The 72,089-nt window shown below is 36.7% G+C and overlaps 1 long non-coding RNA gene across 1 annotated transcript; it reads left to right on the top strand.

Moving 5' to 3' along the window:
- The first annotated feature begins 37,583 nt into the window (after positions 1–37,583).
- On the top strand, positions 37,584–67,463 carry LOC105531253. The gene is made up of 4 exons (XR_001004766.1): positions 37,584–38,026; positions 38,436–38,440; positions 60,490–60,559; positions 66,750–67,463. It is a non-coding gene; the product is annotated as an uncharacterized LOC105531253 (long non-coding RNA).
- The last annotated feature ends 4,626 nt before the right edge of the window (positions 67,464–72,089 follow it).

Genomic DNA, 72,089 nt, shown 5'->3' with positions numbered 1-72,089 from the left:
GACATTTTGGGTAATACATTTAAGAAATTTTGGATTATGTTTTTCCCCTTGAGAGTTTTTATTGCTTTTTGTTTCGATTTTCTGAACTGAAAAGGGCTTTTAGCATTTACTGATGGATCTTTGTGTAGGTTGTTGAGTGCTTTCAAAACGTATACATTTTTCCAGTTTATTCTTGCTTTTCTTTTCACTAGGCCTTCCCAAATCTTTCATGCATATATGCATAACCTTTCTTTCAACAAAGGATGTATGAAGAGCTTAAGCTTTCTTAGGTCTTTCCTGTATGTTCACACAGACTCCAAATCAGCAAAGAATGTGTGATGAGATTGGTTTTTTGGGGGGTCTCTTCACATTTATGTGTCACCTTAGCTAGAGTTGTATGTAGAGAATACCTTGTCCATGTATGGTTCTCTTATTTCCAGGATCTGCTTGTTAAATTCCAAGCTACTCTTTGGTTCTGCCGTCTTCCATTAAGAGCAATCACAACTCAGAATAGCAAGACTATGTGCTTTTCTTGTTCATTTTCTACCAATTTTACCATTTTTACTAATAGTCCAGCTAGAAATGAATTTTTTGGCTTCAGTTCAAAAATAACCCAGCCCCATCCAGCAGTGAAGTTGCTGGATTTGATAGCCAACTCTGCCTTGGTAGCACCATCCTACCACATGAGCTGTCAAAAGGGGATCAGACCAACAGATCCACATTCTTCTTAGCTAATGGTCTACAGTTTTCCATAAATAAATACTTCTTAATTTGTTTTTAATCTTGCTTGATGATCAGAGCTTTTAGATGATTGTTCTTAACAATTTTGTTTAGTTTTATAATTGTGTTTTTGACGGGATTTGCTGACTTCTTTACCATTGTTAAAAGATCTGCCCATCTGACTTGTTTTTAAAGAGTAATAAACTGCAAAAGCCCCAGCTTAATTTAACTGGAAATTACTAAACTAAGTGTGATTGATTAGAGATGGCCACAGATTTTTTTGTACTTCACCTATCAAGAGGTGGCATCTGCGTTCCTCTTCCCTTTCCCCTCCTCCTTTGGATTTAGGAGGCTCAGTGAAAACTTTGACTTGCAGAATATAGCAAAATAACTCTTAGCCAATTTCTGGCCCAGGGCTTACAAGATTGATCGCTTTTACTTTCTTTTACTTTTTAAATCGAAACATAGCTTCTGTGCTGTGAGGTGAAAGCGACTGTGGAAAATCCTTGTGGAAAGGCATGAGATACCTTGTGGTATCTAAGGTACCAAGATACCTGGCCAATAGCCTCAGCTGAGCACCACCTTACCAGCCATGTAAGTAAGCCATGTTGGCAGTGCATCTTCCATACCTAGTTGAGCTACCACAATTAATTTACTCTGTAGCAGAGATGAGACTTTCCTGCCCAAATTGTAAATCTGTGAGCAAAATAAATGATGATTGTTGTTTTAAATCACTAAGTGTCTGGGTGGTTTGTTACATAGCCATAAATAACTGGAACATTAATTTTCTGCCTTCTTGAGGAATGGGAGTTTGGGATTAAAGCTGAGAACAGTTATTATAAAATCCATTTATCATGTACCTAGCAAGTAAGATTTTCATAGCCACAAAATTGAATTGCAAAAATATAACTTATAAAAAGAAAGCTGTGTACATAAAACTTGTTATCTTTTGTAGAAGGTGACTATGGTATCGAGAAATGAAGGAGTTCATCCAGGGGATTGTGGAGTAAAAAGGGAGGACATAATGAGAGAGGAAGGAGAGGAATACAATCAAGTATTTGTTCCAATTTCACTTGCCTAGTTTAGCTTAATAACAGGTGTAGTAGCTGTAAGCACAGGGGTGAGGATTCTTGCTCGGCCATTGGTTTGATACCCTATGAGGAGGGCCCTGGATGGAACGTTTCACACTAGCACTGGGGCTTAACTAGCAGAGTTAAGAGGCAAACAATAGTAAAAGGCATAATAAAGGAGAAAAAGAAGCTCTAATTTTCACTTAAATGTCATCTCCTTTTTTTTTTTTTTTTTTTTTTTTTTGAGATGGAGTTTCGCTCTTGTTGCCCAGGCTGGAGTGCAATGGTGTGATCTTGGCTCACTGCAACCTCCACCTCCCGGGTTCAAGTGATTCTCCTGCCTCAGCCTCCTGAGTAGCTGGGATAGCAGGCATGCACCACTATGCCTGGCTAATTTTGTATTTTTAGTAGAGATGGGGTTTCTCCATGTTGGTCTGGCTGGTCTTGAACTCCCGACCTCAGGTGATCTGCCTGCCTCAGCCTCCCAAAGTGCTGGGATTACAGGCGTGAGTCACCAGGTGTGGCTGTCATCTCCTTTTTTTCTGCATGACCTGACCACTAAGTTGAGAATGAGTAGGTCTCCTCTTAGTCCACAGCAAGACAATACCAGAGGAGAAGTATGAGTGGCCCACCTAGGCCAAAGACCTGATGAATAATATGGTAAAGTGTCAGCAGGGCTGAGAGAGCCTTGGAGACCATGGTCTCCAGAAAGTTGCCTCTGGGCTATGATCAAGCTGAGAGAGAGAAAGACATCATGAGCGGTTCTTGCTCAAGAGGTCACAGGAAAATTCACACATGGGGCTAGTAATATTTCAAAGGTCATAGGTGCTAAATGACAAGCACAGGGAAAAGCCAGGGGATTCCAAACCCTCCATAGGTCCTGTAAGCCACTTGCCCATTATAATAATGATTTAAGCCATAATGTAGTTGACAAAATTTAATTTATACCCTCCATTTTAGAAAGGACTCAAAGAGGGAGAGTTCAAAAGTAAGATAATTTAGATAATTAACCCAATAGATTCTGCAAAACTTGAGTGTTTATTAAATCAAATTAAATTGACAACTACTTTGGATTTTGGTAACTTTCCCATCATGTTATCAAGCATGAGGGAGTTTATGTAGAAGACCAGAACACTTAAAGACGAAAATATAGAAAATACATTTTTTTAGCCAGGCACGGTGACTCACACCTGTAATCCCAGCACTTTGAGAGGCCAAGGCGGGCGGATCACAAGGTCAGGAGACTGAGACCATCCTGGCTAACACAGTGAAACCCCATCTCTATTAAAAATACAAAAAAATTAGGCAGGCGAGGTGGCAGGCGCCTGTAGTCCCAGCTACTCAGGAGGCTGAGGCAGGAGAATGACGTGAACCTGGGAGGCGGAGCTTGCAGTGAGCCGAGATCGAACCACTGCAGAGCGAGACTCCATCTCAAAAAAAAAAAAGAAAAAAGAAAATACATCATATCCCAGTTATGATGAGAGCATATTTGAGGCCCTCCAACATGTATATGGAAAAATTATCTAGCTGACAATTAAGCAGTATTTTATATTCTCCTGGAGGAGTTTCATGAAAAATTAAGTATGGGAAATATTTTCCTTCACATATTCTTTCCCCAACCACAGTTACCACTCCATAAAATCAAGCCTCAGTAGATTGAAGACATAGATAACTTATTTTACTTAGGAAAAGATTAATAGGGCTTCGTCATACTAGTAGCTAAGAGTATAAGCTCTGAGGCCAGAATGTATCAATTAGAATTCTGGCTCTGTCACTTATTAACTAAATGACAAGTCACTTAACCTCTCTGTGTCTCAGTATTCCTCATCTGCAAAATGGATACAATAAAAGTAGGTCTTAATGTTGTGATTATTAAGTTAAAACATTTGAAGTGCCACATACAGTAAGCACTAATTAAGCTTTGCTGTTACTATTATTTATTGATTGATTGATTTAAAAACCTGGGCTTATTGAAATTGCAGCCTGACTTTTCCAACTCTGAAAGATGATGGAAAGAGTTGAATAAGGAGAACGTGACCAACTTGTGGGTCCCTGAGACTGAGCAAAGCAGAGGGTAGGGAACATGTAAGTGGTAGCCTGTTCATTTCTCCTTGGTGCTGCCAGTTTGATGGCAGGACGGTGCTGTGGATGCAGCAATGGCCTGAGGTCAAATGCTTTAGGACCTAGGCAAAGGTTCTAGGGTCAAGATGCCTATGGCAAGAGCAGAGAATGTGAGCAGCGAAGCTGTCTGCACAGCCCTTGATTATAATGGCTTAAATTGGTGAGACTGATATAGGAGCCTTCCGAACATGAACTGTTTTCTGTTATCTAGGCTGTAAATCTTAGAGTTAGATATAATTTGATTTTATAAACAAGAATACGTAGTTTTTTAAACCTTAATATCTATGAGAAAATTGATAACCATTACTTATAATAATGACGTAAACCATAATGTAGTTGACAAAATTTAATGACGCTTTTAAGAGACCATTGAACTGTGTTCTATGTACTCCTATTTTTAGGCAGATCTCTTAAATACTGTTAATCAACGTTTTCTTCAAAATAGTTGAGAATACAAGTTAAAACATACTGTGACTTAATGTTCTCTTAAAATCAGTTCAGAAGGAAAAAGAAAGAATAAATATTTCCCTCCTTAAGACTGTACGTGCAGCCCCTGTGCTAAGTCTCTAGAAGATATCTAAGTCTGAAACCAAAATTACATCTGTGAAGTTGAATAAAAAATCTAACTCAAGAGCTACAGGGAAAATATCATGAGGTAGGAAAAAATTCATGTAAATTTGCAAATTCTTAGTACTAATAGTCTATACTATTGGAAAAGTTCAATCACATGCACATTATACTGCCCTATGCTTTCATTTCCTGTCTGGAAGTGGAAATTATTCTCATCAAACTAAGGCATATGGGAAACACAGTTCCAGGGAATACAAATCCCTATCCTTATAGCAGAAATTTCTTCCTAATGCGAGAAAAATCTAAGAGAAACAGATTGAGTAAGACATGCTCCCAGAGGACATTGGGAGCACTATGATAACAAGTTAACACTTGCTCTATGAAACTCTAAGAAAATAGTGTACTTCTCTTGAAAGATAGAAGAAAAGCCACTAGTTTCTGGAATAGAAATGGCCATTTTTAAGGTAATGAAAGTATAAACTCAACTATTACATTAGTGATGTTGACAATATCCATTTGCAATTATATGATAAGTTGGAAATCCCAATTATGCGCTCACACACATACACACACCATACACAAGTGAAAGTTCTCAGGAACTTGGTAATAGTCATGATATCAGCAGTCATTCACCAGGAGCCTAACGCAGGATGCTCCAAGTACCTTTATGAGCCCAGTTTGCACAAAGTAATTGTGATATTTTTAAAAGGAAAAATATAATCCATGTAGGAATGAATGAGGACTATTAGAACATGTCTATCAAAGATTAATATTAACTGCAGATCAACAGGATAAAGTTTAGTGGGGAAACGTAATGTCACAGAACTTCAGACTGGGTTCTACTTTCATGAGCATAAAAAAGTTTTGTTTGCATTGCATAATTGGGCATCTAAGGGGAAACACTCATATAAGTGAAAACTTTGAAAAGAGTGTCTGCATTAAGGAAGACATGTTTCTATCCACTTGGGAGAAATGATCCTCATATAAAGTTATATAAAATTTGGGATGAACTCTCTCATTCTATTTCATCAAAAAACTAGATGACAGATAATTATTAATGAATTAAGTTTGGTGAGAAAGGTAGCAAATGGTTTTATATAAAATGGCAAACAGACAAATTATTGATAACGTCATACTGTATATATCATTCTTTATATGTACACTTATTCTTGTGGGACATGAAATTAATATATAGCATCTACAAATTGATATTCAGTTATGCTAATAAATACTTTTTTTTTGTAGAGATGTGAAAATAAGTAGAATCCTGTCATTGGTACATTTTTATTTGTTTGGTTCAAAAAAGACTTTGGCCTATAATGCAGATGTCTCTAACTACCTGTTGAAAGTTATAGTTAGTGCCTAGAAGAAAACAAATAGCCTAAAATAAACCTAAGTATTGAAAATTTCAGCAAATATCATAGCAATAAACACTACCACAAAGAAACATTCAATACAACAATGCCTGGGTTTTTTTTGTCCTAAAAGTTGATATGAGAACAATGTTTGGTTACCTTGGTTACAGCAAATTCTGCACAATATGCTGTTTGTCTCTGAAGGAAATTTGTGTATGTATGTTGTTGTGGGAGGTAGTAGCAAAGAGAAATTGATACATTTTTACAGATTTTTTTCTTCTATTATTAGGTAATTTTTGTGTAAACCTGCTTTCATTGATTAAATAAAAATATACTTATGCAAACATCACTCTTCCGCATAAAACTATCCTTAGGCATACCTCTACATACTTCTCATTTACCCCCCAGACACAGAGACTTCTGCCGAAGGAAAGGAAATAAGGAGTTTGAGGGTCAGCATAAACTTTAAAAGTGGCAGTATATGATTTTATCCCCAGCTGTGGAATATGAGAATTACAAAAATTGAGCTAGAGAGTTATTTTTTCCTTATATTTCTTCTTGGCCTTGGAAACTTGGAGAAGTGAGTTATTCTTGTAAGACAATAAGGAAAAAATGGAAGTGATGAAATGTAAAAATAAAACAAAACAAAACCAAACCCCCTACAAAACCCTCAGAGTCTAGAATTCTCTTTCTTCCACCACAGCTACTTCTGTTGGAGAAGGAAAACTTTCATTCTGGCTGCATTTGCCAAGAGTGGCTCCATATTGAGGAAGCAGCAAATCAATGCAATGAAAGCATGAGCTGCCAACAGTCTTGTTTCCTTATGCAATTGTTACTCGGGGTTCAATGTCTGGATTCAATTCTCTTCACTATAGAAGGAAGCAGGAAATCTGGTTCCTTTCTTGTCCTGTTTCTCGTATCTCCTCATCTTGAAGGTAGCCTGGTGCAGAAAAATAAAGAGCAGGAATAATTAGCTGTCTTATGTAGTAACAGTTTCCCATTTTTTTCTTTAGTTACAGATTTTTGAATCTTACTGAATTATTATTGCATAATTGGCCACCCCATAAAAGGACTATATTCTCTAGCCTCCCTTTCAGCTAGATGTGGCTACATAACCAAGTTTTGAACTATGGGATTTGAACAGCAGAGATGAGTGTAACCTCTGGGTCACACAGTTAAAGGAAATAATTGTGCCCTCTCTGGCTGTTTTCCCTCTTTATCCTGATGAGAACAAAGGCATGATGGCAAGATCTGAAACAATGAACTTGGACCAACAAATGGAAGCCATGCATTAAAGATGGTAGAGCAACAACTTAGAAGAGTCCTGGTCTCCTAGGGTTTGTCAGATCTCCTTCCTTGTCTCCAACTGTAATGTTCAAACTTTTCATGGGGGAGAAATAAACTTCTAACTTTCCTAATGCACTGTTATATTGGGTGTCTCTGTTACAGCAGTGGAACTTTGATATCACCAAAACTTACAAACATCAGAATCAAAGCTTCTCAAACTTTAATGGACATAAGAATCACCTAGGGATCATGTTAAAATGCTAATTCTGATTAAGTAGACATGATGGATACATTTTATGTTACCAACTTGGATAAGCTATTTTGTCCAGTTTTTTTGTCAAACATTAGTCTGGATGTTGTTATGAAGGATTGTATAAGTGACTAACATAATCAGTTGACTTCAAGTAAGGGAGTTTGCTTTCAGAGATGTGGATGGGTCATTAATGGAACATAATGCACTGCCAATTGAATACCTAGAAAGTAAAAAGCAAAGTTTCCCAGAGAAGACAGAGTCCTTTGTCAATACTGCTACATAGAAATCTTACCTGAGTTTTCAGCCTGCTGGCCTTTTCTGTAAATTTCAGGTTTACCAGCTCCCACAATTGCATGTGCCTGTTCCTTAAAACAAGTCTTTTCTCTCTCTCTCTCTCACACACACACACACACACACACACACACACATAATATATATGTGTCTATATATATATACACACACATGTGTGTGTGTGTGTGTGAGAGAAGAGACTTATTTTTTTACTTATACTTTTTTTAATGATTTTGTTTCTTTGGAGAACCCTATTTAATACAGCAGGTATAAAGCAAATCCTGAGAGTTTGCATTTCTAATTAGTTCCCAATGCTGCTGTTCTGAGCACTATGCTTTGCATAGTAAGATTCTAGAAAACTGGTTTTTAGGAATCGTATGTTTCAGTCTAGACTTTGACAGAAATTTGCTGTGAAACCTCAGGAACGCCATCCAGTATGCAGCTCTCATTTCCTCATCTATGAGATGAGAATGCTGGATTATATGATCCCTGTGACCCTCTCAGGCTCTGACACACGGTAACTCTGTGACCCTGTTGCCAAGAGGCCCAGGTGGGAAGGCAACATGGGGATAGAGGTTGTGGCAAGGCAGACCCCAGAGCTGTACCAAAGTGTGTGGTCATCATGCATGGCTTCTTGGTGCTGTGGCACTGATTTCCTGTGTTGTTACACCCATTGGACATTTGTAAGTTGTATGGGCGGCCATTGAGCTTGTGACATCTTACATCCAACAACTTGACGCCTGAGAAAAGAGACTCAATTCTAGCATGTTAGATCTGAAAGAGAAATCTAAGAGCTTGATTTTCTTTCTTACCCAGGAAACTCATTTCCCAGCACAAAGGACAGAGCAGGTCCAATGACATGAAACAACCTCTTTGTATCATTACCTTACATACTATAAGTATGTGTGTTATAATGACTGTAAAATAATCTTACATATTAGAGAAATATGTCAAGGAACTTACTCATTTAATTCCCAAATTTGGACTGGGATTGGAAAATTTTAGTAATAGCATCACTATTTCATTTATTCTTCAAGAATAATTACAAAGAGTCTTAAAATTACAATCTATCAAAGTTGTGCTTCTATTTGAATGCTTTCATGTGCTGTAAACAAGGCTGTGCTGTAGAATACAGATATTCCTTCCGACAGTAAGATCCGTACGTATTTGTCAGCTTTACTTTCTAAAATCCTAAATTGAAAAAGGACTTTGTTGTTATCCGTTGGCACCACAACCAAATGGAGCTGTAATAATTTTTGAATGGTGAGAATCTGTTTTCATCTATCATACAGAACTTTTAGTCTTAAAACAGATACATTCAAAGGTACAATACGATCCAGTAGCCAACAGACAATCTTTACATAGTGGTTGCAATTCCTTCACTCTACTATTGTCTTAAAGTCCAATCATAATATGGCATGAAAAATGGGTTTACTGCATTGTACAAATGCTAATAGATTGTTTACTGATGGTGCTTTGAGTAGCCTTATATCAACAGAATAGCAAAGACTACTCTAGGAACATATCTGCTCTGGGAACATATATCTATTCATTCAAAGTAAGAGTGTATGTATATCCCACATATCTGAGATAAACAGATTTCTTAACTTTTACCTGAAATGCTGCAGGAGGTTTGTGTTGATTTCAGTGTGACTATATGTATGTAAGTGTGCTTTTGCTATGTCTGCGTACGTGTGCATGTGTGATATGTACACATGGGTTAAGATTGGGAGTTGAAAGAAGAGTCAATTTCTCTTTCTTAGCATGTGAATTTGAATGCAATCAAGAACTTTAATTTATTTTCTTATTTTCTTAACGTCAAGCACTTTTTCTGTCTCCCTCCCTTAAAAAAGTTCCTTGGGGGAGTCTTCTAATATATGCTACTCTTTTTTTATGCCTAAAGGACATGGTTGCTTAAAAAAAAAAAAAAAAAAGCTAGAAAGTGGCAAAGGGATGGAAGACATTTGACCAGAAATAGGAACCTATTGCTGCCTTGGGTGGAAGTATTCTTTCTCAACATTTGGGGTTGAGGACAGAAAAAAAAATGAGGATATGAGAAAAAAATGAAAAAAAACTCTGAGTGGACAAAAACCGACACTTATCTTTATTTAAGCCCATTTATTTCTATTTTAAATTGTCCCTGGAAAGAAAAACAGGATGGAAAGCTTAAAAGAGATAGAACCTTGTATCCGTGTATTCTACCCTTTACCTGCCATATTAATATAGACCCACTTGCTGTAAAGGAGGTTGACATAACCTTTTATGAACTATTAATGCTATATCAAAAATCCTGACATTCTTCATTCTACAGAATACAAACAGCACCTTCCATAGTGTGAATGCAAAGCACCATGGTAGTCTGATTTGTGGTTGTCTGGATGTTTGGTTTTTAAAATTATTTTCATTAACTTTATGAAGTGTCAGGGGTTGAATGACTGTGAAAGAACAAATACATCTAGTTTATCTTTGTTGCATTTCCTCCGGCCTATTTTCATTTGTCGAGGAATGACAATATTCAGGATGTGGCAACTGAAATCAGACTTTGAGAATTTTGGCTCAGCTTGAGATAGCTTATTGTAAAAACACCAGAGTTAGTTGTGTTGTTTTAAACTGGTCAGATCATTGCTAACTGATTTGCACAAGGAATTAACTTCATTTTATGGAAGAATTTGTATTCATCTACTGTTGACTGCCTTATTCCTATCTCAGCATTAGTCTACTCAGAATGTGCGATCAGCTGCATATCTCTGGCCCTCTATCGAACCCTGACAATATAATGGACCTGTTCTGTAGTTAATACATGGTGTCTGGTATGGCTCCAGCAGTTTAACAGATGGATCTCTAGTTAGTCTCTTCGCAAACTCTTCATTAAATATTTATAGAGCCAGATTGAAAATAGGTCCAGCTTTGTGCCTGGAGTATGCACACGGACCTCTGGACCAGGGAAGATCAACCTGGTCGGTTCAGGGAGGAGAGACAAAATCTTTTCTCCAAAAAGTTGCAGAAGCACATTCAGTAATTGCCTTACCCATAGTGAGATCACAAGTACTTCAGCAGCATTCTATATAGTAAACAGAATGTTACCTTGAAAATAGGAAGCTGCTGTTAATGTGGGAAGATAAAATTGCCCACCAGGTTCACTAGTAAATCTGAGTATTTGAAGCCAGGATTTATCCCGCCATGAGAAAATGTGGAAATGAATAATGGCACCTTTTACTTAAGTAGTGTATATATACATATATGAGGAGTTGCCAGGAGAAAGTGTTAACGAGAAGAGTTCATAAAAAATGAGTAGACTTGGGGATTTAGAAACACTTAAAATATCATTCATTGGACATGTAGAAGAAGGTGTTAAAATGAAAATGCCAAAGTTGTTCCAGTCTTTTACTAAATTGTGGGGTGGAGGAGGCATGGAAAGGGGTGCTGAACTGAGGATATTCCCTTAGGCAGAGAAGAGCCCTGATGATCTCAAAGGGGGCAACCTCTCCAGGTCAAATGCTGCCTGAGATAAGAGCAAAGGTGATGGTTGTTGGTTTGTAGATCTATGAAGGACTCTTGCATTCCAAGATGTGCTGTAGTGCTTCTAGAATAAATGCCAAGACCACAACACTCACACTGTCTTTATGTGTTACGTAATCATCAGGTTAGAGAAGGCTGCAGGCTTTTGGTCCATCTCTTTGTCTTTGGACAGTTTCCTTTGAAATTGTCCCAAAGACTTAGAGATTTATGCAGGGAAATGTCATTGTGCCAGATCATAACCACATACTTAATTTTAGTGCCACAAGATAAATTACTAGCTCCAGATTTTAAAGGTATTTATTTCAGTGGTTCCAGGAAAATTTTCAAGACCTTTTTATTTAAAATTTCAAAGGACAGTGCTAATTTGGCAGTATACGAAACCATGAATATCATTTTCGTCTGGCTAACTTCTTGAGTTAATCAAGTTATAACAATAAATGGACTTATGGCAAATACTCTTTACTATTGTAAATACTGAACCTGATGCTTCTCCTTGAGCCAAGAAAGCCAGCAGCTATTCATCCATGCTAAAAGGAATCTTCTTTTGTTTCTAGTTCTGTTGACTTAGCTGTTTGTCATCAAGAATCTGATATGCCCAGGGCACTGTATTAGGAGCCGTAGAAAGATTTTAAAGAAAAATAGATTCTTGAACAGCCGTTGCATTTGGGAGAGTTCATAATCTAGTAGTGCAGGGGGGAGTCGGTAGAGGAGAAGAATCATACATGAAAAGCCTTAAGAACATTTTCATAGAAAACTGAGTTTGGTGTGGCCAAGGGCATATACATAATGAATGAATGATTAGGGGCAGATAGAGTTAATCAAGGTTTTTCTTAGATGTGTTGATTTCCCTAGAGTACTATAAATGTGGGCTGAATTTAGTGTCTGGCATAAGGTAGAAACAAATGAGTATTTACTGTTGATGATGTGTAAGGTAAGATCCCTGAAAATATTCTCCTCTTGGGGTACAATGTCAGCAACCCAGCTCTGGGGCATCGTGGGTCAGAGTAGGTGTTAACTCTGGCTGTTGCTATGGAAATGATTTAAGCAGCTGTGTGTGCAAGGTTAAGAGCCTCATTCAAGCACACCTACAGGAAACGTTATACTTTGGGGGAAGGTCTGGGTCAAACATAAGCAATGTAGCGCTATATCTCAATTGACGGCATAGAGTTCAGAAGGCCCAGGAACAAGCTTGCTCTTGGGACATTTGCAGGTTTTGAGGTTGCCTCACTCTAGGGGTGAGAGTGAGGAGATAGATGCTGCTCTCTCTCTGACTACCAGAGTGGAAATTACAGCAAGACCAGCCATCATGTAGCATCAGGGACATCCTTTCCTTCTATTAAATAGAAGCCACCTCTGAGGATTCCTAGCCATATTTGTTAATCAGAAGAAATGATTGTTTTTGATAACCTAACAATAAGGGTGCTACGAGGGACCTATGCTGAGCCTTGTTTGAAGTCCATTTTTTCAGTCTCTCTAAGGACATCAAATAGCAAGTGAAGCGGTATTATATGGCATTTGTATAATTTCATGTAAATTCTCAGGGGTGGAAGAAATAAAAATAATCACATCTGCCTACACTTGAAATGTGTAAACAGATAATGTAAAGATGCAGAGTATCTCTTAAAGTCTTTAGAAAGAAAAGCAATAGAAACTATGGTCATATTTTGGAATTTGTTCTGGGATTACTTTGGATTTTTATTTGTCTTTTTGTAAACATAGCCTCATTACGGAGGAAGTTTTTGGACCTGGTTTTGAAACAGAGGTAATGTTTGTCTGTTATATAGTAAGAAGACTACTCAACTTTATTGTCCACAAAATCGAAACAAAATAATAAAATTTAAAAGGTGTTTTCTTTTCTTGAGCTGTTAAAACTTATAACTTTTTTTTAGAAAGCACATTTTTTTATTATTTGTGTTTCAGAGTTCGCGAACTAAGACAGACTGAGCTGGGCCATTACGGTTCTCATCAGTTTAGATTTATATGATGCATGCATTGAAATGAACATCTGGACAGTTAGAGAATGCATTTCTATTGAAGGCCCTTGTAGCATATTTTTTCCATATTTAGAGCATTCCTGTGGAAAACAACACAAGTAGGAAAACAACATACAGTAAAAGAGAAATATTTTTAAAAGCAAGAATTATTAGAAATGGGATTATTGAGAATTTTTATTGCACACAATAAGGGTGTAAGTGGGATCATAAAGCACCATGCAGAAATAAAACCATTGACTATTTGGGCTTTATCTTGAATCCAGAGAGCCAATGAACTTGAACTCATATGTGACTTCCAAGGCAACTAGCTGTAACCACAGTTACTACTGTCTCCCAGGCCAAGAGGAGATTTTCAGCCTGGATAAGTATTTCATAGAGACATTTGAGCCAGGTGCTTTATGTAGTAGGACTGGTGATTCAGTGTGTGGCATTTAACAATGTGAGTCAGAATTAAATGAATGTCTTAGTATTATAGTTGGGGAGTTAATGGAAGGGCCATCTCTTGGATGAGTCATTGAGCATAGATCCTGCTCTGAGCCACTTGCTAAAAATTGTGCAATCATTTTCACAACCAGATAAGATGATAACCTTGATGTTCTGCCCTTTCTAAGTTCAGACGATCAAGCTGCTCATCTCTGTTTCCCCAAAATAGATTTGAGCTATAAAGCCACCTTTCATCTTTATTCATTATTTTTTTCCACATGTGTTCTGTGCCTTATTCATTACATGTAAATAATGCAATTATTATATTTTAACTCTTACTGTATTCTATTAGAGGTAAACTGCGTTTGTTATTTATAGTCTTTCTTTTCTCCAAAAATATTTGAGGCAGCTTATAAAAGACAGAGATATGCTAAAGCTATTCAAGCAAGGGCAAATGAATGTGATTATGGGCTGTGCTAGGTCAAGAGAGAATTTATAGGCTAAAGATAGCTTCTGAAACTGAGCATCAAATTTAGCTTTGAGCTTCCTGAAAATTATTTTCAACATGCATCATTTTGCCTTTTTAATAAATGTCAATGTCTGCATTAGTATATTCTATTCTAGAATATAAGCTTACGAGGGAGATGGTACTACTCTTTAGTGTGGTTTGTCAATCAGATGGCAAGTTTATTGAGGATGAGTCAGAACTATAATGTGAGACTGAGTAACTAGGCTTAGAATTCAAAGAAAAGGAGAACAAATCACTTGTTCCTGTCTTCAATGAGGTAACTGGTCAGTTTAATAAAACCAGTCATACATTTGAGACGTCTCTCACCATTGAACATATAAGCTAATGAATCTTCACAGAATCCTAATTGGGGGTACAATTGTGGGAAAATATTACCCGTAATCAACATATAGTCTGATATTTGAGCAATTGTAGATGCGAGGCAGACGGCTAGCTTTCAAGGGGAGACTTTTACTCCTATACCTGGCTGCTGTTTGACTGCCCTAGGGCAGCAATCACAGAGACACCATGGGGCAGCCTCTGTTATGATTAGGATAACTGAGGCATGGTCTAATTGGATGTTAGGACTAGGCTTTATTTAACCTATACAATCCTGTATAATCTCAGAATTAAAGAAAAAAGATAAAAGAAAGAAACAAAGGAAGGAAGGAAGGAAGGAAGGAGGAAGGAAGGAAGGAAGGAAGGAAGGAAGGAAGGAAGGAAAGAAGGAAGGAAGGAAAGAAGGAAGGAAGGAAAGAAGGAAGGAAGGAAAGAAGGAAGGAAGCAGGAAAGAAGGGAGGGGAGGAAAAGGTCTGTTGGTCAATTTCATGGACCTCTTACTATGCCAATGTGAAAATCATTTAGCTAAATCTTTAGTGTCATTTTTTATCTTTTCTTAAAACTTTTTTAAGGAGTGATAATTACATACATCTTTCCTGTGTTTTAGGAAGTCATTTTTGAAAGTAGATTAAAAAGTCAGATTGAGATAAATTATTAGGTTTATTGCTGTCAAAGCTGGATTAAAGAGTGGCATAAATATATAGCCATACTAGGCTTTCTATCATTTCTCCCAAGCCAGATGGATTTGAAAGGCCTAGCTGAAGGCCTATTTGAGTCTGTGGAGTAGACATACTTACCCAGATTTGCTGCCTTATCTACCTGCCATGTTTAGGACAGAGAGAGACACGAGTCTTCAGATCCATCTCTAGAAGACAGTCTTGACCCTGATCCAAATGTTCCTACACTGTAGAAGCAGGAGTTCTAGAAGGTATTGCTTCATAAGAGGACAAATCCAAAAATAGGGAAAGGGAGTGGTTATAACATATGTGTTCTTACAGACCAGTCCCAGATTAGTCATGCTTCCAACTAGGGTGAGGAGTGAATAAGGTGAGCATGGGCCCCAGTGATACACCACAGGCAGTGAGGGGTTCTCATTTTTCGCTGCCAAGCAGGATTACGTGGGGAGCTAAACACACACTACACACACACACACGCACACACTCACACATACACACCAACACACAGAGACACATACGCATATGCATGCACATGCACACCATAGCACACACACACACCACACACACACATGAACAGATGCACACACATACCACATACAAATGCACATACACAACCCACAAGTGCACTCACACAGTAACACACACACAAACACACTCTTGCCTTGGTTTCATATGTGTAGCTAGAGTGACAAACAGAACAGGGAAAGGAAGCTCCTCGCAAACAGATGACTTTATTAAATTTTTAACAATTGGGTTGGTATCGAATAGAGGTTCAGTTAACATTTCTTGAATGAATTACTGCAGAATGTATTGAATATTATCCATAGGTGAGGTTTTCTATATTTAACTCTGCCACACTATAAGAAAAATGGCATTCCCTTCACCTGTGACCTGAGAATTCTTCATTACCAAATCCCATTTTTGAAAGCACGTGCCTTGTTTGATCTCCTCAGGACTTGATGAGGCTGACAAGTGGTCTCCTATGTTTAAAGGGAATTACTCTACTTAAAGACTGGGGATCTATGGGAAAGGGAGAAAGAAAGGCAGAAGGTCCAGCAAGAGAAGAAAATGCTTTGTGTTGTAAGATGTGACTTTCCATCCCGGAATCATCCAGATCTTCACTGAAGTCTACAATGCCCCGGATTACTTCTGTATAAGTAAATTTCTTATGAAAATTAGTAAAAGGGGTAAGTTCTGCATTCTGGGGTCAAGGGACTAAAATAGCCTTACTTCATCTAGGCAACTGTGGCTGAAATTAGGTTGTGTAAGGATCCTGAATGCAACAGTCAGCACCCCATTGATATGTAACCACAGAATCTATCAACTCTTCTAAAAGCAAATTTTTCAACAGAGACTGTTGATAATGTAACTGATAGATAATGTAACTATCTACCCTACTCAAAACTAGGCTAATTCCTCAAGGGCCTGGTTAGTATGGCATTACATCGGCAATGCAGTAATAAGGCAATAAAGTTATCAGAACTTCCCTTCCAAAATATGACATTTTAATCCCTGAAGCATGAATAGAAATTAAATAATAATCAAACATTTTATTAATTTTTACAAGTTATAATGGATATTCCAATTATTTTGTGTAAATTACATTACCAATTCTAAAAGTTGCATAAATTTTTAAATTTCTGGAAGGAAGAGTGTTATGATTTGACTTGCAAATATTTTTAGCAAACAAAATAAGCTTTAGAAGTTGACAAAAATGGGTATAGAAAGTATACAAATATAAAGTGTTAGTTAGCATACCGGGATAGCTAAATCTTTTGTGAAGCTGAGAGATTTGTGCATGCAAGAAAATACCAATTTAGCTGCTATTGTTTACAAACTTTAAACATGTGTCTCTTCCCTTCTATCTGTGCTCCCACCAGTTTAGAATGCCTTCATTTTATCCATCCTTCATTATTAAAAACAAATTCTCTATGGTACTCAAACTCAACTCAATCTCAGCCTTTTAAAATATACTTCTATTTAAAAAATAACAAAGTTTTTGAAGTGGATTCTAATGGCTTATTGTAGCTTTTCCTAAGCATAAATCACTCAGATACTGTGTTCTCTGAGTTCTTACATAATTCTGAATGTCCTTTTTATTACCTTTGTACTTTCAGACTTGGTTGGATAAACAATTCATGTGACACATTTTCTTTCTCCAGAACTTTGTAGGATTTAACTTCAAATATTGCTGCGAAGAAGTTTCAGGGGATCCCGATTTTGTCTTCTGGTATGTGACATGGGTTTTCTGGAGGTAGTTTGAAAAAAGTCTTTATCTTTGAAGTTCAATAGTAGACCAAGAAATGTTTTGGCTTTAAGGGTTTTGTAATAATTTTGCCTGGATTAGAGTGTGTTCTTTTCATTTTTAGTTATTTTTCCCCATTATCTCAGCAAAATGTTCTTGTTTTATATTCTTTAATATGTTTTTGGTTTCAAGGTTGGCTTTGTTTTTACAGGAATTCAGTTATTGTAAGTGGGCTTATCGCTCTTGAAATGGTGACATTGTCTTCCTTCCCTCCTTCCTTCCTTCCTTCCTTCCTTCCTTCCTTCCTTCCGTCCGTCCGTCCGTCCTTCCTTTCTTTCTTTCCTGTATTCTGTTAGAGGTAAACTGCTGCACTTCTTATTTATAATCCATCTTTCCTCCAAAATGTTTGAGGCATCTTATAAAAGACAGATATTCTAAAACTATTTAAGCAAGGGCAAATGATGTGATTATGAACTTTGAGTGTTTTGTATTTATTTATTCCTTTTCTCCTTCTTTTGTATGTTTTTCTTCATTCTCTATATTTATCGTGATTATTAAAAAGCAATTTAGAGCAGCAATTTTAGTTTAGCTTTGTCTATTGTATTCCTTCTTGCTTAAAATTTATTAATACATTTCATAATATTATTGTCTTGGACATTTATTTTACTTAATTCTTGATGTTCTTATTAAAATATATTTACATTTTCTTTTTTAAGTTAAAATGATCTTCTTCATATCTATTTTTATAGCATAATGCAATGCGTTTATGGAGATGTTTTTTCCTTACTGTGTTATGCTTTTTTCATACATGTTTTTTCTTGACTTTTGCATATTTTATGCTATTTTTTAACTTACCAGTTATTTATTATTTCCCGCATAATGTCTTTCAATTGTTGGCACTCAGATTGTTTTAGCGTTGCTTATACTTAATGTGAAGTATTTGGTGCAGATAATCTGATTTGCTAATTTTGCTGATAAAATGAGAAAAAAGTTTTTGATTTCTTTTCCACCATGATTGCTATCTACTTTTGTTGCTTCACTTTTGAGCTACAGGTTGACAGTATGGGAGATGAACAGGAGATAAGCTAAGGTTGTGTTGAACATCTTAAATCATGATTTTCTGTAGACATTAGGGTTTGCATATTGTTCCCATAGTGAATCCCTTCAAATTTAACTATCCCAATTTTTTCTTAAGTTCCTCCTTTGCACCCTCCCTCCCAGGAACTATTTTCACTTTTTTTCAGTTAGAAGAAAAAAAGTACAAGAGTCCAATTTCAGTTTGCTTCTTCAAAGCTTGGCAGTCAGTGAAAATTATTCGCATATTATCAACTCAACATTATTACTTTTAGAATGCTGGTGAAAGTTTAGAAGCCAGTTATGTTGCCCACACTGCACTGCTGTATTCTAGAATCTTCTGTTGCTTCATTTTGGTTTCTTTGCTTTTTAATAATGTTTTATAGTTTCAGTTGTGCAGCACTCCTTTTTCGTTGCTGCTGATCACGATTTATTTTATTCTGAATTTTCTTTGTTCGTTTGTGAAGGCATAATGGAAAATGGAAATGATGTGATGTGATGTGGCTTCATTCTTCCATTCGCCATCTTTACCCAAACTTTCAACAATCAGGTTTTACTTTATTATTTACAAACTTATCTAAGGATGTATTTATTTTTAAAATTTCACTTAAGAGCCCTTAGACAAGTCTTATAATTTATTACCTGCTCAATAAATTAATTTTTCTTTTTTATCTCATATTACAGTGATTAATGTAAGCTACATTTTTATATTCGGGGAGTACTGTGTGTGTGTTTGTTCTGTCTATGTGTTTTTGTTTTGCTGAATTTGATCATGGACCCTCCTATCTCTGTTTTAATAGCTACCCCTTTTCATTTGCTATTTTCATATGCTGATTTCATATCATACTTCATATTCTTATGTTGTGAAGGTTTTTCCATTATCAGGAAGTAATGGAAATTAAAATGTTGTATAGAGACAAGAGATCACGTTTTATTTAATTAAGCAAAAGTAACAATCCAGACTGCACATTGAAAGGCAGAGGGTAGGGGAGAATATTATGGGAAGCCCTAATAGATAAGAGGAATGCTATGGGTTGATTTAAGAAGGAAAAATAAACAAAGTTAAAGTTAGAATGTTTATTTTCAATGGCATTAGTAAATGGAGAAAATTAGTGGAATCAATTCTTTTTTATCATGTGACTCATAAAAAAATATTAGGTTGCCTTGATTTCAGCTTTTTACCTTGTGGCCCTGGTTTGGTTTACACACCTTCATTGTCAGCATTGGCTCTTTATAACAAGCATAAACATTACAGGTGGTCATAGTTGGGATCTGAGCTTTTCTATAGCATCTTTAGTTCTGCACAGCAAAGACCATGCTCACTAGGGGAAGGGCAGAGAAGGGGTGGAGAGGATGTCTATAGGTAGCAAATATACTTTGAGTTTGGAGAATAACAATTATGGAATTGTGGCATATACGTTACTTGTGCTTTTTCCTTTGTTTTTCTGATGCCTAAGATGGTTGAACACAAGTTTTTCCTGTTGCATAGCTGGTTACATTTTCCACTGAGCCTTGTAGCTCTTGTTTTTGAGAGAAAAAAACACTAGGAAATATGCAAAATCTCCTTGAGTGAATAATGTGAATTGTAGAAAGGATCCACTGACTTCTTTCTCAGCAGTGATTTTCCATCTGAGTGGTTCCTGGGTAGTTAGTGCATAAAGCTATGTTGGTGCTGGCTGGGTGCAAATTGCCTTCATCTGAAGATGCCTGCTTTGTACCATTACCTGCCTACAGCAAAACAGAGCCCCTCCGGTAGAGAAGTCTCTTTAACCAAATACCAAACAAATTAACCTTTTAGTGTGCTCCTAGGAGCCTCTCAAGAGAAGGAACACTTCAGTGACATCACTGATGGCAAAGGTTAGCCTAAAAGTAAAATGAAATCATCTGGCCAGGCAGGCCCTGCGGGAGAATCAAGCTTTGTAATTAGATTGAAGGCTCCTAGGAAACGAAGCTCTGTTGCAGGAAGAGCATTTGCAGAAGCTAATTGGGGTAAGCTTTTGCATCAGTGTCGGTGCAACGCATCACTTACAGCCTTGAAAATAGCTGTAATGGTGTATGATGATTGAGTCATTCCCTAATTTTAGCAACCTAGGCTGAACATGAATTACATGACGAATGTACGCTTGAGTTTGTCCTATCTGAGACTTCCGACTCCGGGAAGATTCCCGTACACGTACCGGCTAATGTGACGACTGTTTTCTGGGAGTTGCAGGATTGGGACAGCTCTGTGCAAGCAGAGCCTGAGAGTTTTGCTCTGTTGGCTTTGCCCATTTACCTTCATTCTAACCTCCATTCTTACCTTGTCATCTGGTGGGTATCTCCCTGCCTTTACCCTACTTTTTTTTCCCCAAGAGTGGAATCTGTAACTGAACCCAGTAATTGTTCTAAATTATTTCTCTGGTGAATTAGCAAAAAAACCAAATCTAGTTATTAAGCGGATAAGATGAGGTCACCATCCTCCTTGCTGAAGTGATTCAAACCAGAAACAAACTGAGGTTGGAGGAGTAAAAAGGTGAGCAGATAAGTAATATTATCTTGTCTTACATATGTCTAACCTTATCCCTAGATAATCACCTTAACTTTGATATACATAGTGGAGTTCTCTTCTGGCACTTTCAAGTATACACCAACCTGAACACTTTATCTTTCATGATTTCCTTAGGTTTTATGTAGTTTTCAGTGTTTGAGTGACAACAATGTCAAGGGAAGTCAGCTCCGTGGACCCACTATCTGTGTGACAAAGGCATAGTACTTAAACTCTCTGAGCCTCCCATTCTTCATGCGTAAATGAGAATAGTGGAAGAGCTAGTAAGAGTATGAAGCATGGTATGAAATCATGCATGAAGCTTTATGTTGTAAAGCTGCGTTGTATGTGGCAAAAATTTTTCCATTATCAGTGAAGTAATAGATACTAAAATGTTGTATAGAGACAAGAGATGAGGTTTTATCTAATTAAGCACAAATGATCTAGACTACATGTTAAAAGGCAGAGGGTGGGGGAGAGTATTATGGGAAGCCCTAATAGATAAGAGGAATACTAACGCTTGATTTAAGAAGGAAAAATAAAGTTAAGGTCAGACTGTTGATTTTGAATGATATTAGTAAATGAAGAAATTGATGGAATCAGGTAGAAGCACATAATCAGCTCTCGTAAGTATTAGCTAGGGTTTTTGGCCAAAGCACAAGGGTGAAGGTATGTGAGAGTTGTTCTTTATTTTGATAGTCATAATTAATGAAAACAGCTAAGATTTTCGAACACTTACTGTATGTCAAGTACTACACGGAGCACATGATGTGGTGATGACATTAAAAACTCACCCCAACCCACTCACGCTCATTTCACAGATTAGGAAATGGAAGCATCTGAGTAACATAGTGAAGATACTAACACAATAAACAATTGTTCATCAAAGAATCACGGAAAGAAGCACTCAGAGCTGGCTCATCTCAGGGAAATGCGTGTAGCGATAATGAGTCATCCATTTTCAACATATCACTATAACTCTCCCAAACCAAAACCCTCCTCTGGAGCTCACATTAAATCTGTTTATTTCTCATATCTGGATTGCTTTTACATTCTGCACCAGCTAATCTCTGGTCCTATTTCAAATCAGAATCTGGATATTATTTACCATCTGCCTCTAAGGGATGCACGTGCCAAGTCCCTTAATTTGCTATAATTGGCAGGTTTTCAGTGTACATAATTTATATCAAAAAAAGCTACCCTGAAAAAGAAGATTAATTAAACCGTTTCTTCTGGGTTCCTAAAAGTGCAGTGGTTTCCAGGAGGATGACTTTAAGGCCTTAAGGTCTTCTGTGTGTATATGCTGTCACAGCTGAGCACATTAAAAATGTATGTTGGGTTGCTCCCTGGTGCCTCTGAGCTGGTCAGAAAGATGTCATTGGCACCTGCGTAACATCACAAATACTCACTGAATTAAGCAGCTCACATTTGCATTGGAGTCTTTTGTTCCAAGCTTTGCAGACACTGGAAACTACTAGACTGCAGTATAATTTATGGATACCTCTGTGTTGGCAATTCTGTCACTGATATGATAGGAAACACTAGAAAAAAATACACCCAGATGTACAGAATTCTAAATAGTGTAAGTGAGAGACCGCAACCTGATTCAGACAAGCAGCACATGTGGCTAGGAAATAGACCATTTACAGTTTTTTCCCCCCTTTTTGCCCTTTTTCAGTCATTTGCTAGGCTCATGGTCCAATATGGAACATCCCCTAGACTTTGTGGAGGCATTCTGGTCCTTGACAGCTTCTGGAAAATGCTTCCTTGTGAGTTTATTTCTTAATCCATGCCTATCTAAACTTGGCAGATTGATTCTCCATTCTAAAAATGGGAACTTCTGTGTTTTCTATCTTTTTCTAGAACTTTTTTTTTTTATTTTGAATTACCAGTTTTCAGGGGAATTACACAGCGTAGCACAGGAATGAATGTGAAGTTGCCACATATTCTCTTTATTTTCCAGGAATGCCCATCTTCACATCCTTGGCCAGTTTTTCCCACTTACCTTGCAAATCTTAGCTCAAATGCTGCCATGCTTGCCTTGCCCCATCTTGACCTCCAGGTGGCCTCCTCTGTGCTTCAGAAACTATATCTGAAGCTTAAGAAATTAGTTAAAAAAATGTAGACAGTCTCCTTTCATTGTCTTTTTGAAAGAAGGCCACCTACAGGTTAGCTAATATACTTAGGTTACCTCACTGTTTACTGTTAACTACAAATTCCAGACTTTGTAGCATTTGCTCTTGACTTGTAGCTTTTTGCATGGTAGAGCTGCAGATAATTTCTGCCAGGTGGAGCAGAATACTCCAAAGGTTTATGGTCCTGTTGGACATGAGCCACTTTTTTTATCCACCCATCAATCTCATTCTAAGACGGTCTATGTCCAGCTTATAAAACAACTTTTGATCTGGTCATAACATCTTATTAATTAATGAGTTAAATAAAACATGTTCATATTATGTGAGGGTGGGAGTCACAGGTCTGAACTCCAGTAGGGTATAGCACTCTCCACATTCTCCCGGATTGAGTTGTCTCCCTTTGCCACCAAATAAAAGCCCCATGAAGACAGGGACCTTCCCTTGCATGACTTTGGACACTCAGTACTTAGTACCATGTCTGATGCCTCAGTCACTCAATAAGAATGTGTACTATGACTAAATAATTATGTAATTTAATTCTAACTCAATTGGTTTCTGCATCATTGTTCCAGGTCAGTGCAAGACTCTCTATTGCTCAAAGAACGGCTTCTATTTTAGGAGAACTTAGATGTGGAGTCAGAAATGTTCTGAAAGTCTTTCTGCGACTTGATGATTCTATGTAGTGGCCTTAGTCTTAATCCTTCTTTATTAGTCTTTTGCTTTGCACTGTCTTTGGATTAAGAATAGACAAAGTTATTCAATATTCAATATCCACCTAAGCCAGGACACTTTGCAAGGGCAAATAGAAGTTTGAAAGACAGTTTTACTTGTCGTTTTGTTTTGTTTTGTTTTGTTTTTTCAATGTTGTGCCTAGTTGCTGTGGCTAGCTGAAAACACGAGAGAAATCTTTCTCTTTTATTAAGGATAATTTGACCCTTTCAGAGAAAAACAAATTCTAAGTAAAGCAGTTCCATGTCTAAACTGATCTTATCGGCTGCTACTGTATGACATTAGGCTGTAAAAATATTTGCCTAAAAACATCAATAAACATGCAATTCACTATTATTTGTGTTGAATTATAGATCTGGAGGATCAAACCAGAATCAAAAGGAGTATACAACTTATCTGTAAGATTATATGTATGTATGTATATGCATATATATCTTTATACATATAACCTCAAATATCTAAAGGCAATTTCTGTGCATCGCCTTCTTGTCCTTTTCTTTTTCTTATGTACAATACTACAATAATACATTTCCCATTAGAGTACTATTTTAGAAGCCTGATTTTCATTTTGTCTGTATTTGAAAATGTACTCAAAGAGTTCTGAAGAAGAATAATGTGTAGGATGGTAGTTTTCAGAAACTTATTTGGAAATCATATCATCTAATAGAGAATTAAATATAGTTCTAGTAGATATTCAACAAAAATGAAGATAACTTCTCATATTTAAGAATATAAAAATAACCAGATTGTTTAAGCTTAAATCCCATCTGCTGTCCAGGGATTGTCAACAAGTTACAATTTATGGAAGGTCACAGACATTGGTCTTCAAATGGTTAGGTCTGTGCTCCTGACCAGGATTTGGCAAACGTTTTTTGTAAAGGGCCATAGTAAGTATTGATGATTTTGTGGATAATAAGTGTCTGTATATTTAAAACTTTGCCAACTTAGTGTGAAAGCAACCTTAGACAATACATAAACAAATGAACATGACTATGTTTCAATCAATAATACGTTATATAAAATATATACATTATATAATATATACGTATAAAAACAGGCCATATTTACTGTATTTTGCAGAGTTGTGAGAAAAAAAATCTATATAAGTTGCTTTGGCCAGTGGAAGATAAGACACAAATTGTATGTCTAGGTTCATTTACTGAAGAATCTAAGTGCTCTTTTGAGAAAAGTAGGCATCAAAATGCTTTGAAAATATGTATTTCAATTATAAGTATTGCATGCATGGAAGTGTCACAATATTGAGGACCAACTGTGATGCTAAGAAAGAGGGAATAAAATGTTTAATGCTCCAAAGGTCTCATTAACTCACAAAACCTTATGGTAGTTTTGCATAGCATTTTAGGCTGTAAACCTGTTCTACGGCTATGTAATTTTATCCTTTACTTCATGGTAGTTATATCTAAGACATAGAAACTGCTCACCTGTTCATTCCAGGCTAGGAGATAACTTGACTGATACATTCTTCATATTACAAGGAGGGTAAAAACCTTCGATCATTTGCTGTAGGACATACCAAAACTTGCCACTCCTCTCTTACGATTGAAACTCAGTACTAAGCTCATGATGGAGTATATTGGGGATGTCCTTTATTTAATGCATGTCCTTTATGCCAGGGATATTTAATGCAGGAATTTGGTTGCACGTTTCATGTCCAATTCATAATGGAAAATTAAACAAACAAATGAAAAGAATAAAACACAAACAAACTGGCTGTCCAAAGCCTCTGTCCCTTTGTCCCTAAAACTGAAATGATGGAAAACTGCCAATGAGTATGCTCTGAAATATGGTAGTTTGGACAGGAGAAATACGTAATTTTTTTCTTATGTTGATCCTTTGTGTTTGGTATTAACCAAAAAGCACTTTCTTGCCAATTTAAAGACGATTTTAATGGGGAGATTCTTTTCTTCCGCCTCCTTAAGCTGTTCCCCAAAGTGAAAAAACTCAGGACCTTCAATTAATTTAAATGGTCTTGCCTTTTTCCTTATCTCAGCCTTTACCTTTAACAATGGGGTTGCAGCTAAGAATCTGGAACAAACCCCACAATTATGGCCTTTGTTAGTAGTGCAAGGATTGCATGGGTTCTTGGCACCACTAAGGATCTCAGACCAGTCTTTTCATAGAAATGATAAGCTTTTGGCATATGTTTTTACTGCCATTTATTAAATACCATGTACTCATGTTATGGGCACATTTCATACATACTATTAATCCAGATAATTCTGGAAAGTATAAATTATATCTCTTTTTGATAAATGCAAGGCTCAGAGAGGTCACATTTCTTGACCTAGATCACATAGGTAGCATATAGTAGACTGGGAATTCAAGCTAAGATCTATCCAATAGGAAGTCCCCTCCACAGATATTCACTGTTGTCCTGTATCACTGTGCAAATGGAAGATGTCCACAACATATTATTTAAGGAACACAGTGAAATCCTAATTATCACCTGAATGGTATTCCCAGGTCCAGGTTACGACCTCTTCCAAGAGGGCTGGCCACAGCCATCAGACTTTTATGGAGATGCATTCATGTGAACTGGCAAAATCCTCCCAGCACTCTCTCAGTAACCCAAGATAGTCCAGCAGATTACATGATATTTAAGAGGAGAAAAGAACAACGGAGGGTATGTGCAGACACAATATCTGTAAACTAGGAAGGAGGAGGATCCAGTGGTTGCAAGTGGAGTGTGCTGGGAAGGCATCACTGAGCTGAAAATTCCAGGACAGTATTTCTCCCTCTGAGGTTTTAGATCTTCTGCAGTAAAGTCATCTGGAGTGTTTTTCAAAAATGCAAATTTTTTGGCCTTATCCCTCAAGAATCTGATTTCAGTAATGTTTGATGGAGGTCCAGGAATCTTTGTAGCTGCCATTAAAATTTAAAAACCACTGATTGGGGATCGTTGGACAAATCTGGGAGTTTCTAATGAAGAAGAAGATTTGCAGAAAGGGGAACTAAAGGACAATTTCTAAAGATGAATACTCCTAAGAATAAAAGTGTCAATGGGTGTCCTGTGTCACAGGAGTGGGAGTCTGGGGGGCATGTGAAAGGCCTTGAGAATTGCTTGTACTAGGATTATTGTAAGGTCGGCATAGCATCTTTAAACATGTCCAGTTTTCTCTTTTATCTGGTTTCTGCTTTCTTCTTCCTTGAAAATTTGATTAACATTCATGGGCAACAATATTAATTTGATCAAACTAAGGTCCTTTTTAAATTATTTAATGATCACAACATGAAATTGCACAAATTAAGAGGATAGAAGATATAAATCAATCTGAATTAGGATAAATTTTGTGATTTAACCAGGTAACATTTTCATGGATGTAAACAAATATATTATAGATAATGAGATGAAGGAATTGGTATGAAATTGAATTTAAAACCTTAATTTAAACAAAGTATGTTCTCTAGTTTATACCCAATCAATACATATGGCATATGAAATTTCATAAAATATGATGCAGTACATTGCTTCTTCTATATACCATTCACTATTTTTATAAGCACAGAATATTATTGGATGATAAATATAATTAAACAGAGCAAAATCATATGAATTAAAGCCATGAAGATTTTTTTTTATGGAATTACAGGCTTGCTAACAGAACTTGTGGACATTACTACTAAGCTGTCAGAGAAATGTATTAGCCCCTGAGGGATAGATTCTTATTATCAGCTATGGATTTTGTGGTCTTTAAATTAGAAAGCGAAATGCTATAATATTTGTCTTTGAAAGCAAAAGAAGGAAAGTACTGAAAATTTTAAGCAAACAATTAATGTTAACTTCAAATATAAGGGTGCTTGAGTTTGTACACAGCTTGCTCCCTTGTTAAAGCCAAGATGTACATTGCATGCACAACTACATGCAAATTGGACCTAATTTACTGCATGCACTGCCTCTTCAATTAAATAAAATGAGAAGATGATTTTTACTTTAGAAGAGTAAAATTTCAATGTGTTAAAATGTTTTACCTCCAAATTTTTCATAAATAGCTTACACACCGAAGTGTTTATTTGAAAGATCTCATTTAGCCAGTATATTTTGAGTTTGGCTTGACATGGAAGGTGTGGATTCTGCCCTCAAGGAGCATATGGATCTACTGGGAACAGGAAATATATTAACATGGCTAAATTTCTAACTTTATCTTCCTAAGACACCTTTTTATATATGTCTTCTTGTTCAACTTCTACCTTCCAACTCATCAGTCTTCAAAGTCTGTATTATTGCATGCAATAGTCACTCCAAATCCTTTTTTTTTTTGTTTTTTTTCTGAGACAAAATCTCACTTTGTCACCCAGGTTGGAGTTCAATGGCGTGGTTCTGGCTTACTGCAAACTCCCCCTCCCGGGTTCAAGCGATTCTCCTGCCTCAGCCTCCCAAGTAGCCCAAGTGTAGGCTTGTGCTACTAAACCCAGCTAATTTTTGTATTTTTGGTAGAGAAGGGGTTTCACCATGTTGGCCAGGCTGGTCTCGAGCTTCTGACCTCATGATCCACCCACCTCGACCTCCCAAAGTGCTGGGATTACAGGTGTGAGCCACCGTGCCCAGCCTCCAAATCCTTCTATGAGATGTATTTGCTTCCTAGGTCTGCTATAAAAAGTGTTACAGAGTGACTTAAGACAAGAGAAATTTATTGTCTCACAGTACTTGAGGCTAGTAGTCCAAAATCAAGGTATGGACGGAGGCATACTCCCTCTGAAACCCATAGGGGAGAATCCTTCTTTACCTCTTCATAGCTTCTTGTGACTTGTCAACAATCTTTGGCATTCCTTGGCTTGCAGCTGCAGCACTCCAATTGCTGTCTCCATCGCAACATAATGTTCTTCCTTCCTGTGTCTGTGTTCAAATCTACCTGTTCTCAACAGGACATCAGTCATATTGAATGAAATGCCCATTCTATTCCAATATGATCTTGTCTTAACATAGCTGATTACATTTGCAATAGCCCTATTTCCAAATAAGATCACATTCTGATGTAGTACGGGTTAGGATTTCAACATACATGTTTTGGGAATATAATTCATCACATGACAGGAAGCATTCAGGTTCATCCACTATTTTGCTTGCTTAGGCTGCCTTCATTCCTCATTTATTATGGGAGAAAAAAACCTGAGAGTTCTTGAATTCCTTCGTAGCAGGTACTTTACATATGCTAACTAGTTAATTCTTGGGAGAACTCTAAAGAGAAGGCAGTATTGTCCCATTTTATTGGTGAGGGATCTGAGGCTTAGCGAGTTAAAGTGCATTTCTCAAGATTTACTCATCCTTTAGGTCTTAGTTCCAATCTCGTTCCATCAAGGAAGGCTTCCTGAACACCTAGGCAAAATTTGGTTTCTGTAATATGTATTCTCATGGCACCTTCTATTTTTCCTTCATAAAATTCATATCATTTAATAATTATTTTTCATTCAATCATTTGTTTAGTGTTTGCCTCTTCGTCTAGATCATAAGCTTCATGAGGTGGGGCCCATGTATATTTCCATCACTTAGGCACAGAGGCACTGGGTAATATTTGTGGAACAAACTTTTGAATGAGTAACTCCCATGATTAGTACAATAAAGATTTGAACATTTTACCCCAAAGCTCAGAGTTGCTCCACCCATAACGATTAACCAGTTTCTACTAGACATCTGTAATGTAGACATTTCACTTTGCAAGATGAATAAGGCCTAGTCCCTGTCCTCAGGGACTTGCTTCTTAGTAGAGAAGACACAGAAGAGGAGGGAATGACTAGCTTCCTGTAGATGGTGATGGGATCAAAGAAGCTTATCACAGATACCAAAACCATCTTATAGGGAGAAAGACTGGTTGGAATGAATGGAAAATGGAGTTAAGGGAGGCCTAGGCAGAGAAGCAGGTGTAAAGGGGACAAGTCCTTGGCAGAGGATAATATTTTTCCCCAAAGGCAGACAATTTGGTAGATGGAGGAGGGGTTTTTTTGAGTTAGATGAGCCTCATCTAAAAGAACTTTTGCTGAGCCAAACGGATCTACTCATGAGCTCATCAATATATCCCACACATTTGTGACTTGGCTCAATGAAAACCAGGTGTTTCCAAATCTGGAAAAGGCTCTCTTTGGAGGTAATGAGTTCCCAGTCTTTTGGAGTTGTTGAAACATCACGTGGGCAACTATTTTAATCCCGTATTTTAGGAGTGCTTCTCTTCCTATCCTTCTTCCTGCCATGGCACACATGGAAAATATTTCAATGGCACATTGAAATACAACCAGAAGCAAACTCTTCCAAGGGCTGAAGAGGTCAATACACCATCTCCCCTCTAACTCCTTTGTGATACATGCACAGTGTTCTAGAATAGGGAATTTAATTCTTCCGGAGTTTTCATTATAAAAAAAATTTAAGATGTCCTCTAATTTTGAGGTTCTTTAAACTGAAACACTCCTTTTCCATATTCTTCATACAGAGTCCCAGAGTAATGTATTAATAGTGTAAATCAGATGATGTCACTTCACTGCATAAAACCCTTCACTTCTTAAAACATTTCAAAGAAAATCCAAAATCCTTACCTTGAACTAACAGGTTCTGCACAGTTTGGTTTCTACTTGCCTCTCTCAATTAATTTTCTATAACCTTCTCCTTTGCTCACTGTAAGCCAGCCCTAGGCATTTTTCTCAAGTTTTCAAATAAGCCAAACTTACTTCTGCCTCAGGGCCTTTGTACAGGCTGGTATCTCTAAAAGCAAAAATATGAGGATAACTTTCTTATACATCAATCCATATTTTAAATATCATACCTCAGTAAGGCTTTTTCCTGACTGATGTATCTAAAAAGTTTCTACTTATAGTTTATTGCACCATCTGTTTGTTTCCTCAAATGGTGTATTTCTTAAAAAAAAAAAAAAGAAACTACTCATTTATTATTGTCCCCCTATACACACACACTCTTTCTACCATCCACCTCTTCCCTGACCTGTGAGTTTGACAGAAGGAAAGTGCTTGCTCTGCTCGGAACTCTAGTAGTTCTCAATGAATACAACAATGCCAGGCACATTGTAGGGGCTCAACACTTATACGTTGAATGAATTAATTTGAACATTTCAAGGACAATTTGACAAATAGATCAATGTAAATACTTTAAGCCCAGAAAGGAGGGATGTTTAATGAATGAGATGGAGACAGAGGATGTGTTTAAAGGAGTGACCACATTGGTATGCAGAAATTGAGAAAGGTTTCATTGAAGCTCTAGATGTCCCCTGAAATATTAACATGTAAAACTAAGGGGTGTGTGGGGGAGGGGGAATTATGGTAATATTTTAGAAGAAATTATTATCTATAAAAATATATTGTTAAGTAGAAGAACTACATGGTTTAGGAACAATAAATAATGCAATTTGATTTTGATTGTATTATAGCAGTGTTTCTCAACCAGGTATGATTTTGCCACCTAGGGGACATTGCAAAATGTCCAAAGACAATTTTGGATACTGCAACTTAGAAATGCTACTAACTTTTATTGGGCAAAGGCCAGGAATGATGCTAAACATTCTTCAAAGCCCAGGACAGTACATCTCAACAAATAATTATGTGCTTCAAATGCCAATAGTGACAAGATTGAGAAATACTGGATTCTGGAAATATGTAGGAACATTGTAGAAAATAAAGCTAAAATAACAAGGCAAAACAAAACTTTAGAAATACTTAAATATCAAGGTCAGGCATTTACTTAGTAGGGAGAGGGGAACTAATGTTGGTTTTATGTAGAGTTGTGTTAGGAATAGGAACTCTTGGAGGCTTAACCCGGTACTCATATAAAGGCACCCTGGAGCAAAGTGGGAAAAGGACTGTGTAGAAGCTACTTTAGACGTCTAGACACCAATAGGAGGCCTTGCACTAGAAGAATGCTGAGGGAGATGGAATGGAATAGATAGATTTATGTTATTTCAGAGTTACAATATTAATGGATTGTCAATGACAGAATGCATCCATTTTGTTTCAGAAGGTTTTAAGTATACATTCTTATGTCTCTTTGATTCAGCTCACATGGATTTTGAAGGAAAATACCACAAGTCATGACTTTTTGTCCATAAATGCTTGGAATGCCCCTGAGGTTTCTTCAGTATTTCATATCACATGTTTTCATCAGTGAGGGGAGAATTTAAAAACATGTATGGTAATAACTAAAAATTCTGCTGCTTTAGTGAAGGAATTTGTTATTGCACCATATTTGGATGTGGGATGAGTAGAAAAGAAAAAAGAAAGGGGGAGGGGAGAGAGAGAGAGAGGCAAACACAACAAACCACACAGTTTTAGTATTTCTCCTGTAGAATACTTGGAAAATGAGGATATTTGAAAAATAGAGTCATGGAATCTTCGAGTTAGAAGGTTATCTGGTCCAGTCTTTTTTTAATTCAAGCACAAAATCAAAACATTAAGTGGGAGGGCTGACTACTCTTGTCTTAAAGATCTTCAGTGCTTGGCCAGCTGCCAGGTTATTCGAAGTCTGTGCTCACATTTGCAGTGAGTTTTTAAGATTTCAAGATATTGGCAATCTGACAAAAGCCTATTTCAAAAGTAACTGGGTATCTTTATTAAGGTATAGCAAATGAGAGATGGATAAAAACTGTGTGAAAGAGCCAAGGCAGAAATACAAGGTAATTATTTTCTGGACTTCACCATTTATTGGGTGTTTCAGAGACCTTAGCAAAAAAAAGAAGCCTCTCTGGCTGTATTTTAATCCTGGCTTCGTCTAGCCTAGGAACAGCCAGTTACTGTGGTAAACAGAAATCGTCTGAACATCAGCAGTATCCCTATCATCATCCTGACGCCAGCCTTGGGAATTTTGACCTCTATGTTTCATGGCATGTTCTACCCCTCCGTGATCAATAAGCCAAGCCAGATGCTGTTCTTCCAACTCATTGACATGGGGGAAGGAACTGAGCTCTACAGCCTCCTGGCTTGGTTCAGGGCTTCAAGGCACATTTGGCTCACTTATGCTATCACACATTCTTGATAATGTGTATTTTAAATTACCCATGCACTTTCATCATGGAAGTCAAGAGCATGTAAGATCCTTGCCTTTTCTGGAAGGAACATTAGACATGGAAGCTTTAACACTCATAAGAGAACAGATGTCTGGTCAAACTGATGCGATTTATGATAAATGAAGCCCAGGAGAAGGAATTGCTAATGAGGGCTGGGAATGAGTGAGGAGGGGAAAATATTCTGTTAGTTATTAGGGTAGGGAGTTGATTTAGAAGAAGCATGATTAGTAATATAGGTTGAACTCTGGATTTCTAGATATGACCACATATGACTAAGGATCATAGATAGGGTAGAAAGTGAAAAATATCTTGGTATACAATGATTCTAATAGAGGTAAAAATGCTAAGTTAAGTCATTCTCCTTATGTTCTCATCCTTGGGCCTGCCTTCTCTGACATTTATCCCAGTATTTCCATAATACTTTTGGAATAGGCAATAACGACACCATAATTTACTCTCATTTTGCATATTTGTTCTATGTCTTTAAAAGAAACATTCTGGCCGGGCGCAGTGGCTCAAGTCTGTAATCCCAGCACTTTGGGAGGCCGAGACGGGCGGATCACGAGGTCAGGAGATCGAGACCATCCTGGCTAACACGCTGAAACCCCGTCTCTACTAAAAAAAATACAAAACAGTAGCTGGGCATGGTGGCGGGCTCCTGTAGTCCCAGCTACTTGGGAGGCTGAGGCAAGAGAATGGTGTAAACCCGGGAGGCGGAGCTTGCAGTGAGCTGAGATCCGGCCACTGCACTCCAGCCTGGAGGACAGAGCGAGACATCGTCTCAAAAAAAAAAAAAAAAAAAAAAAAAAAAAAGCATTCCATGGGATATTCTAGTAGGTAAACATAGAAAATTTTTTCCCATCTGATAAAATCAATAAAATGTAAAACAAAGAAAGTAACAAAAGATAATTTATTGAAAAAAACTATCTCACAAATTAAAGATTTTCTGATCTGCTGAAATTCTCTGAGAGGGACAAATAGATTTGCTGGAGTCTGTAGTTTTTTTGTTTTTGTTTTTAAATATTCACTGATGACATCACAGTCTCTTGTCAAAAGTTCACTGATAATAATATCAAAAACAGACTACCAGACAGAGCAAAACAGATGAGACGCTTATAAACTTTTTAAGTGCTCTATTTTCTCCCTTTAAACTCTAAATATGTGCTGCTAAATATATGCACAGAAAGAATTTCTTATTGAATGATTTTCCAATATGCAATGCTCACTACTTTCATCATTTTCATGTTGTATATGTACCTCTAAACTATTATTTATCTAAGTGGTTTTAGACATTTTGCCTAATCAAAGTTATCCGATCAGGGAAGCAACACTACATCAAGAATCATGGAATATATATATATATTTCCATATCTATTATATATGTGTATATATACACCCCATATACATGGAATATATGGTAATTATATATGCACACACATTATATATATGTGTGTGTGTATATATATTCCATAGCTGAAATACTGAGGAAAGCATTTAGCTTTTCTCAGTAAAAGAGGATGTGTTGATAACTCTTTATTGTGTGTGTGTGTGTGTGTGTGTGTGTATGTGTGTGTGTATGTAAAGTTCAGTGCTTAACATCATTGTGAAATGGAGACTTCTAGTTGTTAGTACATGTAACAACAGCAGAAATGGTAAAATCATTACAATACAGCTGTGAAGGATGTTTTCTTGCAGCAAAGCACACGGGGGATCTTGGTTCCTAGCAGAAAAACACCACTGCTGCTATTTACTTCATCAGTGAGTGACTCTGTGAGAGCAAAGGCCACAAGCACTGAAAAGAGAACAGGCAGTGGCCCTGCCTGCCCGCTGATCAGATTGTGCTTGTCTTTTCAAAAAGGAAGAAATACATCCATTTAATAATTCCCGCCGCGTGCATTGGCTCATGCCTGTAATCCCAGCCCTTTGGGGGGGCTAAGGCAGGTGGATCACGAGGTCAGGAGATCAAGACCATCCTGACCAACGTGGTGAAACCCCGTCTCTACTAAAAATACAAAAATTAGCCGGGCGTGGTGGCAGGTGCCTGTAATCCCAGCTACTCGGGAAGCTGAAGCAGAAGAATCGCTTGAATCTGGGAGACAGAGGTTGCAGTGAGCTGAGATAGCGCCAGGGCACTCCAGCCTGGATGACAGAGCAAGACTCTGTCTCTAATAATAATAATAATAATAATAATAATAATAATAATTATTATTATTATTATTCCCTCAGATAGGACAGCTAAGCCAAGTTAGCTCTCCAGCCAGCTCTTGTTTGTGAAGTGTAATTCTGTGGTAATGAGCTGGTGACAATGTGAGGAAACAGTCTAAACATTCTGAAAATCAATCCAAACATGACTAAAGACAGGAATAAAGGGAAGGGAAGGGAAGGGAAAAGAGAGAGAGGAACCAGAGGGAAAAAGAAACTTTTAATGACCATTTCAAGGGCATCAAGTGCACCATGGACATGAACTATTATTTACCAATACAGTGGGGTTAAGGAATAAACTCTATTGGGATTCCCATTCATTTATATTTCGCACTCAGAAAGGTGCAGTTTTGCATTCTATTGCCTCTACCTTACCCCAGAGATGTTCCATTCTGTTGTAAATGAATGAGCTTCAATTGTTCTCAAAAGACTTCAATGTATTCACATCTTTCACTAAATTTAGTATCTTCTGAATAGTTTGCAGATCTCTTCCTACATATAAGACAAAACTATGACCAAGAATATGCAACTTTCATTTTTAAGGTACACAAAACTCAGTAACTGGGAGAAACAAGGCCTACTAAGTGAAGTCTCTCTTGCTCCTTTCCAATTGTCAACAGATGAACCTCTAACTGCTGGGGAGTAGCCGTGACACAGTGTTGGCTTCTGAATGTGCTTGCCACAAGGAAAGAAGTGATTTTTTTTTTTTTTTTTTTTTTTGGTTGTAGAAGACACGAATGGGATATTGAGTTTTCTAGGAGAAAAAAAAAATATGTGATCAAGATATGTAATCAGGCTGGGGGTAGTGGCTCACACTTGTAATCACAGAAATTTGGGGAGTTGAGGTAGGAGGATTACTTGAGCCAAGGAGTTTGAGACCAGTCTGGACAGGCTATCTCAGCTCAGCCTAGTGAGACCCCATCTCTACAAAAAGAAAAAAAAAAGGTGGGGGTATGTAATCATAGGAGGACAAAGGCAAAATGTGCTGGTCAGGTAACTCAGAAAAAAGAAGGCAAGACTTTGTGTTGTTGGTGCTTAAAAATAGAATAGGAGTAAAAAGTTGATCTTTCATTTTTTGGTATATTTTATCTTGCACCAAATGACATGCTCTATTTTGGGATACTTGTCATTCTTATTCATTTTCATGTAAGCTGTGTGAATTCCTTTTTTCTATTCTTTCTGAAGTAAAGCAGGCAAAATACTTCCAAAACATGCCAAGTTGAAAAGATATTTCAAAATCAATGCCCACAAGAAAAATGTCACCAGTAATATGCACCAGAGAGCCGGTAGTTTACAGCTTCCAAACAGCAGAAGATACTAAAGAACTAGGTGCACTTTGTAAACAAAAAGGTATTTCAGGATATTTGATCTTTGCATTAAGAAAAATAAACTACTTGCTGCCGCTGGCTTTTTCTATGAGTTCCAATTGGAACCCTTTAATTTGTTAGTGAAACTGTCAAAATTTAAACATGGATATTTGTAATTCTATCAGGAAATAGTTGATTAATAGGTAGGTTCAGGAAAAAGGATTAAGTTTTTCCCGGCTTATCCTTCTCCCTATCAATCATTTTCAATTTCCTTGGTCTTCTCTACTTTACTGTATTGGTTAAATGAAGAACCAAGATCTTAGTTTGTGATCTTTATTGGCGATCTCGGAAACGATGGTTTTTTTTTGTTAAGACTTTTAAGAGAGAAGTGACATTTTCCTTTTATTGGTTGGACTACAAAACTGAGATGTGTGTTCACACTCAATGCCAAACTTTTGTTTACAAAGTGCACCTAGTTCTTTAGTATCTTTTGCTGTTTGGAAGCTCTAAACTACCAGCTCTCTGGTGGATATTACTGCTGACATTTTTTCTTGTGGAAATTGATTTAAATCCTGTATTTCAGAAAGAATCCAACTGATCCATATTTTAAATGCTTCCTTTTGACTAAAGGTTGATCTGCAACTCTTGGGGACTGCTCCTGAGGTCACAGTCAACCACTGTTTGTATTCAATCATCTCTTTCCTCAGAGCAGGCTCAGAAGACTAGGAGCTTGTTTTGCAAATCCATGGCACCAGCCATTTACTATCTATGTCACATTTCTGGGAAACTTTCAAAGTCTTTCACTGTAAGTTCAAGATTTAAATTGTATCTATTAGAGTATTCATTTTTTTCATATGACCTTTTAATTGTTTTCTGTTGTTGTGAGTTGTGAGCAAACCACACGATTAAAAGATAACTCCAGAAACAGCAGAAACTCTCAATTCTTAGTATGTAAGCTTTTTCCTACAGCAAAGTTAGTTTAAATGTTTTAAACATAAAGCTGATTCTGTGTCTTCATTTATAGACTTTTATTTTAGCTTGTACACCACAGTTGGGTTTTCTACATAGGATAAATTGGGAACTAAAGATCAGGCTACTTAGAAACTATAGAATTACATAATGATATCCAACAATCCTGAGAAAGTCTTTTATGTTTCAAAATTCATTCTTGGGAATTGTTTTTTAAACTATAATTGAGGATGCTTTGGAAGTGAAAATACCAATATATCTGTTTTTGCTCTAGCGGCCTTTTAGAAAATCTCACGTCACTTCCTAGTTGGAGCAATTAAGCAATAGAGAAGATGGGTGTTCTGGAACAGAATTTAATGAAACAGAACTCCACCATCTATGGCAAGTTTGACTGCTTGAGTCTCCAGAGGATAAGAGTTGGAGGCCACTGAAGCCCAAATTCATTACTCCGGCCATTGAAGGTCACAAGTGAACAAAGGAGGACGGCAAAGACAGAACTGTGATACTCAAACACTCAATAGCTCACAGCGTGGGGGTTCATTATGACACTTACTAAGCACATGCCATATTTCTGACACTGTGCTAAGAGTTTCATGAATATTAACTAAATTAACCTCATAAAAATGCCATTAGAAAGATGCAATTTTGTAACCCCTTACACAGATGAAGAAAATAAAATATGGAGACTTTAAGAAATTTTCCAGAAGTCTTATAACTGGTGAGTAAATTTTAGCTACTTGATCAGACCTCAACCAGGTGATCAAAACCCAGAATTAATACGGCTCAACCAATACTACAATCTACTTCTCAAAGTAAGTACACGGGACCAAGTCAGAAAGCCAGGATTTGAGGGAGAGGGCTACAAGACCAGGTTTTCCTAAAGCATCAGAGTTTTGTTGTTGTTTGTTTGTTTGTTTAAAGACAGAGACTTGCTATGTTGCCCAGGCTGAACTTGAACTCCTGGGCTCAAGTGACCCTCCTGCCTCAGGCATGCCAAATAGCTGGGACTATAGGCACATGTCACTGTGCCTGTCTTTTTTTTATTATTATTATCTTCTTTAATTTTAAGAATAGTTACTATGATAATGCCTGAGACTTTCTGCTCATTTTTTAGACTGAAGTAGTAGATTTGGTTTCCCCCTACCTATTTGGAGATCCTGGTTATATATGAACCACCTGATGTAGGGAGAGTACACACAAATCATTAGTGTAAGGGGGCACAACTGTGTCTTTGAAGAAGTTTGCACTGTCTGGAGCCTCAGCAGTTTTGATTTAAAAGGCCCAGACATAGAGCAAATAGCTCAGTCCTTATTCTTTCTTCCTCTTAGGGTTGGCTGGAGAGGGATCTTGCCAAGGCAACTCCAATGATAATATGTCAATTGTCTAACTTCTCCTTAACCCCAGATTCTGGAATATTTAAGTGGTCTATGGTACAAAGTAAGTTAGCAGCACCATGGTAGTGTGATTCCCGGAAAATTCAAAACCTTGGGAATACTTTTGCACCACATCTCACTCAGGAATCAAGCAATCCATCCAATATCTTTAGTAGAGTGTTACTACAGTGTGAATCTCAAGACACCTATCTTATTTTTGTATTTTTTGCATTATAAAATGGAACCAGTGTTCTCATGGAGACAAAGTGCAAGAAACATAGCAATCAGCTATGTTTTGGCGGAAAGAGGCTGAATCGGTGCTGTAATGGCATGCAGTACATTAGTGTTCGCAACTATGCTTGCTAGACATTATAGTCTCCCATAGAGGTTTAATTTACTTTTGAAGATATTTCAGCAGTATTTTTCTTACTTCCCAAACCTGATGTCATTCCTTGGAAATTTTCTGTATTTAAATATTCTTTATTGCTACATATAGCTCATGGAATGTTTTTTTTTTCTTTTCTCTTACTTCTTTACTGACATATTCCAAAGAGTTCAGTTTTTTTCAATATAGAATTTGATTCTATTGCGTTTATAAAGTGCAAATACAGCTGGATTGAAACAGTGACCCACTCTAGCAGATACTACATTGAATAGCAGTGAATATTGAGAAATTTTGTACATGCAGGACAATAAATATGAGCAATTTCCATTCCAGGTTTCTAATATAAGGGTAGTATGAATTGACAATAAAATACATTCAGGAATAAGTATAAATCCAGAGTCTGAGTCTCAAAATAAATTATAAACCAATTTTTTTTTGAATATTTCTTTCCATGGATACAAACTTGTATCTCCATGAAGCTGGACATTTGAACATAGAATTTGGCAACTTCAGGACAGCTAGAAAGAGTAAAATATGACATATCGAGGAACCATCAGCAATGTTTTTACCCATCTTTTTTAATCTGAATGTTTTGTTGTTACTTAGAGCAATACTAATATTCTCACTTTTATCTTCAAATATGTTTTCTGTCTTCTATTTTGCTTTTTTTAATCCACATGGCTTAAAACTAAAAATATTACAAGAAAATGTCACCAAAGCATTAAAATAATGTGAAGACTCATAAAAAGGAAACTTTACAGTTTTTAAAATCCAAAATAATTTTCCTTAATTTGCTTCTTTCCTTGGCAGGAATTATTGCACACAGAATAACAATCTGGTTCTCATTTTTTTGCCTTATCACCACATAAACCTCCACTTAATAGACTAAATTTATAAATAAATCTTTTAAAAGAGTTCTTTATTGTGTAATTTTGCATAGGGAAAAAGCAGAGTCATGTGTAAATGACAGAATACAGTATCCCCCCTTTCCTCAGTTTCATTTACTTGTGGTCAACTGGGATTCAAAATTAGGTGAGTACAGTAATATCAGATGTTTTGAGAGTGAGCAAGAGAGAGAGAGAGATCGCACTCACATAATTTTTATTACAGTGTATTTGTTATAATCATCCTATTTTGTTATTAGTTACTGTTGACAATCTTTTACTTTTCCTAATTTATAAATTAAACTTTATCATAGGTATGTATGTATAGAAAACAGCATAGTGTATATAGGGTTCAATACTATCTGCAGGTTCAGGTATCCCCCTGGGGTCTTGGAATATATCCTCTGAGGATAAGAGGTGACTACTGTAGTGTAAGTTTAATAGATGTCAGAAGATAATGGCAGCTTGGCACAAACTCTCAATTCTCCATATACTTCATATTTGGGTGATCACCTGTGAAACCCATGTAATTGGTCAGTGATAGAGGTCCTGAAGCCAGCCCCCCCTTGCCTTCTAATCCCTTCTCCAGCCTTTACTCTCTCTCTGTTGCCTTACTCTTTTCTATGCATAAGGCAGTCAGTTTTAAGATATAGGTATTATCTAGCAAGGTAATAAATCCTGAAAATCAGTTATTTATGTCTTGCTTAACTTAGCTGAAAGCCATTTCTTACCTCTCAAGGAACAACAAAGTCACATCAACTCATAAATGGATTCTAAAAATACTACACACTTGCAGTCAAATTTTGTGTGTGTGTCTGAGTGTGTGTGTGTGTGTGTGTGTGTAAACCTGGTACTTACCCACATCTATTCAGGAACACTTATAGAACCTTCCTTATTTGTGTCAACACTCTTCTTTCCTAAGAAGTTATTCTATAGAACCCCCTTTCCTGTGAAATGACTACTTCAATTCCAGTGGTTCCACTATATATCTCTATCTTGTTCAAAACATTGCTTCACCTTCTTGATCTTCACTGGTCTATTCTAGCTTAGCCCACCTGGCTTGTCCACTGCAAGCCCTCCAAAGACCCATCACAATGCACCAATGTACATTTCTTCTGTTTTTCCTTTTTTTTTTTTTTTTTTGACATTGATGTCTTTTTAGTTATTTTAAGTTTATATTACTGAAGGACAAGCAGTATGTTTTCTGTGTGCTACGTGATAACCAGATGTCCTTGACCAAACAAAAATTCTTGCCAGGAGAAAGGAGAAGAAAATGTGTAGGAATCTTTTCCCAAAACAGACAGTGTGATTTTCCATACTGGCCACAGTAGTACATGGAAATTCTTTCTGATGATCTTGGAGTTCCTGACTGAATATCCTGGTAAAGTCCCTGGCAGTTGTCTTTTCAGTTAAAGTGGCTTTTGAGATAGGACCAAATTTGGCATTAGAATTGCAGATACACATGAGAACTTGTATGTGTAGCACAAACAATTTCTTGCTGCCTATTGCTTGTGGGATGCTTGCCAAGAAAAAACAATTTGCTTTGCTGCAAGAACCCAGTTAGCCATTACTGGAGAATGTTTTTCTAAGATTGCTTATCGGTAATTTTAATAGGGCTCAGAAGTTTGTGTGGTTTGCACAAAATGTTAGTTACTTTTTAAAGGCCCAAATTTCTCCCTATTTTCTTCAACGAATCTGAACTCTGTTCTAATTGTAAAATCATCAATAAGAACAGCATCTCCCTAAGTGAGTAGATAAGAATGGATAATTAAATGCTTATGGTGGGCTGGGCGCGGTGACTCACTCCTATAATCCCAGAACTTTGGGAGGCCGAGGCGGGCAGATCACTAGGTCAGGAGATCGAGACCATCCTGGCGAACACTGTGAAACTCCGTCTCTACTAAAAATACAAAAAAAATTAGCCGGGCGTGGTGGCGGGTGCCTGTAGTCCAGCTACTCGGGAGGCTGAGGCAGGAGAATGGCGTGAACTCCAGAGGCCGAGTTTGCAGTGAGCCGAGATGGCGCCACTGCACTTCAGCCTGGGCGACAGAGCGAAACATCGTCTCACAAAAAAAAAAAAAAAAAATGCTTATGGTGAAATGGGTTTAACTATTATATTGCTATTTCAGATAGAAGGCCATTCCCAAAGAGGCTCCTTTGGTTTTATACAGGAGTTCAAGTTGGTAGCTACTATTTTGGTTTTGTAATTGTGCACTCTGGTCATGAGAGGCTTTTTGTGGGGAAGATATGTCATCAGTGCCTCTTCATTGATTGATTCATTCATTGAACAAGCATTTGTTGGCAGCGGTTATTCATTTAACAAGCATTATTGGGCCACACTGAGCCGCAGAGAGAGAAATGAGGAAGGCGCTCTTCTTGTCCTCAGTGAAGTCAAGTCCAGGTGTAGGTGACTAACATGCAGAGAAAGAGCTACTATGTGGCTTAATAAATAATATCATAGTAATAATATCATCGCAACGATACATCACGTTCAGTGTTTCTACTTGAATCAAAACCTCGTGTAGACACTTTGATGTGAACCCTAAATTTGGCCTATGTAAATGTTTATACATTTAAAGCTTGATAAAAGAGAACAGAAATCTGGGAAGCTTAGCTTAGTTGTTTAATCATGTTATGAGGCCAAAAATCATGATTTGATTTCTAAAACTAGAACACCTGCTTTGACTAGTAAAAAATTCTATTGGAATTTTAGGATGATCCTATAATTCTACTCAGTGGTCAAGAGTGACATACCTTGAAATTGTGTGAGTATTTATCAGAATAAATATTAATCCAATGACTCAAAATAATTTTTTTACCAATGGAATTTGGATAATACTTTCTTCCTCTCATCCTAAAGATACATGATATATAGAATTTTGCTTAAATAAAAATGAAAATTTATAAGTTATATGTATGTCATTAAAATATCAGTTACTTACTATTAGTTAGGTATTCCTTAAGGAACCCATTACTAATCCAGGACTCATCCCATATCAAAGAATTTTGAAGTGATAATATAGATGAAGCAGTCAGAAAAGATTTAAATCCTCAGTTCTAAGAAGCTTTTGAGGGAGTGTTCAATTTAAAGGCAACTGGCCTTACTGGCATTTTAAAACCACCTCTATTTCTTGTTGTAAATTATATTCGGAAGATCTCCCTCTTTGGGTTGCAGGCTACCCAAACCAATTTCAGGATGGCTGTAGCTGACTCGGAGTGTTGGAGCTGCATAATGACTCTGCCCAAATTCACCTCTCAGACTGGGAGTGGTAGGCAGTGTAATACTTGCCTTTTCTTTATTAATCTGTGTTTCCTAAGTAAAGATGCCCTAGGTTAGTGGAAAATACTTTGCCCTTATTTTCACCTTCAGATGTCAGAAGTTAGACATTAATTAGACTAAAACGCAGGCATTGCTAGTAAGTTTATCTGTGTTTTCTGGTCTCGTTAGTGCTATTCTGGACTACATGATAATATGCATAACATAATGAAAAAGTAAACACTAGGCAACTACAACCAGAGTCGGTGCTTTAGAATATTGGATGGTAACAATCAGAGAATGAGTAATTTCTGCTCGGTGAGGGTGGTCTTCCTTCAATTTGAACTCAACTTATTCTCTTTTTGCCCACAGCCAGAGATGTATGTAAGAATCCCCTTACAAATAGTTTGAGTATAGTAGAGAAATCATAGTACTGAGAAAAGTGGTACAGATATGTGGTGAGTGAATATTAGTACCCTAAGGAGAAAACTGAAATACTAGGCAGATAGAAAAGATTATGCCAGGGAAGAACTAGCAGCTGCCATTTTCAGTGAAGGAAAAACTGACTCAGAAAGGCAAAAAGTGATGACTCTGTATTTAAAACATCAGACTAATTATTTGGAGACTGAGAGAATAAGGAACTAAAAATTGTCCTCAGTGAAGATTTGACACTATGGCAAAAGCAATATCTAATTCATAGAATACTCTGGTTGGTAAAGGTTGCACAGTATACTGTTATAAATGAAGACCCAAATGAGATGCCTCCATCAGCTGCCAGTTTCCCCAATTCTCCAGTGAGCGTAGAGACAAGAAGTTTAAAAAAAGCAAGTTTACACATAGTGTTTAATAATCTGTATAAAGTAGACTGTTGACTGGGATTTACAAGTTCAACATGTATTTACTTCTTCCTAAGAAATAAGACATCCATAGTTGACAGTACTTGAGATGATTTGCATTTTGCTAAGGCACGAATATGCTCTCATTGGTGATGTAATCAGAATATACTTCACAAAGCCTCTCCAACCAAACAACGTTGGCTCTCAGCAGGCATCCTCTCTTCTTCCATATTTTTGGGTGCATTGTAGTAACTGGTCTGAAGTGTTGAGTACTAGGATTCTTTGTTGAAATTTACCCAGATGGGAGATGGGAGATAGGAGTGGGAATAGAAGGACAGTGTCAGAAATTAAAGAGAGTGGAAAGTGGGGGGAAAAAAACCTTTATGATTGTTTTCAGTTAGAAAAAACTTTATGTATTTTATTAGCCCTATATTCTTAGACTTATTAAGAACTTTGAAGAGCTTGCTTAAATTTTTCAATTGTACTTTATTGCATTTTTGGAGAAGATTAGTTATAAAAGTAGTACTTGCAAATTTGGGAAATCAAGGATGCTTCACAATATATCCATCATAAATGGCAAGGGGCTACCATGCATCTCTTTTTCTATAATTGAGGTTCCCTGATTGGAAAGACAAGCTGAACAATCCTCCCCTTATCATCAAATGGCACATTATGGGGATGGTTCTACGAAAAATTATCGAGTGAATAAGGGATGTTCCCTGTCCCTAACCCCCACACTCATGTCCTGTTCCATTCACAGGTGTCCCCAACTACACCTGACATCCCCACCCTTGCCTCTGGCTCTGCCAGGGTAATTGTCATTGCCCACCTATGCCCTCATTACTTCTGTCTCCAATCAACATGTCCTTGCTTTGTAATTTTTGTTCTCGGGGCCAGTATTGATTGAACTAAAGTGAAAATTAGTAAATTTCTCACACTAGTCTACATTTGTAAGCTAATGGGATAAAGCTAGAAGAGTCTTCTAGAGATTTTATTCTACTCCAGGTAGTGAGAGACACTTTTATATGGCCATAATAGACTCCCTAACAATTCTATTTAACCCAAAGGAGTGCTTGTGCCCGTTATGGTTATGATAAACTGGAAAGATATTTTTGACAAGGTGGACAGAGATCACAATTCTTTCTTATCAAAGTACCATGTAAATGAATAGCCAATTTTATTGTCTGAAGGACTTGCTCTTTTCATTAGTTGCAAATCCTACTGTGCTAGAAAGCACAGGAAGATCATGCCAATTTGTTTTCCTTGGCCCCACTGTGTCTAGATATCAATGCAATGCAATGGAAGGTAATAAGCAACTACTGACTCTTTTGCCTTTCCATCTTCAAGGTGACTGATGGCAAAAGGAAGAAATCTAGAATTCATTATTTTCAGCCATTTGTTATTTAAGTGGATTTTAAGACCATGTTGTGAAACTATTATGATTCACCATCAGAGGACAAGGGCAATTTATTTTGACCTGGGAAGATGCGGTAAATATGATCTATGTTGAAATGATTTTTTTTTAAAAGATATTATTTCTAGATTAAATTTCCTTGAGTCACAGCCTAACCTTTTAAGAAATATTTTCCAATTATGCCCTGCTGACCATATATTGAATTGTCACAATTTGCACTTCTGTCATTTTAACTAATATTTAATGTTACTCCCTGCCATCATATTTCTACTAATTATTCTCTAGCTGCTGCCTGTATCTGCCCCCTGACAGGCAAAGAAGCAAATGTTTGTAATTCCAAGTTTCTAGAATACTTGAATCTGATCAGTATCAAAAATATGTTTCTCATTCATAAACGTTATGCCTCTCAAACTAATCATAGTATAGGAATATGTACGACTTTGATTGCCACCTGTCTTTTTCAGAGCTGTTTGTTCTGTTTTTTATTCTTCAGATATTGTTTGTTTGCTTATTTTGAGACTCTTTTACAGAAGAGGAAATGAAACACTTACTTGTCAGCAGTATTTAAAAAAAATATATAGCAGAACAGTATTAATTTAATCAAAACTTAAAGATTAAGCATAGCAACCTTTTAAAAAGCATTCACATGTCCTCATTTGGGTTTGTACAGTAGCAGACAGAAACCCTGATGGACATGAGAGGGTTTTTGCCAAAACCCTGATAGACATTAGAACTTGTCCTGGTTTCCTGTTTGGCATATTTGTAGATGTGCTAAAGCCAAAGTTTATTTTAGAAGAAAAATTGGACAAATATAATCAAAGTATGCAAAGCAATGAGAAAAATCAGTATAAATTTGAAATTTTGTATGAATAACTAGAGTTAACTTTTATTTTAAAAAAATAGATATTTAAAAATATTTTCTTCAAGTTTAGTTTTTCTTGCTAACGCTAAAAAAGGGGGAAATGACCCAAACTTGCTACTTGGCATGTTGAAGAATTTCCCAACTCAAGAGCGGGAAATAATCGTGCAAAATTTCTATGATCTATAAAACAAGAAGCATCCCAGTTTTTGATGGGTGTGATGGCAATTCCCTTCTCTTTATAAGAATGAGATGTAAAGAAACCACTTGTAAAGGGTTTTTCTTAATAGGATGCATGTGACTTAGTTGAGAGAGATGATCTTCTCATAAGTATGTGTTTGGAAACTGTCTATATGGTAGGGCTTTGCATATTTTATTACCTCCCTTTACTGCTTTGAAGCTATTATAGCATCTCTAAAATGTATAAAGAACTCATTTGAAGCTCATATACTTAAAAATCTACATATCTAATCTGAGCATGTAGTTATGAAGTCTTTATTATAGGAAAAGATATATTAGCTTTGTTATCATTGATTTTTCCTCTGCTTTTAAAAAATTTATGCTAAGTTCACAAAGCTGCTAAATGGTAAAAAAAAATATTTGCAGAACTTATTTGCAAGGAATTACACATAAATGAGAAGTTAATCTTTTGGAAAATTTTCTCGGGATTTCAATGTAAAGAGCCAGTTTATGAGAATAATATAATACATTTCTGTTTACAAAGCACTGTTAAATGCATGCTCTTATTGACTCACAAAAATCCTGTTATGCTACTACTATCATCATCTTTGTTTAAAAATGAGGCAACAGAGACTCAGATACACAGTACTTAGGCTTCTGTTCTTTATCCTGTGTTGCATAATCTCCACACTATACCATACTTTTTCCCTTTGCCTTGTTGGCCATTTCCAAGACAGCCATGGATCTGCACATTTTCAAGGTAGAATGCCAGTATCAGTTTCTTGATTTTACATAGTGTAATTTATTCTATTCAGACTTTTATTTTAAAGAAGTTGATTGGGATAAGTTATATCCACTTTAGACACTGTTTATAACAATGTCTGGTACATAGTAGGGACTCAGATATTTGTTGAATGAATAAGTAAACTATAAGATATATGAATATCCTTTCAAAGGGAGGATTCCATTTTTGACTGCACAAGGAGGGAAAAGTCATTTAGAGGGCGGAGGAAACAATAATGGAAGTTTGAGTCATATGGCGCCTTGTTACCTGAAGTGTGATCTGTGGATCAGCAGTATCAGCATCACCTGGGGAATTGTTAGTTACGTGAATGATGGGCCCCATCCCAGACCTACTGTATTAGTCTGCCTTTTACAAGATGGTGTGGTATGATGTTTACCATTTTACCAGGTCACGTAGTATCAGGATCACTCTACAGGGCAATGGTTCTTAAACCTGATCACACATTAGAATTACTTGGGGCCATAAAAATAAAATAAAATGACCAGTCCTCATTCTGCATCAATTAAATATAGTCTCTGGATAAAGGCACTCAGTATAATATTTTCTCTAAAACTCCACTAATGATTTTAGCATGCAGCCAAAATTGGGAATTACTGCTCTAATGTAAAGTCCTCAGTGGGTATCAGAACACCTCAGGCTGTTGCTGATAAGACACTGGATTTAGTATAAGATGTTTCATCACAGTGGAACCCAGTTATCTGGTTTAGAATAAGGTGAGGAGTCATTTGAAGTTCTCTGATGCCTATTACATTCCTGACATTGAGCACTTCAAAGAACGTGACCCTCTACCTACAGTCTTTCTAACTATGTTTATGGCTCTTCATCTATGTGGCTTCATAGTTGGTGCTTGTACCAAATGATTGTCAACCATTCAAAAAACTCCCTCCATACTGTGAAAAACTGTCTGGGTCCATGTTTTTCACACTATACATCCATGCCACTTTATTCTGTCAGTGAGTCAAACCCAATTTTTTTTTTTTTTTTTTGAGATGGGGATCTCGCTTGTTGCCCAGGCTAGAGTGCAGTGGCGCAATCTCAGCTCACTGCAACCTCCGCCTCCAGGATTCAAGCAATTCTTGTGCCTTAGCCTCCTGAGTAGCTGGGATTACTGGCGTGTGCCACCATGCTCGGCTAATTTTTGTATTTTTAGTAGAGATGAGGTTTCACCATGTTGGCCAGGCCGGTCACAAACTCCTGAACTCAGGTGATCCACCCACCTCAGCCTCCCAAATTGCCGGGATTACAGGCATGAGCCACCACCCCCAGCCACCCAATCATTTTTTTAAGATAAATTTTGGCTCCAGGAGGAAGAGCCTGAGTGTCTGCCCTGCAAAGACTTTGACTCAACACCAGCTCAGATCCTGCTGCTGGAGACAGAATCTCACCTAGAGGTATGTCCTTGTTTTAGTGGATTGTCTTGGGTTTTTCCTCCTGACCTTTGATCTGGCATATAGCCTCATACAGAACAATAGCGGGAGATAAGAAAAATGGGAGTTTGGGATTCCCATTAAGGGCAATGGAAAGGTTCCTTAAGAGCAATGTGAAGAGAATTGCCTTGTTTCGGAGGCAGTGGGAGCCACTGAAATTTTTGCAATGAACCTATTGTCTGAGACACTGAAATGTTTTTTGAATTAATGAATGCATAAGAGGCTATTTAGAGAGAGAGATACCTGGATTGGTTGGTTAAAGAAGGCAGCTATTGGCTTATTTCCTAAATGGGAATCATTAATTAGATATGGAAGGTGGAAAAGGACATAGAAAAGAAGGAATGATGGGAGACAAAGTGGCACCTAATTGAACTCGGTAGATACATATTACATTAGAATAATGCTTCCCAAGTTTTAACATATGTAAGAATTACCAACAGAACTTGCAAACACACTGATTCCTTGGCCCATACCCCCAGAGACTCTGATTTAGAGGTCCGAGGCAAGCCCCAAGCATTGGTATTTTACTAAGCCAGCTCCCAAGGTGATGCTGATGCTGCTGTTCTGAGGAGCACACTTGTAATAACATTGTATTTGGGCTTGTAAACTTGGAGCTAGAATATTTTGTTTTCGATTTTAGTTCTTCCACTTACTGCCTGTGATATCTTAAGCAAAACTATTACCTTTTCCAGGTAATAGATTAATACTTAAAATACAATAATGTATCATTTACTCAGGGATCTTGTTAAATTGCAGATTCTGATTCAGTTGGTCTGGGATGGAGGCTGAGCTTTTGTATTTCTGAAAGTCTCCCAGGTGACAGCCATGCTACTGGTTCATGAACTGGAGTACTGTTAGCAAGTACCTAGGCATTATTTCCCCATACTTCACATATTTATTGCAATTAAATAAGAACATACAGATAGAAACAGTTTGAAAATTGTGGAGCAAAATGTAAATGTAAGATGATAGTAGTGAATTAATGTAGACAGGAATTGGAAAAAGATGACTGAATTTTAAGCTGACTAGGAGAATTTTGGCACATACATAGAAATAAAGAAGTCAGCAAGGACATCAGGTTTAACAGAAATGTGGATTTTGGGGGGAAAGTAGCCGGTGGTTGAAAATGTAAGACATGAATAAGCTTGAGAAATATTTTAATCTTGAAATAAGAATTTTGGAGTTGTACACATATGATTGAAAGATATTTCTGTATATATGGGTATATAGAAAAAAAAAGAATAAGTAGAGAATCTGGGAAGAGATACCAGTTGGAAGATGTGAGAAGGAAGAGGTACTATTGGAAGATGGATTCTAGTTTAGCACCTTGTCATAGAGACATTACTTGTCTAACCCTGGGCTGTATTAGCAGATTGTATATCCTCATGATTGAGGATAACAGTCTATTGAGTTTCCTAGGCATTCCCCCACTTGGAAATTATTGAAGTTTCCCATTTGCATATGATTTTTGTGGGCAACTATTCCAGGAATGGTAGAAGATACATATCTAAGACTTATGAGTTCCTTGGACCAAGTCATAAGCATTTAGAAAATAGAGTAATTGAGGGAGATCATGAATTGTATAGAAGTGAGGGATTCTGCAATTGAATATCCTTGCCTTATCAATCAGTTCAGACACTTGGACATCTCTGAAGCTCAAGAGAAAATGCCATTCAATACCTTACTAAAAGGAGCATTTTCACAGAGATTATTTAAACACTAGGGAGAATAATAAGTAGATTTACACGCCTATTAGTAGTTGCATAATTTTAAAATAAAAGAGCATGATTTGTTTAAGACGCTAGTGTGTTTGACTGTGTCATGGTGATGTTTTGGTCATTTTCTTAAGGATGCTTCCAAATAATGGCCTCAGATACTAAAAAAAGTTAATAAGAATTCTGACTGAATGTGGTGGCTCACACCTGTAAACCCAAAACTTTGGGAGGCTGAGGTAAGAGGATCTCTTGAGGCCTGAAATTCAAGACAAACCAGGGCAACATAGTGAGACCCCATCTCTATGAAACAAAAACAAAACAAAAACAAAACAATAACAACAACAAAAGCAATAAAACCAATTGGGTGTGGTCCTGCATGCCTGTAAAAAAAAAAATTCTTTTTTTCTTTCCCATAATTCACTGGCTCGTTTGCTTTTTGGGTACTTTTAATTTTCCCTCTAAATTTCAAAGTACTAGGTGTTAAAATCTGGACATTTGTAAGTTTGATTTGCAATCATCTAAACTCTAAATCAACAGAGGTCTCTTTCTAACATTGATTTACTCTCAGAGGGTCATTCATAAACATATTCATTACAGGCACACTCCACGAATATTCAATAATACATCAATCACTGAGCTGTTTATGTTAAAAGACACAATTGAAATTGAACAATATAACTCAATAAAATTACTGGTCTTTTTATTTATTCATCCAAATCCTAGTTGCTCAGTCACTGTAAACAGATCCATTGGAAACAATTCACTTTTCTATTGTTTCAGGATTGATCTTCTCAAACACATGATTATTCTTAATTCAGACAAAATATTTCATTTCTTTAAGTACACGAGAAGGAATTAGAGCCAGCTGAATGCAATAAGAGATGAGGAAGGAAGACGCTCAATAAAAGGAAATCAAACCTGTTTACAAGTCTGGATCTAAACACTTGTGAGGTTTGTGGTTTTGGAAACTATGTTCATATGTTAGAGGAGAGAATGATGAATAGTGGATAAACATGAGTTTAAATGGCCTAGGCCGGATTCTTACTCCTCTTTTCACCCTAAGTATCTCTTTTAAACGAAGAGTTTCACTTACTTTCAAAAAGACCACATGCGGACAAAAGATCAATGAACAGTAAAGTGAGAGAGAAATTCAATTTTTCTGAGAATATTAAGATACATCTACCATCCAGAAGACAATTTAAACTATGGAAGCATTCATAAAAACAATTAATGTATGTAGTCATCATGAGATACACCAAATTATCATCTTATACCAGTGGTAAATCTTGGTTTCCTAAATCTGTTTTTTGTTTCCAGTTCTTCCACTTTGAATATGATACTGAAAATATGCTAAACATATAAATATGCTAAAATCTAACTGGCCCTTGGGCAAATTAGAAACAGAAGTTGGTAAAAATATTAGGACTTTTTTTATTTCAATTTAAAATGCGTTTTTTTAAAACATAAAAACCTTAATATAAGTGTATTCTGGAATCATAGGGATGACCATCAACTAAACAAAGCCTGTCTTGGAGCTCTAGTGCCCTTTGGCATGTGTATTTATTTATCTACATTTTAAACTTAATAATTTTTAAAAAGTATGAGAACAGCTAGGTTGAAGCTACTCAATATGCAGTCATTTTGGATCAATGTGACTTCAGGTGATGGGCTACCAGAAAAGATGCTGGACTGTAAGAGCTTTTTAATTTGTGGGCTTTGGAATTTTGATGACTGAAAAAAAAAAAAAAAAAGGCTAAAGGGAATTGGCGTTTTAATTCCATGTGGCTGAGCTTTTTAGTTGCATTCAGACACTTCTATTTTTACTTCTTCAAGCTGGGCCTGTTTCCAAGAAGGAAGCTGTGGAATTATTGCTCTTACTCCCACACTTAGTGCAATCCCTTACAATACTAAGGAGCGGTCAGATTTTTGCCTGTCCCCTGCATTAAACCTACAAGTAGATCAGATTTCAGGATAAGCAACAAGCAAAAAAGGCCAAAAAATTTCAAGTGAAGCATTGAATCAGCTTGATTTGAATTAGGGTCGAATCAACTGTATAATCTCATGTTCACAGAGTGCTTTGGCCTTAGAACCTGGCTGGTTTTACCCTATAACATGTAAGTTATTCTTTCTTTTTCTTCTTTTTCTTCTTCTCTTCTTCCTTTTATGTTTATTGCCCTGCTGTGTTCCTAAACATTTAAAAGGTTAGCTGTTTGTGTTTTATACAATGGAAAAACTGTTGTTGAAATTTTAGCCTTGAAAAGCACTGACTGTACCTAAAACCAGAAAGAAAGCACTCCTTTGCCTTGCCTCCCATTGGTTGTTCGGAAACAGCTGTTTGACGCCAAGTTTGTACTTTACTCTTATCAGCTCATTTGGTGAGATCAGAATGTGCCTGAATAACTCTGAAGGTTAAAATATGTTGACTGAATTTTCTGCTGCTACCATTCAGCAGCAGCTAGGCTGTGCCTCTCACGATCGTGACACGTAGTGGAAATTTTCCTGGCTTCTATACATCATCATCTCTGCCTGGTGAGTGTCACACTGAGGCAGAGCCACACACTGCCACACTGAGGATGAGCACAGCAGGATGGCCCGCCAATGGGCCTGACAGGGCTGGCCTATGAACATATGGAATTATGCTTGCAATAGAAAGCACACTATTTGCATTGACTTGTCATCATTCAGGGACCACATTTTTTATTTTAGTCTTTTTATCAACCATTGGTGTCTTGTTTAGGGCATCTATAACTTTTTTTTCCAGAGAAAATTGGGCATTATGATTTTCTTACTCAATCTCATAATCATTTTGAGCATTCCAAAAATTATGCTCCACTGGTCCTGACTGCTACTTAAATTGTATATGTTTTATCCAGTCCTTATTGACAATGTAACTCCAAATCCTTCATAATACAAACAGAAGAGTCTTTGATTTTGATAATTTTTTAATCATTCAGTCTTCTTACATAATTGAATCATGCCATATTGTTATTTTTACTCAGCAATTAGAAAATACTCACTGTCTAAGAGTCCAAGAATTTTTAAATATTACAAAATCTTTTTCCATAATCTCATGTTAGTAATACAGTCTTAGTTTAGAAGCATTTTCTAAAAGATGTTAAGCATTAACCTTGCAATTTGTGGTATGCTTATATTTATCGCCAAATAATTTGCAGTGTTTTGTCAGTTATTTATCTAGTTATTTATATGTTTATCTGATACCTATGCTGAAATATTCAAGGACTTTCGACAAGTGTGCTGTGTTAGCAAAAAATACTGTTCAAGGGAGAAAAAAAATACTCTTTTTCACTTGACTACTTCAATACAGCAACTACAGTAGTTACTATATGACTTATTGAACAACCATTAGAAGGAAAGAGATGAAATAGATCAGCTAATTCCCTAAGTCATAGATACTTAATATCTACTTTGTGTGGGTTTATGTCTAAGATATCATGGGAGCTCCACAAAATATATAACCGTTATCCAAATGGCAAAATAATGAACTTATGATAAACATAAATTTTAAAAGGCTTGTGCCTAATTTTTATTCTTTTTTGCTCCTCAATTTCTTTTAAACTTAGAGCTTTCCTGGGCCTCAACCAGTGCCATCTGGGCAAAAATTCAATAAGCTACATGAAGAGCCATTATTGACCAAACATGTGTTATCAGATTTAGATGATTTGATACGCAATTATTCTGAAAAGCAATTAAATATCACACACAATGGTCATGAATAGACAAAATTGTATTTTTATATGAATGATACATCTTAATTTCCCATATCTGTTTTCTCTTTCCAGTACATGTTTTTGCATAAATATTAAAAACCTGCCACATGGGCAAACCATGCCAGTGTTTCCTTTTCATCATATACAGTTATTTGAAGAGGCTGGCATTAATCTGTGAATTTTCCATCTAGCTCATCAGGAAATAGCCAGAAAGAAGAAGTGGTCAAGTAGTTACCTGTGTCCCTATGGGAAGAATGTGGCTCCTTATGGGGAAGATGGGAGAGATAAATTTAGGAAGAAGAACTGAGAATTGTCTTTTCTTCCTAATTCTTGCCTAAATTGAGATAACTTATTATGGATGCTATTTTCATCTTCTGAAATATCTAACCACTTTTTCAAAGACTAGGTTTAATTGGGGAGGATTTTTCCTTCTTCAAGTCTTGCTTCAATTCTAGACTGATTAAGATGTTGAAATATCTATTCTGGTGGTTCTTTCCTTAATGGTATCAGGTTGAATTCTGTCTAAAGTTATACAGGTTTAGATATTGAGTCTCATTAAGATGCGGATGTGTTCCAGGATCTCCACCTAGAACAGCCATTCGAAAATCCCAGAGTAGAGCTAAACTTTGTGTGCATGTGAAGTATGATGCACACACAAAACTACAGTATAGTTGAGAAATGATTGTGAAGATAAAACCATGCCTTATGTACAAAACTCCACACATATAAAAATAATCATGTTCAACTTTACATAATTGTTCATAAAAATAGATTATTTAATATTAGTTTTTTCTGAACACAATATGAAAGTAAAATTCTAAAAGTGAAATTATTTGTAATGCACAAGAGTGCTTTACATTAAAAAATTGTAGCTATATCCCCCTAAGCAAATCAATTAACTTCTCTGGTTGTGGTTTCCTCTTCTGCAAAACTAGAGGATTGGATCAGCTATTTCTCAGGTTTCTCTCAGGTTCAGTACTTAATAATCCTGTGACTCATTTTATGTAATTCATCACACCTTAATTTATGAACTTCTAATTACATATTTGTGTGTAGGCTTTTCTTAAAATGGTTTCATACCATTTGTTATATTAATACTTGCTTAACATTTAAAGACAAATTAAAGATAGAGGAGAATGAACAAGAGACGGGAATAAGAAATAGTTCCTAAAGCCCAAGGTACTAAAAGATATAACAGGCAATACAATTTTGTGGGTATTTTTGAAGACAAGGAAAGTCACTGTAAACTTTAGTTTCTATTTTGTGCCATATATGTTATGGCTGCTAGTTACTTAATCTCACAATAACTCTAAAATAGATATTAATGTCCAGTGTATACTGCTAAGTAAACTATGGCTCAGAAAAATCCAAATCCATTGAATTAGGAAGTAACACAGGTGAGGTCTTTGGGTTTGAGTGGTTCTTTACATGCTCTTACCAGATAATGATGCAGTCTTTGTTTATCAGGATGAAACAGCAAAAGAGAACTGCGCATAGAAGGGTAAAGTAGCACATGAAATATCTAGGCTCCTAAAGAGTTCCAAAATAATATCTTTTATCAGCATTTGAATTTTTATTAAAAAATTCTTACCCAGAATAAATTGAAATAAAGTATGAAAGACCACATGCGGTGCTAACAAAGACTTATGTCTGCTGATGCTGTACAGTGATATGATAATGCCCATCAGAGCAATAAAATATTTACTAAATAAATATGGATTGAAGCTTTGAGCAAAGGTCATCATTGTTTTTCTCGTAACACAGAACTACTTCCACGAGAATGATATGTGCATAAAATTTGCCCTCTACAAGAGATTACCTAAATAATTATTGTTATTTTGTAGAAGGTTTGTATTGCCCTTCAAGTCCGATAATGAATATTGAGGGCTTCCTGTTCAAATCTATGAAATAAAGGATAATTTATGCTTATTCATATAATAACTAAGAAGGTATCAAATTTTTTTTTTACTGGATTGAAGTAATGGAAATGGCGAGAAGAAGGGAGAATGAATCTATTTTTAAAAGAAGAAAAATGTAATTAAATCATTTTGGGGTATAAGAATTTGCAGAACTATTATAAATAGAAGGGCCCATCTCAGCTTGATTACTTCAAAACAGCTTCCTGCAACCTCCCACCAAGTAGATGAGCAATTAGTATAATCACAGCAATAAGTCAAAGACACTTGCTGTTCAAACTTGTGTTGCAACTTTTCCTTTTGGCATTGCTCCTAGCCTCTTCCAGTTCCACACACAGACACAAATGCACATATTTAATAAAATTTTAGTTGGTAAAAGGCAAATGCCTAGGTTTGACTTCTGTTTTTGTATCAAGGTTAAGTAAAGGACACTGAACAAGTGAAACTGTGCTGAAAACAACAGTGGCCAAGGCAGAGATATTCTTATACCCCAACCCGTTGTGCAGATGGAAGTCTGGCCAAAAAACCAGAAAGCATCAAGTCTGACTGTGAGTCAATCTGTCAGCACAAGTACAAGGTGACTCAGGGAAAGACTGCATTTTTGGGTTTTCTGGGAAATACTCAAGGGTTCTAGTACATTTATGTGTGTTGGATATTGTTGTCAGGAAAGTATAAAAATGACTTCATAAATAGAAAGAATGAACTTTTAATAAGTGATTCTCTGCTAAAAAACAAAGAGTAAGAGTAACCTAAGTGAATTCATTTTTTAAAGAGATTTTCAATGGGCAGATATTAGAATTAACTACCTGTATCTACACTTCAGTCTGAGATACTTCCATATTTGTAAATCTTATACTACTAAGTTGACTCGGTACACAATAAATTGTTTCTAAGAAGCAGCAGCACAGCAAAACAGGCTTTGCAACACCAGTCATGTGATCTTTTAAACTATGTTTTTAGAGTGTCTAATTTTAAGGTTTGCTTTAGGTTTTATCTACAAATTTAATTCATTGTTACAAGTTGCCAAATTATTGGTTTGTCTGGATCTTCCATGTTAATAAGAATTTAAAGAAATGTTTAATGTTGTTGAATAATAGGAAGAAGAGAGAGCTTTATATCTTTGATTTTTCAGTCTCCCCGGTATTGCTAGGTATTTTAAATACCCAGCATATGTCTATTCCATTGCGTCAATTATGACAGCTTTGATTTTTCACTAGTTTGGGAGTTCTTCTATGGGTGTTTCCAAATGCATTCTTTCTTTTTTCTCTAATTAAAGAAATTCATCAACTTAGGGGGGAAAACGTCAAATTCAACTTTTTATGAAATTCTGCTGAAAGGCTACAGAAGGTATGCAGCAAAATACATTTAACACATTTCAACTATTAAACGGCAACTAGTTTTTTTTTATTGCAGATAAGCATTTTTTGAGGTCAGAAGGAATCTGATTTTTCTATTGAAATGTTATGTAGGAAGACCTGAACACACATAGATACTGAGACTGAGTTCTCGGGGAATAGTATTCCATGTGCCCAAAAAATTTTGCTTACTGAACACATGATTTTAAGAGAGATTATTAGTAACAGTGATAAGTATCAAGGCATAAGATCAAAATGGAAAAAGAGAAAGGACAGAAGATTGATTTCTAAGAATGTAAATTATCCTGAAACTGGATACATGGAAAGTTTAGAACAACAGGAAGAAAGGAGAAACTTTAGAGGCAGAAATTCAAGGTCAGAGGTCATCATCATATAGGAATTTGAATCAGCTAGGAAAGACAATTGCAAACCTTAACTTTGTCTTTAAATATCACACAAGGAAAAGAACAGTACAAGTACTTAAATACACAATTTACCATAGATGCCATACCATGATGATACAGATGACTGAAAAATTGCAGTTGAAATATATCAATGTAAATATATTATTATTTGAAATATAAAGGCAAATGCCTCATAATGTTGTGGAATTTGGCTTATTTTTAAAGAATAACTCAGTTTTAAGTAATGTGCATATTATGGGCTGAGTTTTGTTCCCCCAAATTCATGTGTTGAAGTCCTAACCTTCAGTACCTCAGAATGTGACTGTATTTGAAGATAAGGTCTTTGATAAGATAAGGGGTAATTAAGTTAAAATAAGGTCTTTAGGGTGGAGATTAATCCAGTATGGCTGGTGTTCATATAAGAAACAGAAAATTGAACACAGACATGGACAAAGAGCATGTGAAGACACCGGAAGAAGATGGCTAAGTACAAGCCCAGAAGAGAGCCCCCTGAAGACACCAATCCTGCCAACATCTTAATCTTGGACTTCCATCCTCCAGAACTTCAAGGAAATATGTTTTGGTTGGTTAAGGCATCCACTCTATCCTGCTTTGTTATGGCAACCTCTAGATAACTAATGCAGTTGGACAGCATTTTATTCAAAGGAAATTAGAAGAGAGAAATTTCTACAGAACAGGAAACACTGATGATTCTTTTGAAAGATGTAAAGAACCTCTTAGATTTCATCTGGCCCAAGTGCCCTTGAGATCAAGAAGCTTCGTGAGGGTCCACATTTGTTTTTCCTCATTTTGGAAATGGTTAGTAATTACCCAGAGTGACATGCTGAGAAAAAAACTGAAAAACCACAAGGCCTTTAGGTGAGGGTGAGTGTGGAGGGAAGGGGAGAGCTCTAAATGAAGCATATTCTATACTGATCAGTGATGCCTTCCTGGGTGAGGGGTAGTGATAGTGAGTGACCACACACATGCATGTGTTGACCCAGAATTATATGGTGAATTTTTAATTCAAAAGTTTCTGTGTATGAATCCGTTTGTTCATGGGTCACTACTCTGGTCACCTTGGAATTAGGGTTATTTCATGTACTCCCTCATTCTTTATTTGACCAAATAGAAAAGTTTAGATATAAATAAAAACTATGGGCCGGGCGCGGTGGCTCAAGCCTGTAATCCCAGCACTTTGGGAGGCCGAGACGGGCGGATCACGAGGTCAGGAGATCGAGAGCATCCTGGCTAACACGGTGAAACCCTGTCTCTACTAAAAAATACAAAAAAAAAAAAAAAAAAAAAAAAAAAAACTAGCCGGGCGAGGTGGCGGGCGACTGTATTCCCAGCTACTTGGGAAGCTGAGGCAGGAGAATGGTGTAAACCCGGGAGACGGAGCTTGCAGTGAGCTGAGATCCGGCCACTGCACTCCAGCCTGGGCGACAGAGCGAGACTCCGTCTCAAAACAAACAAACAAACAAACAGACAAAAAACGATGAGACAAATTAAAAATATATAATGTGTTGAATAGTACTTTTTTTGAGTGAGGCAGGGAAAGGCATCCCTATAGTTACTGTGTTCTAGCAGGTAAACTCTTTCACAAGATGAGAAACTAGAGAAGGTTAGTTACTGTGACACTTAGATAGCACAGCTACTTAAGGAGTTGATATCCACATTTTCCAGATCTTACAGAGTTTTACAATGTTTAATGAATAGCAAAATATGATGGTTATTACAGTAATCATCTTTTCTGGATGCTGAGGGAAGGAAGATAGTAGTATTTTTGCCTTACTTGCCTATTACCTCGTATTACCCGCATTCTCAGAGGTTACAGGGCTCTTCCCCCTTGCTTTTGAAAATGTGATGCAAAGACATGGCATTCCTGCCATTTTTTTTTTTTTTTCCGTTTTGATGTACTTTAGTGGCTGGAGTTAACGCTGCAATATTGAGCCCCAAATGGCTTCAACTGTCATTGAGGAAGGAGTGTAAATCTGAAAAGATCTTTCCCATTCCAGTCTGCCTGAGAGCTGCTCCTCCCCCCCTTGGGCAGGGAACCCAGAGAATCGGAAGCAGATCTTCTTGCTCTGGGGTCACTCTGTCAGCTTTGATGCTGACCAGCAAGGGATAACTCAGCTACTGTTTTGTTTTGTTTTGTTTTTTGAGGGGAGGAAGGAAGCTGCATAACTTGATTAAGTATCAGTACATCATTTTTAAAGGGATGCTCTGTTCGATTCAGAACCACGCTCCTTTCTAGGAACATGCTAATTATTGGCTAATCAATATTCTCAATACCACCCTCCAAATCTCTACAATGTTAATGCTATTTTTAACATTGAATCTACAACAGGAGACCTATTATTCTGCTGAATATTCTGAAATTAGAGGCATAAAGATGACACAAAAAGCAATTCAGAGATGGATCAAGAAATATTATAAAATATCAGGGAGACTATTTCCATATATTCTCTATTGCATGTTATTTTTAATTTTTCAAATTTAGTTCCTTTGTTTTTGAAAACTAAGCTACCTATGTTTCGTCCTTTTTAAGCATGTATTCTTTTCTATCTGAGGTTATTAGTCACAAACTAATCTTTTACATTAATTTATCAATATGACTTTTCTTCTGTGAATTTCACATCAGTTTGCTATGGCTCTTTGAAATAGTTACTCTTGTCCTCATTTTAGAGATGGTGATACTAAGACAGAAAATGGTAAGGTAATTTATTCATCGTTTCCGAGAACTCTATACCCTGTCAACTTCAAATTACAAATCATAGTGCACGCTGGAGCATATGTTGGGCTTCCCCTTGATTAATAGGGAGGAGGGTGGGCTTGATGACCTCTGCAGGAGGCTTCCAACTCTGTAATACTAGGATCTTAATTCTGAAGAATGGTCCTGATGGTAACTAGAATCAAGCTATTCCCCCACCCTTTCGTTCAAAACTTAAGACAAAGCACACGCTCATGCAAAATATTTTTTCTCCCTGCTAATTATAGGGGAAAATATCCATTTCTGCTAAGCATTGTTATATTCTAATTTAGTTATGAGTGTGGGTTGGTGAAAGGACCTATCTTATTAACACTGTTTTTTGGAAACTCTAGGGGGATTTTGAACTGGGGGAAGGACACAGCGGGAAGTTTGGGTCCAGCTCAGTGAATGACATGTTTGTACTGGACAATGTAGCAGTTTCTCCTAAGCTTCCAATCTGAGTATCAGCTGACTACATTCACAAAATAAGCTGATGATATTTAGATTTTACCAAGACTAATTAAGCGAGATGCACATTTCCCAGTAGATCTCTGTGACTGAGGTGTGAATTTAATTTTTTTTAAATTAACAAAGTGATTTTGTGTAGTCTCTTTTGTCAAATTAGTTTTTATTTTCATTCCAATATCTTGATTCTTGGTTCATAGGAAAAGCAATAACTTCATTTGATTGTAATTAAATAAGGGGGAAAACATTTTACTTTTTCTTTATTATTGCTTCTAAACTCCGAAAGAAGGAAATAGCATGCTTTAAATAAAGACAGAAGATTCTCTGAGTGGAACTATGATAGCAGTTATTGTGTATCAGCTTTTCTTGAGCATTAAGATTTTTTTTAGAAGTATGTTTATCACCCTACACACCTTTCTGGAGGTTTAATGTAAACTTGGAGGAGCTGGTAGAGGTGTTGGGATTTGAACGAGGTTTCTGTTCCTTTACTTTCGCCTTAGTTTCTCTTGCTTATCTGACCAAAGTTTGGAATCTAGTCTCATCTTCATGTGTTTTGAAAATCTAACAAATCTAGAAGATGGTGTGAATGTGCATATATTTAAACACTGAAATTTCGTCAAGGACATGAAAGAAAGACATGTTTTCTAACAAAACAGAAAAAAACAAAAATAAGAACAGAATGCTTTTAACATTGCTTAAAGAACTACAGAACTGTGGTGATAAAGTGAGTATGTCATAAAAGGTAGGCTATGTAGATCTACGTGTGATAATTGTGTACAATTCATTGATAGGGGTGTACTTTCTACTTGATCACATGTCCTCCTCCTAGATATCTTGCCTATAGGTACAGAAGTATCTATTATATGGGTTTAGGCTTATTCTGAGACATATTTCTCTTAATGTAAGCTGAAGCAGAGATGAACTATATTGGCAGATTCAAGTGACCTTTTCATCACAATGAGTAACTGAAGGATGGACTGTTAAGCTATGGAATATTGCTGAAACCAAGGCTGCTGTAATGCAGTTATACTTTCATAAGTCTGAATAGAAAAAAAAAGTCACATCATGGAAAAGAGAACTCAATAAAATATTGGACTTCCACACTATTTCTGTGTACTATATGTTCTTGAATAAATATTCTCATAAATGCCTGCAAAATTCATGGTTTTTTACTTTTTCATTTTTTATTTTTTTGCTTCCATTGTTCGGCAGTCTTGGAGATATGTGATACCTTGCTTTAGGAGCTGTAGAGCTCTGACAGAAGACCCATATTATAATTCCTGCATAACTAAGAAAAAGAAACTGGACTATACCAATGAAAAAAAAAGACTTAGAACCAGAAAGCTGACCTGAAAAGTCATAATTAATGTGTTGATATTTTCAGAAATTGAAATTTATTTGAAAGTTTCAAGTTTCTGGTACTTTATAGCAAAATATGGAAACTGACAAAAATATAAAGTGAAAGTCTTCCTAATGATAGCTCATTCTCCAAAAGTTTATTCTACAAAGATAAATGAAGACAAAATTGTAACTATCACAACCACCCTCTTATTTGATGTTCACTGAGAAAGGAGATATTGTTTTTTTTCTCTTAAATTATCACCAGATTGTAATAAATAATGTGTATTAGCATGATTAATATTATGATTTATTGATAATTTTAATAACTTAAAATCCATCTTGTAGGTTTCAGTATTTTAAAATCTTTGTTTTAAAATTAAAAACCCAAGCTCATAGGAAAAGATACAAATTTTAACAGATTTTATCTGGCATATAAAAGGCATTGCCACAGTTTGGCTAACTTAGACAAATATGTCCATCTGGACATTGTAAGTGATTTGGTAGAAATATAGGCATTACACATGTGGATGCAAACCCACTTATATAGTATCACTGGTCAAACCTTTAAAGATTAGTTTGAGCAGGAAAACCTTATGAGAATATGAAGCTGCCACCTTAATAGCATTCATTATGTTTAGTTTTAATAAAGAAATAGCTTTATTTTGGCATAAGAAGTATAGGAAATCAAGTTGAATTTGTGTCACATTGTACTGAGTAGGTTAGGCATAGGACATATAGGACCTAAGGTTTTTAGTGTAAGTCAGTGTTTCAGTTGAATATAAGTAATTAATCAGTATCTAATGTGGTTTTGGGGCCACAGGGTAACTTAGTTTTCATATCCTAAACAAACCTACATTTTTAGTTGCTTTCAGACAATAGGTAAATGCTTCAAAGAAATGACCAACTACATAGTTCAGATGGGCAAGATCTTACCAGTTTTATAAAAAGAAGCCTCAAATGCTGTCAACTTACATATGGATATCCAGATTTATACCATAAAGTAGGAAACACTTCTAATACTGTGTATAAAACTTAAGAAATGGTTTAATTTTAAACACATAAATCATACTTAATCTAACAATATACACATTATGTGAAAATGTCATCTAACTCTTTGCCTTTCAAGTTCATATAATAGTACAGAAAACTCAGATATTTTCTTTATCTTTCTTTTTTTAAAAACAGATTCATTACCCTGTAGGTTTCAGTTAGTTAATATTGAACAGGGATTCAGGGAAGTATTCTTTTTTAAATTATTGAAGAGATCTGAATATGTTTATAAACCGAGACAGATATCCCAGTGGAGGAATACTGAAACCAAAAACTGAGGAAATCTGTTCACAGTCCTGGAGGAGCTGAACAACGGAGACAGGGGAATTGGATGTTAAAATTATATCATCTGCAAGTGGGTGAAGAATTTGATCTTTCAAAGCTGGGAGCACATTGCTTCTCTAATATGATCCTGGACATGCCCAATTATCCTATTATTTGTGATGTTTATAGATATATATAATTGGTGAGATGCATTTCTGACTCTGAAATAGCTTTGAATACTGATTATTTTATTTTATTGATACCTAACATTTTATATATTTGTGGGGTACATGTGAGTATTTGTTGATATGTTATTATTTGTGCTTACTTTTATACATGACTTTTCTCTTTTCACATTGGCTCCAGGAGAATTATAAATTAGCAAGAAAACAAAGAGCAAGTTTTTGTCATTGGTTGGCTGGTGGTTGGTTTTTTTTTTTTTTCTTTTGTTTTCAAGCTTCCAAAGAGGATCTTGAAGCATTCATCAGAAATAATTGGAGGTGGCTGGGCGTGGTGGCTCACGCCTGTAATCCCAGCACTTTGGGAGGCTGAGGTGGATGGATCACTTGAGGCCAGGAATTCAAGACAAGCCTGGCCAACATGGCAAAACCCCGTCTCCACTAAAAATACGAAAATTAGCTGGCGTGGTAGTGAGCTCCTGTAGTCACAGCTACTAGGAGGCTGAGGCAGGAGAATCACTTGAACCCGGGAGACGGAGGCTGCAGTGAGCTGAGATCCCACCACTGCACTCCACCCTGAGTGACAGAACCAGATTTTGTCTCAAAAAAAAAAAAAAGAAAAGAAAAGAAAAAAGAAAAAGAAATAATAATTAGAGGTGTAGGGGAGCAATGTCTTAATTGACAGGCTGTATAGCAACTATTACTGCTAGAAGCAAAAAACAATGAGGGAATGGAGCCAATGCCTCAGACCACCTACTGACCACCAGGTGAGCACCATGTCACAGCAGGGCTGGGGATATGCGCTGGCTCTTCTCTTCAGAGCTGAGAAGGTTGCCCAGTGGGAGCTCCTTGACTATTGCTTGTCGGTCATCCTAAAATGTTGATGGCTGCTGTGTCCCAAGATATCCTCAGCCCTGTTTGTATATTTCCCTTTCTATTGTGTAGCCTAGAACACTTACCGGTTCCCCTGGGTTCTAAAGTGGGGTCCAAGATGGGCCGAGATGAGCACTTGTCCTTGAAGAGATTGGAAAGCAGTGACGTCTCAGCTGTTTTACACAATTAGACACTGGGGATGCATTCAGTGCTTTTTGGAAAGGAAACATAAAGATGGCAAGACTTCATGCTTAGGTAGCAAATTACAATTTCCAAAGCCTTTTTATACCTTCAATATTAAATTCAGTGTTCTAATTATGGTAAATGGCACCACCAAGGTTATAGCCTGACTTTTTGAGGCTTGAAATTTATACTATTTAGACAGCTTTTGTTAGGAAAAATTAGGAAAAAATAAATTCAAAATTAGGTTGCCACATAACTATTTCTTTTTTCTTTTTTCCTTTTTTTTTGAGACAGTCTCTCTTTGTCACCCAGGCTGGAGTGCAGTGGGGAGACCTCAGCTCACTGCAACCTCCACCTCCCGGTTCAAGCAATTCTCCTGCCTCAGCCTCCCAAGTAGCTGGGATTCAAGGTGCCCACCACCATGCCTGTCTAACTTTTTTGTGTGTGTTTTTAGTAGAGATGGGGTTTTGTCATGTTGGCCAGCCTGGTCTCGAACTCTCGACCTCAGGTGATCCACCTGCCTCGGCCTCCCAAAGTACTGGGATTACAGGTGTGAGCCACCATGCCTGGCCTAACTATTTCTTTAAAATGAGACATCACAATAATAAATTACAAAATTTTAAAAGGTGAAGAACTGCAAAATCAGAAAATCCAGAAAATAACATAATATTTGAAAGAATCAAGTGCTTCAACCATGTCTGTACAATTTTTTTTCCTACTTTTGGCCACACATTTATGGTCATTTCTCCATATTACACAATTTATAATATTTTCTATAGAAACAATAAAATGATATTCTTTCTTGTCTCTAGCATAATCCTTTCTTTAAAAAATTAACCATAAAAATAAACTAAAATAAAATTCAAATACCTGACAGTTTAGAAAGTTTACTTTAGCTTCAGAGTAGTCGTTGATGATGTCATAAAAATTTTCAAAATTGTTGTCATATTTAGAAGCTGTGGGTCTCATAGAAAAAATATCTGCGAAGTGTTTGTTGAGCATGATCCTTCTCAAATATACTTACTTTATGTTCTTTTGATATAGGTTTGTGCCCAAGAAGCACACATTTCTGGTAAATTTCATTGTGTGTAAGTCTCATACAAATTAAATGGCAAATGGATAATTTGTATTTTTTAATAACTTCCATTTTGATCAATTATTGATAAGAACCTATCCTTCACTTAGAATTTTACACAGCTAATTCTGGGAAGAATTTTCCTCATAGTTTTTCTGGCCCTGTACATTTCTGTATTGTTTTTCATCCAATGCTCACATACTTTGGGTGCCAGACATCATAGGACAGATTCATTTTGTTGTAGCATCTCTGGCCCTGTACGTTGGTGTCATGATGCCAGGACAGTCAGCACAATGGGAGGCATGACTATTCCTGTAGCCCAGTCCCACACATGGAGAGAAAGCAACAACCTAACCATATATTAAAGAGACTACAGACCACATTAATACACTCTACTGAAATCAAACTAAATTATCCTATACAAGTTATCTACAGCTATGCAAGAAAAAAAAGTCCCACATTATTAAAACAGTAGACATTTTATTGCTTATAGTTTTGTTGGTTGGATATTTGTGGCTCAGTGGGGATGACTTGTCTCTACTCTATGTGATGTCAGCTGAGGTGACTTGATTAGGGCTAAGAGATTGCTTCATTCTCAATAAACGGGGCTTTGCTGTTACTGTCAAACTGGGGCAATGTGGTTCTCTTCCATGTGACTTCACTCTCCATATGGTAGTCCGTTCACTATGATCGTTTTCTCCACACGTTCTCTGTCTCCCCAGGCTAGCCTGGACCTCTTTTTGTGGAGACTGGATTCCAATACTCAAAGTAGAAGTATATGTTTTCTCCAAACAGGGCTTTAAGACTTCACTTCTGCAACATTCTATTGATGAAAGCAAGTCACAAGACCAGACTGGTTCAAGGGGTGCAGAAATAGACCCTACTTCTTGACGGAGGGAGCAGTAGAGTTACATTGCAAAGGGATTTGGACAAAAAAAGGAGTGATTTATTAGGAATCATGTTTAACAATTTACCGCAATCCCCAGCGCAACTTCCTGTTAGCTGGATCCAGAAATGTCTACAACTACTGCAATGCCATTTGACCTTAGGAGTGATGTGACCCAGGGTAAAGAGACGGTAGTCTGAACCCATCAGTTTAGTTTTGGAAGGTATAAAAAATATGTAACAACATGAATGCACTTTTAGGGTCAGACAAGAGTCTTGGAAAGAGTCTGTAAAAGGGAGGAGTCCTGAGGCCTAAGCCTCATGAGTGTCAGTGCTTACCTGTATCTAGGCACTGGCAATCCCCCTTTTTGATAAGGCCAAGATCGATTGTTTTCCTTTCCTACCTACTCCATATCTAATTGATGTGCAAACACTGTTAACACAAAGAACCCCTAAATTCAACAATTTGTGAAGAATTTTTACACTAACATGTTAGTTCAAAAACTCAACATTGCTTGCTAAGACTATTGTAATAAACTCCTCTATGATCCTAATTTGATTCTTGCTCCTCTTATTTTTTACACAGTCATCAGAGTAAATCTTTTCAAAGGTAAATTGGATTTTATGACTTTTCTGCTTCGAATTAGTTTCATGTATACATTAAAATATATTTCCAAACTATTCTATGCCGAACTGTCACTGGCCACCTCCAGAATGTGATTTTCAACCATTTTCTCTATTTTGCTCTCTATCTCCCTCTCTCTCTGCTCTGGTTTTATTATTTTTAACCACTGCTAGAATATAAGATCCTTAAGAACAAAGAATTCTGTCTATCAGCTTATTCCCTGGTTCTAACCTAGCACAAGGTAGTGGCACAATAAGCATTTATTAAATAAGTAGATATTATATAATTAAAATTTAGCAACAAATTCTATATGTATGATCATTCAATTTGAGTGAAAAAGTTCTGATGAAATAATCAAAATCACCTTAAGCATACGAAAGAGTTAAGGCCCAGACATTATTCTGCTGCTGTCTCTGCTAAACACATGCCAACACGTTAAGGCTTATTTCAGTGAGAGATCAACTTAACCCAGATTCTTACTATTATAAAAGAGTACCATGAACCCATGGAAGCTGGCTTTATTTCTGAATCTGTTTCCTCTTTTAATTAATAGCAAAACGTTTACAAAGGAATAATTAATAGGCGCTTACCCTTGGCATAGCATGCTGGAACATGTGGTCATTCATGCTAGGGAGCATTTAGGCATGATTTCTACATCAACCCCACTGTTCTCTCTCCAGAGCTGAAGCTATGAGACAATTCAAAGATAATACGGTAGTCAATTCTGTTTTCTCAGACAGCTCTCACTCACAAACGGATGAGTGACTCTTTATTAAGTTCTAGAAAATAAATCACAGACTATCTTTTAAGAAGTCAGAGTCACGTTTTTACTTGCTGATGAGGCACAGGACTTGGAAATACATCCTCAGCATCAAATAACGACAGACCTTCCAGATCTTATTGTGTTGGGCACCACATGGTTAAGCTTCTTACTGCGTTAATTTGGTTTTGCGAAGGCCATTTCCAAGTAGAGTTATGAGGATATGTATGGAAGAAAGGAGAGACGAGTGGGAACAAAGCAGAGCTAACATAAAGACTACCATATCATAAGCATCCTGGTTAGAGACAGTGTTGATTATGCTCAATGTCACTTTTTCTCCCTGTAGGATATGGACAGTGAAGTTTCTCAGCTATCCTGGGGAGCCAGAGCATAAATTGAAACGAGCTGCCTCAGGCTCCAGGCAGGGGAAGAAAAACAAGAACCAATTCCTTTGCCTTGAAAAAGATACAATAAGCAAATAAGTAGAGGTTTAGTAAGGAACTAGTGAAAGCTTTAAAATAATTTTATGAAGATTTCTAACCATACAGCAGTCCTATCCTCAAGATATACTTACATCAAGAGTCAAATTTTCTCTAGAGATCTATTAGGTATGCCAACTAATTCCTTAATAGGCTTTTGAAATTTGCATATTCCTTAATAAGTTCTTTAAAAATGAGCAACCAACATATTTATCAGGTAAGCAGTGCACGCTGGGTAAATAATGTAGGTTTATTATTTACTTAGGGCATTGCTCTGATCTTTTATGAATACTGTCTGATGGTTAAGAAAAATACATATCTCTCTTCTTTTTATATTTCTTAAGCCAAAGGCAGGATTTGTACTTCCATTAAAGATTTATTAAATTCAAAAATAAGGAAATTGCATGTTAAAAAAAGCTAGCCTTCTCTTTAGGCCTTTCATATTAAAATAACATTAAAGAGGATGAAAACAAAGCAAATTTAATTTGTTTCCCTGATTTCTCACTTCTTTATTCATACTCTTCTGTCTTCTATTAATTTTCACCAGAGCTGGATCGGGTTTTCTCTTAACTCTGAAATTCCCTCACTTTTGTTAGTTTAAGCGATACCCACAGGGGACATTTTTCAAAGTGGTATGCTAGGTTTTAGCTGTGGGAGGCCCATTAATACAGCACATAGAATTTTACTCCCCATAATGACATTTAAAGAGAGCTATTTGTTTTGACTGTGTTCTTTGTGTAGGCCTGAAGGTTACCATAGTAAAACCCCTTTGGCAAATGTGCAGTCAGAAATTTCTGGGTTAAAGTGGTAGGGGGTAAGGGAGAGGACAATTCCAAAATATTTCATGAGCAAAGTCCTGATAAAAGGGAGGGTCTCTGGGGTCTGGTTTGTTCCTATTTCCTTCTCTGAAAAACAAGAACAAGTGCCTCTCATACTCTCTTTCATCTACCCTCAGAAACCTACACCTCCAAAGCTTACAAATTCTAATCTTTCCGATTCTTGCTACATATTGGATTTTATGGTATTGTTATGTTAATTTTATGTTATGTTCAGTTTCTTGACTATGGTAACAAATGATTATGAAACTCAAAGCTTCAGAGGTAGTCAACAAGGAAGGACTTTGAAGTTAGCTATGCATTCAAATTTGTAATTTCCTTTGAGAGATCAGCTGTTTACTGTTTAAACTTGCACAAGGCACTTAACTTCTCTGAGCTTTATTTTCCATCAGTAAAAATGGAATAATACTATATCTTCTAGCAGAATTGTTATAAAAACTGCTTGAGGTGGAGAGCAATTTTCCAACACAAATCTTGGTCTGTGTTAAGCACAGATAAATGATAGCTTTCCATCTCTTAACATTTGCTACTGTTTGGGATAGAATAACCAAAGAGAGATGTGCATTCTTTTATTATAACAAATCTTTTGTAAAGTCTTATAAAGACAAGAAAACAGTAACCATACTGGTTGCTGTAAGTATGCTGTTAAGAGGATTTCATTTGACCCTGCTCAATCTGTTCTGTCTGAATTCTATCAGGTACATCCAAATAATGTAACATCCTCTTCTATTGTGGCTGAATGTTTATGTCTTGATGATTCATGCATTTGAAGGGAAATTGAATTAACCAAGGAGGGAAATAAAAAATTTAAGAATAAGTTTAACAAGATCAATTCTTTTATAATTGGAACGCTTGCTCTCAGCCTTGAAAAATAGCATTTAAAAAGGTGTTCATGGTCTGTGACTATCATTTGTAAAGTGAAAACTAAGTGTCTTGCCCAAAGGCTCAACAGAAAATGGTGTCTTTGAAGGGACTTTTTCATTTTAAGGAATCTCACGCACCTTTATAGCATATTTTCTCCTAGATTATTATTCTTGTCCCTATCTTGCTTTCAACTAAGAGTTTAGTATGGAAACATATCATACACTCACTCCCAGCCTTTACCTTATCTCTATCAAAATTAGTATTATTTTATTCTTACAAATTAGCATAACGTACAATAGCATTTCAGAGGTTGACAAAACCACCTGCTACTACTGGTTAGTAGTATCCAAATGTAACATTTATCAGCCTCAGTTTCTTCATTTGTCAAAATATACAATAATTCATTCCTCACATGTTTTCGTGACGCATTGATGAGTAATAGTTACTGAAAATATCCTATGTGCTGGTGTGGCAGTGAGACTTCAAAGCTGGCCACTTGGAAAGATGCCTCCTAAAACTGACACCCTTGAATAGCCTCCTCCCATATTGAATATGAATGGCCCCTGCGATGCACTTTGACACAACTAATATTTGAAAAGATGGGTGGGAGTAAAAAAGAAAAACATTTTAGAAAAGGCAAAGACCATCAGTAAAAGCCACAGGATAATTTTGGACATGCTTCTGGGATACTAAGAAGACCAACTCAAGAGAGAGCATGCTGGAAAATGAAAGAAATAAAATTCGATAGGTGAATACTGCCGAGTTAACACTGTGCCAGGTCTAGGCCTAAACCTTAAGAAGGCCTAGAAGCATTGGCTTTTGTGCATTTAGGCACCCTGAGCTGCCATGTAGGAAGTCTGTCTACCCTGCTGGAGAGAACATCTGTAGAGATGATGGAGAAATTATCTCTACAGTACTCACAAGGAGCTACAGTACTCACAAGGAGCAAGAGAAGAGGCCATGCCATCCTGATAGCTATCCCAGTGTTCCAGCCAGCGTGGCCTTTCAGCCATTTCCACCAAGGTCTCAGGTATGTGAACCCCATCTACCAGCTACCTGCAGCTTCCTTAGAGACCCCAAGCAAGATCAGCAAAGAAACCACAGAGCTGAGCACCAGTCAACCCACAGAATGGTGAGAAATAAGATGGCTGTGGTTTTCCAGGATGAAGTGTTGTGAAAGTTCGTTATATAGCAGCATAAACAAAACAGCTGAGTACTCTACACGTATTTCTTCCTTTTATTTTCATTCCTCTTCACTTACTCTGCTTGATTTCCACAGTTTAGTCCTTGCTCCCTCCTTCCTCAACACACCCTCTGTGGAGAGCCAGCTGATACTCACAGCTTCAACAACGAACTCTTCGTTCACTGCCCTGGGTTCTATTTCTCCATTCATGCCCTTTCATCAGTATTATGGAACTGCACCTTCACCAGCTTAATGAATATTTCTTTTCCTTAATCTCACCACCGTAATTATAACACTATTCTACTTAAGGGTTGCGCTCACTATCCATTAATTTTCAAGGCCCTCTGCATTTTGTTGACATTTGCCTATCAGATCTTATTTCTCTCTTTCCAGCTTGTGTTCTGTTCCCTCATCGGTTGTTTTTTCACTA

Source organism: Mandrillus leucophaeus, unplaced genomic scaffold (genome assembly GCF_000951045.1).
Source record: "Mandrillus leucophaeus isolate KB7577 unplaced genomic scaffold, Mleu.le_1.0 Scaffold876, whole genome shotgun sequence".
NCBI lineage: Eukaryota > Metazoa > Chordata > Mammalia > Primates > Cercopithecidae > Mandrillus > Mandrillus leucophaeus.
Note: the sequence above shows the minus strand (reverse complement) of the source record. Positions and strands in the feature narration are given on the sequence as shown.